At 44.2% G+C, this 72089-nt stretch overlaps 2 protein-coding genes across 2 annotated transcripts in view; both read right to left on the bottom strand.

The window, feature by feature from the left end:
• The window catches only part of adam9 (ADAM metallopeptidase domain 9), a 53597-nt gene extending 21235 nt beyond the window's left edge, over window positions 1-32362 (bottom strand). Inside the window, exons 1-4 of the mRNA XM_034171374.1 lie at window positions 32073-32362; window positions 16282-16388; window positions 13463-13521; window positions 10803-10881 (exon numbers count right to left, since the gene is read on the bottom strand). Coding sequence (XP_034027265.1) covers window positions 10803-10881; window positions 13463-13521; window positions 16282-16388; window positions 32073-32262 — 435 coding nt within the window. The 5' untranslated portion in view covers window positions 32263-32362. The remainder of the gene's footprint in view (window positions 1-10802; window positions 10882-13462; window positions 13522-16281; window positions 16389-32072) is intronic.
• A 1635-nt stretch (window positions 32363-33997) lies between these two features.
• Window positions 33998-60752, bottom strand: LOC117511340 (DNA excision repair protein ERCC-6-like). The gene is given in 5 exon segments (XM_034171370.1): window positions 33998-34259; window positions 34261-36509; window positions 36511-38047; window positions 56638-56682; window positions 60649-60752. Coding segments are annotated over 5 exon segments (4026 nt in total). The 5' UTR covers window positions 60687-60752; the 3' UTR covers window positions 33998-34102.
• Between the last annotated feature and the right edge of the window lie 11337 nt (window positions 60753-72089).

The raw sequence follows: 72089 nt of genomic DNA, 5'->3' as shown, positions 1-72089 counted from the left end.
CGAGGAACCATCACCTTATCATGGTGGAGAGGTTTTTGTGTCCCTATGAAGCTGAGAGCTGTGTTGTCTGGAGTCTTCGTGCTCCTGGTAGGGTCTCCCATGACAAATTGGTCTCAAGTGAGGGGCCAGATTAAGAATGGCTCACTTTCAGTCCTTGATAGGGATTGGACCTTATTCTTCTCTGGAGTTGCCCAGGGTGTGAGGAGCTGGCGGGTGTGGGGATGCTCATGAGTCCCGGGCTGAGCCCCGGTACATTGGAGTTTACATGGTAGATGAGAAGGATGAGAAGGAGAGGAAAACAGGGAACCATTCAAGCTGTCTACAGTAAGGATGGGACTCTGTTGACCTCAGCTGAGGAGGTAATTTATTGCAGGAAGGAACACTTTTAGGAACTCCTGCATCAGACCGAAGCACCCTCTATAGTCGGGGCAGAGCTGGAAGCTGATGGAGGATTATCAATTTCCTTGGTGGAAGTCACTGAAGTAGTCGAACAACTCCGCAGTGGCAAGGTGGATGAGATACGTCCAGAAATGCTGAAGGCTCTGGGTGTGGAGGGATTGTCTTGGATGAGACATCGCTTCAACATTGCATTGAGGTCTGGGACAGTGCCTAAGGAGTGGCAAACTGGGGTGGTGGTCCCCATATTTAAAAAAGGGGGACCAGAGAGTGTGTGCAAACTACAGGGGCATCACACTACTCAGCCTCCCTGGTAAAGTCTACTTCAGGGTGCTGGAAAGGAGAGTTTGGCCGATAGTCGAACCTCAGATTGAAGAGGAACAACGCAGGTTCCGTCCTGGCCATGGAACAACCGACCAGCTCTTTACTCTCAAAAGGATCCTGGGAGGTGCCTGGGAGTATGCCCATCCAGTCTACATGTGTTTTGTGGACTTGGAGAAGGCGTATGATCGGATACCCTGGGAGATACTGTGGGAGGTACTGTGGGAGAATGGGGTGAGGGGGTCCCTTCTCAGGACCATCCAGTCTCTGTACTCACAAACTGAGAGCTGTGTTCAGGTGCTCAGTAGTAAGTCGGACTCGTTTCCGGTGGGGGTTGGCCTCCGCCAGGGCTGCGCCTTGTCACAAATCTTGTTTGTGTTGTTCATGGACAGGATATCGAGACATACAACCCCTGGCAATAATTATGGAATCACAGGGCTTGGAGGATGTTCGTTCAGTTGTTTAATTTTGTAGAAAATAAAGCAGATCACAGACGTGACACAAAACTAAAGTAATTTCAAATGGCAACTTTCTGGCTTTAAGAAACACTATAAGAAATCAGGAAAAAAAATTGTGGCAGTCAGTAACGGTTACTTTTTTAGACCAAGCAGAGGGAAAAAAATATGGACTCACTCAATTCTGAGGAATAAATTATGGAATCACCCTGTAAATTTTCATCCCCAAAACTAACACCTGCATCAAATCAGATCTGCTCGTTAGTCTGCATCTAAAAAGGAGTGATCACATCTTGGAGAGCTATTGCACCAAGGAACGAATGGGAGGAAACCGGAGTCAACGTCTGTGACCGAACTGTAAGAAACCGCTAATTGAAATTACTTTAGTTTTGTGTCGTGTCTGTGATCTGCTTTTTTTCTACAAAATTGCCTACTCCAGGTAGGGAATGAGGTCTTACCCCAAGTGAACAAGTTCAAGTACAGTGAGGAAAATCAGTATTACAACCCCTAGCAAAAATTATGGAATCACCGGCCTCGGAGGATGTTCAATCAGTTGTTTAATTTTGTAGAAAAAAAGCAGATCACAGACATGACACAAAACTAAAGTCATTTCAAATGGCAACTTTCTGGCTTTAAGAAATAGTATAAGAAATCAGGAAAAAAAATTGTGGCAGTCAGTAACGGTTACTTTTTAGACCAAGCAGAGGGAAAAAAAATATGGAATCACTCAATTCTGAGGAAAAAATTATGGAATCATGAAAAACAAAAGAACACTCCAACACATCACACCACCTCTGGCTTTTATAACAGCTTGCAGTCTCTGAGGCATGGACTTAATGAGTGACAAACAGTACTCTTCATCAATCTGGCTCCAACTTTCTCTGATTGCTGTTGCCAGATCAGCTTTGCAGGTTGGAGCCTTGTCATGGACCATTTTCTTCAACTTCCACCAAAGATTTTCAGTTGGATTAAGATCCGGACTATTTGCAGGGCATGACATTGACCCTATGTGTCTTTTTGCAAGGAATGTTTTCACAGTTTTTGCTCTATGGCAAGATGCATTATCATCTTGAAAAATGATTTCATCATCCCCAAACATCCTTTCAATTGATGGGATAAGAAAAGTGTCCAAAATATCAACGTAAACTTGTGCATTTATTGATGATGTAATGACAGCCATCTCCCCAGTGCCTTTACCTGACATGCAGCCCCATATCATCAATGACTGTGGAAATTTACATGTTCTCTTCAGGCAATCATCTTTATAAATCTCATTGGAATGGCACCAAACAAAAGTTCCAGCATCATCACCTTGCCCAATGCAGATTCGAGATTCATCACTGAATATGACTTTCATCCAGTCATCCACAGTCCACGATTGCGTTTCCTTAGCCCATTGTAACCTTGTTTTTTTCTGTTTAGGTGTTAATGTTGGCTTTCGTTTAGCTTTTCTGTATGTAAATCCCATTTCCTTTAGGTGGTTTCTTACAGTTCAGTCACAGACGTTGACTCCAGTTTCCTCCCATTCGTTCCTCATTTGTTTTGTTGTGCATTTTCGATTTTTGAGACATATTGCTTTAAGTTTTCTGTCTTGACGCTTTGTCTTCCTTGGTCTACCAGTATGTTTGCCTTTAACAACCTTCCCATGTTGTTTGTATTTGGTCCAGAGTTTAGACACAGCTGACTGTGAACAATCAACATCTTTTGCAACATTGCGTGATGATTTACCCTCTTTTAAGAGTTTGATAATCCTCTCCTTTGTTTCAATTGACATCTCTTGTGTTGGAGCCATGATTCATGTCAGTCCACTTGGTGCAACAGCTCTCCAAGATGTGATCACTCCTTTTTAGATGCAGACTAACGAGCAGATCTGATTTGATGCAGGTGTTATTTTAGGGATGAAAATTTACAGGGTGATTCCATAATTTATTCCTCAGAATTGAGTGAGTCCATATTTTTTTCCCTCTGCTTGGTCTAAAAAAGTAACCGTTACTGACTGCCACAATTTTTTTCTTGATTTCTTATAGTGTTTCTTAAAGCCAGAAATTTGCCATTTGAAATGACTTTAGTTTTGTGTCATGTCTGTGATCTGCTGTTTTTCTACAAAATTAAACAACTCAATGAACATCCTCCGAGGCCAGTGATTCCATAATTATTGCCAGGGATTGTAGAACACCATGTGATTTTGCAAGTTCTCCCACTTAGAAATCATGGAGGGGTCTGAAATTTTCATCTTAGGTGCATGTCTACTGTGAGAGACATAATAAAAACAAAAAACAAATCCGGAAATCACAATGTATGATTTTTTAATAATTTATTTGTATGTTACTGCTGCAAATAAGTATTTGAACACCTGTGAAAATCAATGTTAATATTTGGTACAGTGGCCTTTGTTTGCAATTACAGAGGTCAAACGTTTCCTGTAGTTTTTCCGCCAAGTTTGCACACACTGCAGCAGGGATTTTGGTCCACTCCTCCATACAGATCTTCTAGGTTTGGAGTTTCAGCTCCCTCCAAAGATTTTCTATTGAGTTCAGGTCTGGAGACTGGCCAGGCCTCTCCAGGACCTTGAGATGCTTCTTATGGAGCCCCTCCTTAGTTGCCCTGGCTGTGTGTTTGGGGTCATTGCCATGCTGGAAGACCCAGCCATGACCCATCTTCAATGCTCTTACTGAGGGAAGGAGGTTGTTTGCCAAAATCTCACAATACATGACCCCATCCATCCTCCCTTCAATACGGTGCAGTCGTCCTGTCCCCTTTGCAGAAGAGCACCCCCATGCTTCACGGTTGGGATGGTTTTCTTGGGGTTGTTCTCATCCTCTAAACATGGTAAGTGGAGTTGATTCCAAAAAGCTCTATTCTGGTCTCATCTGACCACATGACCTTCTCCCATGCCTCCTCTGGATCATCCAGATGGTCACTGGTGAACTTCATACGGGCCTGGACATGTGCTGGCTTGAGCAGGGGGACCTTGATGCCCTGCAGGATTTTAAACCATGACAGCATCATGTGTTACGAATGTAATCTTTGTGACTGTGGTCCCAGCTCTCTTCAGGTCATTGACCAGGTCCTCCTGTGTAGTTCTGAGCTTTCTCAGAATCATCCTTACCCCACAAAGTGTGATCTTGCATGGAATCTCAGACCGAGGGAGATTGACAGTCATCTTGTGTTTCTTCCACTTTCTAATAAATAATCATAACAGTTGCTGTCTTCTACCAAGCTGCTTGCCTGTTGTCCTGTAGTCCATCCCAGCCTTGTGCAGGTCTACAGTTTTGTCCCTGGTGTCCTTAGACAGCTCTTTGGTCTTCGCTATGGTGGACAGGTTGGAGTGTGATTGATTGAGTGTGTGAACAGGTGTCTTTTATACAAGTAACAAGTTCAAACAGGTGCAATTAATACAGGTAAAGAGTGCAGAATAAGAAGGCTTCTTAAAGAAAAATTAACATGTCTGTGAGCGACAGAATTCTTGCTGGTTGGCAGATGATCAAATACTTATTTGCAGCAATAACATACAAATAAATTATTCAAAAATCATACATTGTGATTTCGTTTTTTTTTTTTTTAGATTATGTCTCTCACAGTGGACATGCACCTAAGATGAAAATTTCAGACCCCTCCATGATTTCTAAGTGGGAGAACTTGCAAAAACGCAGGGTGTTCAAATACTTATTTTCCTCACTGTACTTCTGGGCCTTGTTCACAAGTGAGGGAACAATGGAGCACGAGATTGGCTGGAGAATCCGTGCAGCAGGGGCGGTGTTGCATTCCCTCAACTGTACTGTTGTGACGAAAAGGGAGCTGGACCAAAAGGCGATCTCCTGTCAGTCTTTGTTCCTACTCTCACCTATGGTCATGAGGGTTGGGTCATGACCGAAATAACTAGATCGCGGGTACAAGCGGCCAAAATGGGCTTCCATAGGAGGGTGGCTGGTGTCTCCTTTAGAGATAAGCGAGAAGCTCGGTCATCCGTGGGGTGCTTGGAGTAGAGCCGCTGCTCCTTCGCGTTGAAAGGAGTCAACTGAGGTGGTTCGGGAATCTGGTAAGGACGCCTCCTGGGCGCCCCCAAGGGAGGTGTTCCAGGCACGTCCATATGGGAGGAGACCCCAGGGAAGACCCAGGACTAGGTGGAGAGATTATATCTCCACACTGGCCTGGGAACGCTTCAAGATCCCCCAGTCAGAGGTGGTTTATGTTTATGTTTTACTACATTTCATTCATTCATAATAATTCATAATGCAGTCTGGGAAAGGGAAGTTTGGGATCGCTTGCTGGAGCTGTTGCCCCTGCAACCCAATCCCAGATAAGCGGTTGAAGATGTACAAGGGTAGGCTGAAAAGTTCTAAGGCTCCCCATGAAGGAGTAATGCATTAACTGCATTCTAGTGAGCCTTAGAACTTTTCAGCCTACCCTCGTATGTATGAGTTAAATGTAAAAATTAAGTAAAGGCTCAGTTAACATGGGGAGAAAAAAAAATATCAATCAGTGATCAACAGTACTGATCACATTCTGTTTGCAGCACGTGGCCTCCAGCATGTATAATCATTGTCAGTGCGCTACACTCTCTGACCTGTAGGTGTCAGTCACCTCTAATTACCTGTTAACTGAAGCTTCAACATGCTGTTAAAATGTTTTGTAAAAGGATTTAAGTGTTTGGATCTGAACTGGAAAATTCTGGCTTGGATTTTAAAAACAAAAGAAATACAGACACATCACAGACACAATACAGAGACACCCGACAGACACAATACAGAGACACATCACGGACACCCGACAGATACAATACAGAGACACCCGACAGACACAATACAGAGACACATCACAGACACCCGACAGAGACAATACAGAGACATCCGACAGACACAATACAGAGACACATCACAGACACCCGATAGAGACAATACAGAGACACCCAACAGACACAATACAGAGACACACTACAGACACCCGACAGACACATTACAGTGACACACGACAGAGACAATACAGAGACACACCACAGACACACTACAGAGACACCCGACAGAGACAATACAGAGAAACACGACAGACACAATACAGAGACACTACAGAGACACACGACAGAGACAATACAGTGACACCCGACAGAGACAATACAGTGACACCCGACAGAGACAATACAGAGACACCCGACAGACACACTACAGAGACACCCGACAGAGACAATACAGTGACACACGACAGAGACAATACAGAGACACCCGACAGAGACACCCGACAGAGACAATACAGAGACACCCGACAGATAAAATACAGAGACACCCGACAGACACCCGACAGAGACACATCACAGACACCCGACAGAGACAATACAGAGACACCCGACAGACACAATACAGAGACACCCGACAGACACAATACAGAGACAATACAGAGACACCCGACAGACACAATACAGAGACACCCGACAGACACAATACAGAGACATCACAGACACCCGATAGAGACAATACAGAGACACACTACAGACACCCGACAGACACATTACAGTGACACACTACAGAGACAATACAGAGACACGCCACAGACACAAGACAGTGACACACTAAAGACACCCGACAGACACAATACAGAGACAATACAGAGACACAAGACAGACACACTACAGAGACACACGACAGAGACAATACAGTGACACATGACAGAGACAATACAGAGACACGCCACAGACACAAGACAGTGACACACTAAAGACACCCGACAGACACAATACAGAGACAATACAGAGACACAAGACAGACACACTACAGAGACACACGACAGAGACAATACAGTGACACATGACAGAGACAATACAGAGACACCCGACAGAGACAATACAGAGACACATGACAGACACACGACAGAGACAATACAGAGACACATGACAGACACACGACAGAGACAATACAGAGACACACCACAGACACAATACAGAGACAATACAGAGACACACCACAGACACAATACAGAGACACAAGACAGACACAATACAGAGACACAAGACAGACACAATACAGAGACACACCACAGACACACGACAGAGACACACCACAGACACACTACAGACACACGACAGAGACACACTACAGACAATACAGACACACCCGACAGACACAATACAGTGACAATACAGAGACACAAGACAGTGACACAATACAGAGACACCCAACAGCGACAATACAGAGACACCCGACAGACACAATACAGAGACACCCGACAGACACAATACAGAGACACCCGACAGATACAATACAGAGACACATCACAGACACCCGACAGAGACAATACAGAGACACATCACAGACACCCAACAGACACAATACAGAGACACATCACAGACACCCGACAGAGACAATACAGAGACACATCACAGACACCCGACAGAGACAATACAGAGACACCCGACAGACACAATACAGAGACACATCACAGACACCCGACAGAGACAATACAGAGACAATACAGAGACACCCGACAGAGACAATACAGAGACAATACAGAGACACCCGACAGAGACAATACAGAGACAATACAGAGACACCCGACAGAGACAATACAGAGACACCCGACAGACACAATACAGAGACATACTACAGACACCCGACAGACACATTAGAGTGACACACTACAGAGACAATACAGAGACATCCGACAGACACAATACAGAGACAATACAGAGACACACCACAGACACACTACAGAGACACCCGACAGAGACAATACAGAGACACGCCACAGACACAAGACAGTGACACACTAAAGACACCCGACAGACACAATACAGAGACACACGACAGACACAATACAGAGACAATACAGAGACACAAGACAGACACACTACAGAGACACACGACAGAGACAATAGAGAGACACCCGACAGAGACAATACAGAGACACACGACAGAGACAATACAGAGACACACGACAGAGACAATACAGAGACACCCGACAGACACAATACAGAGACACACGACAGAGACAATACAGAGACACAAGACAGACACACTACAGACACCCGACAGACACACTACAGAGACACAAGACAGACACACGACAGTGACACACTAAAGACACCCGACAGACACAATACAGAGACACCCGACAGAGACAATACAGAGACACCCGACAGAGACAATACAGAGACACAAGACAGACACACTACAGACACCCGACAGACACAATACAGAGACAATACAGAGACACCCGACAGACACACTACAGACACCCGACAGACACAATACAGAGACAATACAGAGACACCCGACAGACACACTACAGAGACACAAGACAGACACACGACAGAGACAATACAGAGACACCCGACAGAGACAATACAGAGACACACAACAGACACCCGACAGAGACAATACAGAGACACAAGACAGACACACTACAGACACCCGACAGACACAATACAGAGACACACGACAGACACACGACAGAGACAATACAGAGACACAAGACAGACACACTACAGACACCCGACAGACACAATACAGAGACACAAGACAGACACACGACAGAGACACACTACAGACACACGACAGAGACACGCTACAGACACATGACAGAGACACACTACAGACAATACAGAGACACCCGACAGACACAATACAGAGACACATCACAGATACCCGACAGAGACAATACAGAGACACCCGACAGAGACACCCGACAGACAAGACAGAGACACCCGACAGACACAAGACAGAGACAATACAGAGACACACCACAGACACAAGACAGATACAATACAGAGACACACCACAGATACATGACAGACACACCACAGACACAATACAGAGACACACTATAGACAATACAGAGACACCCGATAGACACAATACAGAGACACACCACAGACACCCGACAGAGACAATACAGAGACACCCGACAGACACAATACAGAGACACACGACAGAGACAATACAGAGACACCCGACAGACACAATACAGAGACACCCGACAGAGACAATACAGAGACACCCGACAGAGACAATACAGAGACAATACAGAGACAACCGACAGACACAATACAGAGACACCCGACAGAGACAATACAGAGACACCCGACAGAGACAATACAGAGACACCCGACAGACACCCGACAGACACAATACAGAGACACCCGACAGAGACGATACAGAGACACCCGACAGACACAATACAGAGACACCCGACAGAGAGGATACACAGACACCCGACAGAGAGGATACAGAGACACATCACAGACACAATAGACACCCGACAGACACAATACAGAGACACCCGACAGACACAATACAGAGACACCCGACAGACACAATACAGAGACACATCACAGACACCCGACAGACACAATACAGAGACACATCACAGACACCCGACAGACACATAACAGTGACACACTACAGAGACAATACAGAGACACAAGACAGACACACTACAGAAACCCGACAGACACAATACAGAGACACACGACAGAGACAATACAGAGACACACCACAGACACAATACAGAGACACCCGACAGACACAATACGGAGACACCCGACAGACACAATACGGAGACACCCGACAGACACATCACAGACACAATAGACACCCGACAGACACAATACAGAGACACCCGACAGACACAATACAGAGACACATCACAGACACCCGACAGACACAATACAGAGACACATCACAGACACCCGACAGACACATAACAGTGACACACTACAGAGACAATACAGAGACACAAGACAGACACACTACAGAAACCCGACAGAGACAATACAGAGACACACGACAGAGACAATACAGAGACACACCACAGACACAATACAGAGACACCCGACAGACACAATACAGAGACACAAGACAGACACAATACGGAGACACCCGACAGACACAATACGGAGACACCCGACAGACACATCACGGACACCCGACAGACACATCACAGACACCCGACAGACACAATACAGAGACACCCGACAGACACAATACAGAGACACCCGACAGACACAATACAGAGACACCCGACAGACACAATACAGAGACACCCGACAGACACATCACAGACACCCGACAGACACATCACAGACACCCGACAGACACAATACAGAGACACCCGACAGACACAATACAGAGACACCCGACAGACACAATACAGAGACACCCGACAGACACATTACAGAGACACATCACAGACACCCGACAGAGACAGTACAGAGACACCCGACAGAGACAATACAGAGACACCCGACAGACACATTACAGTGACACACTACAGACACCTGACAGAGACACCCTACAAACATACAGTACAGCAGACGTGGTGTACTCATCGCAGTACTTGCAGTAACACATTCAAGGTTAAAAATAATGCAATGTGACATAAAACATAAAAAAGAAAAAGAAAAATGATCAGCAGTGACAAAGTGAGTCCACATCAGAAACAAGTTCATTTCAAGACATGATTTGGACAGAAAACGTGGAGCCAACGGGTCAAACCCACCAAAATGTTGGAGTTTTACCTTTAACACCCTCAAAATGTCATTTCTCCCTGAGGTGGTCTGTGGTGATGGTTTTACAGCCCAGCCAGGGTGTGTGTGTGTGTGTGTGTGTGTATGTGTGTTTTGGGGGGTCATGTGGGCGTTACCTGCACAGGTGGTCGGGCTGTGATCAAAGACCCGTACTGACTGTAGCTGAACACAGCGAAGTCTGCAGGAAGCAGCACCCTGCGAACAACAGCGCCACCTGTCAGTGTTTCCTCCACGCAACGTTATTTTAAGTTTTACCACAACAATAAAACATGTTGTTCTCCCAAAGATTTCTTTTAATTGACTAACTCCACCCTCTGAAGACTCAGAACATCTTGTCTTTGAATGTTTAAGAACCAGAACACAGAAAAAAAAATAACGTGGTTTTATTACTGAAGCTCAGAACTGAGAGAAAATTAAAGAATTACAAAATCAGCCAGAAGTTTGATAGAACTTTTTAACCTGCTGGTGAAAAACTACATAATGAGTAGCATGTTCTCCGTGAGGATCCACAGGATCTAGGCTGGGTGGTGTTTATCAAATTGTTTTGAGGCGGGCGCTAAAGGGCTAAAATATGACACATATGACGCAATTTCTGTACTTCTGGGAAAAAAAACAGCATTTTCAATGGGTTTTTGAGCAAATTACACATAAACAAAGTGAAAATGCAAAGAAAAAGTGACGATGCGGTGGAAAGCGGACATGTGTTGTGGTTTGTTTATGAACCGGAGCTGAAACATGTTGAGGTGGTTTTGCAGGCGAGAGAACACAGCTACTCTGGTTAGCTGTGTAGGCTAACACTTACCAACACGACGTCTCCCACTCACCTCATTTTCCCTTCTCCACTGGGAACCGAAAGAAACCTTTTGCGACTGCTTCGGTGACTGCAGCCGAAAACAACAATAGTACACTAATTTCCTGTGTGACGTTATGCTGTGTCTATGGGTTACCGCGGACTTTACCATAGCCGTTTTTGGCCGATGAAAACATCGCCGAATGCAATGCAAATACATGTGATTTGGTCACTTTTCAAAGGGGTCAGACTCGTCAATAAAGTCAATTTAATGTACAGTGGTTCATTTCAGGTCAGCTTGGTGTATAAATCTGACCATTCCAGGCAGTGAGAGCTGTCAGCTGGCTGTTAGACACAAGTTAGAGACAAAACCAAACCAGCTAATTTCAATAAACATTCAATGCAGCCTGAGCTTGTTTTCATCGGGCGGCCAGTCGCGGAGGTATGAATTCTTGCCTTCGGATTCTCCACGTTGCCGGAAGTGACGTGTCTCCGCGGCAACCCACACTGCACAATGGAACAGAGGTCCCCATAAGTGGTCAAATCCTGCGATATCATGCAGGGTTCAAACGAGACTGCGCCGCCCTATAGGTAGCCGACACACACTGCGTGTGCAGGTCATCGCCGCAATATGGGCTTGTGGGAAGGCCGCCGGACGACTTTTGAGGTTTCCCAGATGTAAACAAGAAGATATCCAACATGGTGCAAAGCCACACACATGGATCAGTGAGAGGCTAAGTGCACACTGCGCCACCCTGACTGTGCCGGTGAAGGATGGATGAGTGATAATGGAACGTACACATGAGGCCCAGTAAAATTTCACTTCTTTATGAGTGCTGAAATGATTCATTTTGTGCCTCAGAAAATATTTTCTGGACTTGTTCTTTGCTATTTAGATATATTTATGTATTTTTAAATTGAAATACACTTTCTGTTGTGGGACTACTTTAGGTGTAGTGATCGCTTCTTGGTGATGAGGCCAGAATGCAGAAGCGCACAGAATATTAAAAATCTTAATCGTGGTTCAGCCCAACTGAGAGCCACCGCTGCCTGAGCAGTGGCGAGCGGCACAGGATGGTAGCTGACATTTTACAAGGGTGGTACTAAATTAAGCAAAGTTTCTATCATGAGCTGGAATGGCGTGTGAGTCCAGAATGTTTTTAGAACCTTAGACCTCAACAGTTTTTAGAAGAGGAATCCAACCCTTTTATTTCCTGTTTATGTATTTTGGGTCAAGGATGAACGGCGCCCAAAGGGAACACTGACAGGACTAATAGTTTTGGAGAAGCTACGAATATTAGCCAACGTTGCAAATTGCATTTTGGACTCAGGCTCCTTTCCAGCAGGGGGCAGTAAATCATCTTTATATTAAAAACATGAGTGTAAGTGTAAGTGAAAATAGATGGATGACACAAGAAAGTGAAAACACTTATTTCCATTGTGGTCCATTTAAAAATCAAGTGACAAAATAGAAGTAATAATAAAATGAAAATAGTAATGATGATAATAATAGTGTGTGTATGATAACATAAACAATTTATAAATACATTAAGACAGTAAATTAACATTAAAAGTTACATAATTAAGAGGAATTAAAAGGCTTGAGTTCCTCTTCCTATTTTATAAACACTACCCAATCTATAGCCCATGGATCCCCATGGGCAACAAGCTCTTTTTTATTATTATTAGTTCTATTTTTTCATTTGATTTGTTAAATGGACCACAATGGAAATAAGTGTTTTCACTTTCTTGTGTCATCCATATTTTGACATATTCAGAATTATATTATGTACTGAACGTAATAAATAAATCACACACGTACACTTTTAATATACAGATAATTAATTGGTTTGATTGTTCACTTGTGATCAAAAGTCACAAATAAGAACATCGCATCTGCAGCATCAGCTGCTACAGTAAACAATGTTAATCTGCATTATATCAGCACAGCCGCCTCCTACTGTCAGATTGTAATATCACACTTACTCATTTCTTTCCAGATGAATGATGTGTTCACGTCCATCCACACTGATGACATAAGAGACCTGCACACAGACACAAACAGTTGGTTTTAAGAAAATAACATCTTACGTTCTATATTTATGTTTTCATTCCCATTTGTCCGCTTGTTGGCAAGAATTTGCTTTTTTCCAACTAGTAGATTTACTTTGTTTTTTTTTACGTTATTGAACAATGAATATACAACACAGATGTTGAATCTTTATCAGTCATCACGCCTACAAAGTCATTTAGGCTAGCACCACTTGGTGGCTAAGTGTGATTCCTGTTTACAACCTGAAGAAGAGCGCAACGCAACTCTCGTTCATCGGATTTATACTGAAGAACAAAGAATGGATGTAATAGGCCCGTCACACCTGGAGGATTTAGCCAACATATGCTGACTTGTGAAAAATTTGGCGAGTATGCTGGATACAGCGAATACGTTATGCAGCTGTCACACCCTGACGATTTATCCAGCGTATGCCAACAGCCCGTTTCCACCGTGCGGCCCGGGTCGGTACTGCACAGTATGGTATGGTGTCAGAACGCTTCAGTCTGACTTGGTTTGCATTTCCACCACCAGCAGAACCCTTTTGTTTGATAGGCAGAGCATGTAGATGTTGATATGCACGTCACGGAGCATGCGTACGCTGTCGTGTGACCTCTCCACTGCACACAGAGGCCAAACAGAGTCATTTAACATTTTTTTTAAAATTAAATTTTTGTCTTGGTGGATCGTGGGATTTATTTTCATGGCTAGCAGAATGCTGAAGAGTCGACTGATGTCTGTGGTAAACGCTGATGTGAATGAATGAGGCGCTGTGACTCTTTCAACTTTTAAGATAAGTTCACTTTCTTGCACCGGTGTTCTCTGGTTCAGGCTGAGAGACAAACCACAGAGGGACATTAAAAACGCTACATTTTTTCAGTCCCAACAAGGAACTAAAGTATTTCAGACGTTGTTTTCCAAAATCAGGAGGCTTCATGTGGATACGTTTTTGTCAGGTTGTGATGATGAATCTGACTGAAACCAACGGCTCAGATTAAGACTATATATTTACTCCGCGTGTGGATGGTTTTAATATTTGAAACAGTCTGAACTGTTCACATGATGACTGCAGCTTTCAGTTGTGCAGCCAATCAGTGGACAGCATCAATGGACAACTATGACATATACCAGCGTGCTTCAACGTGCTCTCAACTTATCAGATGTACACCAGCGTATTCACCATATTTTTAATACGTGGACATAGGCAGGATAAACGATCAAGGTGTGATAGGGCCAGAAAGGATTTTTTCATGGAAAAATGGGCAATATTCCTCAGGTGGAGTGTATTGCTTTTTTTTTCCCCTTCAAAAAGAGGGCATGTCAGTAAAGCTCTGGGCGGTGGGTCGGGGCGATGATGAAGATCGTGCTTTTGGGCTGTGGAATGCAGGATGTCAGACAGAATTCTCTCACAAAGAACAAAGATGAGGCATGTTTGTGTGGAATGTGTCCCTGCGTGCCCGGTGAGGAAACCGGCACCAGCAGAGACTGCCGCAGCTAACACCTCGTCACCAGGGAAAAAGTGTTTCTGCTTTTTACATCTCAGTCAGTGTTTTAGAGAGAGTTTAAAAAAGAAAAAAAAAGAAGACATTTTTAAAAATCACAGCCTGTTGGGTGTTTTTGGTTTCACTTCTGATCACTGATCCCATGAGGCATTGACACAGGATTTGTTTTGGATATCTCATTGGCCCACACACTCCGTACAAACCGCTGAAGCAAACTGGCGGCCGTCTGACCAATCACAGGTTCTGTGGACCGAACACAGACGGTTTATTAGAACATCAACAATTTCAAGTCATAACTGAGCTGATTATCTCATTTCCTCCTAATCTGTGTCTGCCATGATTAACTATCTGATTTATTTCCTTTCTTTCTTTTTTTTTACTTTGACACTTTCTTCCCTTCTATTCTCATTTACTCATATCTCACTGGGACAAATACTCAGTTCTAAAAATGATCATTCTTTAATCAAAGTTTATACAAATTTTATGTAATCATCAGCAAGCTTATCAAGATTATATATATATGTGTGTGTGTGTGTGTGTGTGTGTGTGTGTGTGTGTGTGTGGTTGGATAACAAAAGTCATGATGGATAATATAGCAGTAGTAGATTTTTTTTGTTTCACTAAAAGAATCAAACACCACTTAAATGGTTAGAGCAGAGTTAGTTTTCCCTGCAGTGACAACATTTATTCCACACAGCTCTATGAGCTTCAGACTAATATAAGTCATAAAGCTCGTAGCAACAAGAACTAAAGCTCCAAAACTATGTACAAGTAGACCTCATAAATGTCTTAAAATAGTTTGTCCAACACAAAACACAAAATGTGCCTACACACAAGCCACTTATTGTCATTATTATTATTATCTTTGCCTATATGCTGGAATAAGGGATTGAACTCTTTAAATTCTTGTTCATTACTTTCCATTTCAATCAGACTCACAGGTGAAAAGTTCATCCACAGCCTTTGATCTGACGATTTGTTTATAGTTGCACATGAAGGTTTTTTTTTTTTTTTACAAAATCAAAGAATAAAGTTGTGTGTGCCTCATTAAAAAAATCTATAGAAAAGAGCGTTTAGGAGTGGAACATGTGAGTGATAATATGGCGGACGATTTGCTTGATTTGAGTGATCCAGTGTTATATAGAGATCAGTAGGACATACTGCGGGGGGGTAAATCGGGTTCCTGGGCCCTGGACTCCATGATTTGGGGTTTTTTTCTGGGCGTGGACATGCAATGAATTAAACTGTGGTACCTGAGCGGGTGGTAAACCGTCTGCATCCCGCTTCTGGATGCTTCCGATTGGCCGTGGGATCGTCAGCTGATAGGAGGAAAACTGCTCAGTTTGCTGGGAGGCGGAGCCTGGAGGACAAAACAACCAGTCAGTGAATAGAGAAGCAGACAACAATAACAGCCAGCGCCATTATAAACTGCATCAGTGGACATGTCGGCTAGTAAAATATAACTCTAAAATAAACTATAGTTCTACAGGACTTCAGTCATGTCTCCTCAGACACAGAGAGAGTCTCTGAGGAAAATTTAGCTTCAGTCAGTCTGTGACTGCATGAGTTATTGAGTACACAACCAGTGAGCCTGAGACGACCACATGACCTCCGCGCCATGTTGTCCCCCAGCAGTGTGTTTGAACAGACGTCCGAACTCTCAGGTGCCGAATCTAATGACACCACAGAGCTTTAAGTTTGTTTCAACATTTTTATTGCTCCAAATTCATTCATAATGTGAGAAAATGTAAATAAATAAATAAATAAATAAAAAAAGCTCTGTGCCCAAAACATTTTATAAAGTCACAGAAAACAACTAATATTTAGAAATAAACATCAACATGTAAAATGTCTGACTGTATGGTTAGAAATGCAGAGATTTTTTTTTGTTTGGGGGGGGGCTGTCATCTTCCAGGTTTATACTGTAACTTTACAATTTATTTTCTTTATTTGCACATTTAAGAAAAAACTCACATTTGACTTTTGTTAGAAAAGTAACATTTAGAATCCAAATGTGATTCTGTGTTTATAAACAACCACAAAACATGCAGCCAGCGGCGCCTAAAACTTCTGCACAGCAATTCATCAAACGCAAAGTTAACGTGATTAAAAAAGAAATCTGACAAAAACATGTAAATCAGAGTAACAATTAAACAAATCGTGTGTGTGTGTGTGATGTGCCCTAGCGTGTAGTCATCTGTAACCATGGAAACATCTCCAAGGACGACCTCTCCGTCCTCCTGTTTGCCTGCGGTGAGAACTGTACCATCAAAAAGAACACGAGACAAAGACAGCAGGACTTAAAGAGAAACGACGGAAGAAAACGCGCGCAGGATCGTGACGTCTGATTTATGTGGAAGATAAAACTAGAAGAGCACTCGTTAACATGCAGAGCGCCAGGAAAGAAAACACACAACATCCCAACTTACAGCATTAAAACACACGCTCCTGAGAGACGCCAGAGACAGATTTATTAATTGATTAATTTATTTCTATTTGTATAACACATTTTACAGAACAGTATATATTTTTTACACCTAAAGCACATTTATTTACTGTAATATATTGTTATCTGTATCTGTACATCTTCAGCTTTATTTTTTGCTCAATGTAACACTCTGACAATGTAAACGTGTGTTTCCCACGTCAATAAAACTCCACTGAAATGAAATGAGGAGAGAGAGAATGAACCAGTGGGACTGAGAATTTAAAAACTCAGCTTGACCTATTTTCAGAGCTTAAAAAGTCGCACTCTGTTTCAAACTGTTCAGTGTTGTTTGTGACAACCAATCAGAGTCAAGCTGCACCGTGACATCAGTGGCTTTTTTCTACAAAACTGCTTCATTTTGTGTGTTTATATACATGTCATACAGCACTGCTGTGACTCTTAGTCGGAGGTCAACAGCTTCTGACTCTGACAAACTGTTATGTTTAATGGCTGACTCTACTGCAGTGACTAAGTGACTCTCTACCTCCGACTAAGAGTCACAGCAGTGCTGAACAGTGCTAAGCCTCCTCCGTCCAACATCACAGGAGAAGAACAGAAAGCTTTGGCAGCACTGCAGAAGGACCAAAGCATCCTTATCCTGCCAGCAGATAAAGGCAGATGCACGGTGGTCCTGAACACATCGGATTACGAGGCCAAGGTCAACAACTTGATCAGTGACTCCAGTACATACGAACGTCTGAAGAGAGACCCCACGAGTGGCTATAAGAAGAAAATCATTAGCTACCTCCAAAACCTGGAGAAAGAGGGACTCATCGATAGGCAGACATACTACAGACTGTACCCTCGGGACGCCACTCCATGCATCTATGGACTGCCCAAAATCCACAAACAGGACGTGCCACTCAGGCCTATTGTATGTAGCACAGATTCCATCACATACAATTTGGCCAAGCACCTCAAGTGGATTTTGGCTCCTCTAGTGGGTAACTCAGACCACCATGTGGAGAACACACAAGATTTTGTGAACAAAATCAAGGACCTGCAGCTGGAGGCAGATGAAACAATGGTGTCATTTGATGTGACTTCGTTGTTCACCTGCATCCCCACCGCTGAGGCCGTCTCAGCTGTGAGGCAGAGACTGCTGGAAGATGTGTCTCTACCTGAAAGGACCAAACTCACACCAGACCACATCTGCCAACTCTTGGACATCTGTCTTAACACCACATATTTCCTGTTTAGGGGGAATTACTACAGGCAGATCCATGGTTGTGCGATGGGGTCTCCGGTATCCCCCATTGTGGCCAATCTGTACATGGAGCGAGTGGAGAAGACAGCCTTGACGTCGTTCATGGGCATCTCTCCCAGGCACTGGTTCAGATATGTCGATGACACATGGGTTAAAATCAAGCAACAGGAGGTCGAGGACTTTACAGAACACATCAATTCGGTGGATTCCAATATCAAGTTCACACGTGAGGATGCCAGAAACAACCATTTAGCCTTCTTGGACTGTGATGTTACGATTGGAAAGAACAGGCAGCTCCAGACAGGGGTTTACAGAAAACCCACTCACACTGACCAATATCTCCTCTTTGGCTCAAACCACCCCCTTGAACACAAGCTCGGGGTGATCAGGACTCTTCAACACAGAGCCCTACAGGTGCCCACAATTGCAGAGGGAAGGGCTAAAGAACAACAACTTGTACGGAAAGCCCTCACAGTATGTGGGTACCCACGATGGTCCCTGGACAAAGTGCAGAAGTCCCAGAAAACAGAGAGACCAGATAGACAGGAGACGGAGACAAGAAGAAGAGGAGTGTCTCTCCCTTATTTAGCAGGAGTAGAGGAAAACCTACAGAGGATCTTCAGACAGCACAAAATCCCCGTTTACTTTAAACCGGTTAACACCTTGAGACAGCAATTAGTTCACCCTAAGGACAGGATCCCTAGTTACAAACAGAGCAATGTAGTGTATTCTATCAGATGTCAGGAAAACTGTAACGAACACTACATAGGTGAGACTAAGCAACCTTTAAACAAAAGGCTATACCAGCACTGCAGAGAGGGCCCCAGTGGACCTCAGTCTGCAGTGGACACGTTTGAGGACAAGGAAGTTAAAATCTTAGCCAGAGAGAAGAAATGGTTTGAGAGAGGTGTCAAGGAAGCATTCTTTGTAAAACAGTTGAAACCAAGCCTTAACCGGGGGGCGGGTCTCAGACACGCTTTGTCCCCTGTTTACAATGGGGTACTCAGGTCAAAGCAGTTTCAGTCCTTTGTTCATGGTAATGAGTCATTCACGTCATCAGGAGAGTCGTCAAGGGAGCCATCAGGGGAGGCTTCCATCTCATCATTAGGAGAGTGCTAACTAGAGCACAATAGGTGCTAATTAGAGCTATTGTTTAGTCACTAGCCTACAGCAGTCGGCCTCTCTGTAGGTGGGGTCTGGTTAGGTTAAAAACTCCAGCTTTTGTTGGCTTCTGGTTTATTCTTCTCTACAAGAGTCAAGACAGAAGTCAGACTACCTGAGCAAGAATTTTAGCTGAGGAAGCTTCTGTGATTTGAAGCGAAACGTCCTCACGTCAAGCAACCCAGTCCAGTCGAAGATTCAAGCTTCTCTACTATGGAAACCACCTGGACAACTGAGAGCCTACACAGAAACATTGTGTTATATATATATATATATATATATATATACACATACAGTGAGGAAAATAAGTATTCGAACACCCTGCGGTTTTGCAAGTTCTCCCACTTAGTCAAATCATGGAGGGGTCTGAAATTTTCATCTTAGCTGCATGTCCACTGTGAGAGACATAATGTATAAAAAAACAAAAAAAACAAAAAACAAACAGAAATCACAATGTATGATTTTTTAAATAATTTATTTGTATGTTACTGTTGCAAATAAGTATTTGAACCCCTGCGAAAATCAATGTTTCAGGTTTTCACACACTGCAGCAGGGATTTTGGTCCACTCCTCCATACAGATCTTCTCTAGATCTTTCAGGTTTGGAGTTTGAAAGATTTTCTAATGAGTTCAGGTCTGGAGACTGCCCAGGCCACTCCAGGACCTTGAAATGCTTCTTATGGAGCCCCTCCTTAGTTGCCCTGGCTGTGTGTTTGGGGTCATTGTCATGCTGGAAGACCCAGTCATGACCCATCTTCAATGCTCTTACTGAGGGAAAGAGGGTGTTTGCCAAAATCTCGCAATACATGACCCCATCCATCCTCCCTTCAGTACGGTGCAGTCGTCCTGTCCCCTTTGCAGAAGAGCACCCCCAGAGTATGATGTTTCCACCCCCATGCTTCACGGTTGGGATGGTTTTCTTTGGTTGTTCTCATCCTCTAAACACGGTAAGTGGAGTTGATTCCAAAAAGCTCTATTTTGGTCTCATCTGACCACATGACCTTCTCCCATGCCTCCTCTGGATAATCCAGATGGTCACTGGTGAACTTCAAACGGGCCTGGACATGTGCTGGCTTGAGCAGGGGGACCTTGATGCCCTGCAGGATTTTAAACCATGACAGCATCATGTGTTACTAATGTAATCTTTGTGACTGTGGTCCCAGCTCTCTTCAGGTCATTGACCAGGTCCTCCTGTGTAGTTCTGAGCTTTCTCAGAATCATCCTTACCCCACAAAGTGAGATCTTGCATGGAATCTCAGACCGAGGGAGACTGACAGTCATCTTGTGTTTCTTCCACTTACTAATAAATAATCATAACAGTTGTTGTCTTCTACCAAGCTGCTTGCCTGTTGTCCTTTAGTCCATCCCAGCCTCGTGCAGGTCTACAGTTTTGTCCCTGGTGTCCTTAGACAGCTCTTTGGTCTTGGCTATGGTGGACAGGTTGGAGTGTAATTGATTGAGTGTGTGAACAGGTGTCTTTTATACAGGTAACAAGTTCAAACAGGTGCAATTAATACAGGTAAAGAGTACAGAATAAGAGGGCTTCTTAAAGAAAAATTAACAGGTCTGTGAGAGACAGAATTCTTACTGGTTGGTAGGGGATAAAATACTCACGAGGTCTGTTAGAAAAGTATCGGACCTTTTTATTTTTTGCATATCCTGATGGATTTGAATCACGTGTGCTTGCATGAGCAAACTTTGAACCTTTCGTGCTCATGCGTGAACTTTTTCACGCCTGTCGATTGCATCATTTTCTGGTAAGCAGCCTTTGTATGAGGATTGTGTAGTGCGCTCGCCATATTTTCATTCCAAGGAAAAAGACGGAACGACTGGAGCAGAGCCGCATCAAATTTAGCCAGAAACTGGGCGACAGCCAGATAGAAACCATTCGGATTATTCAGATGGCTTTCGGTGACTTTCCAGTCGTGTGACTACCCGAGAAATTGTGGAAGAGGTGGGCATGTCACAGCATGTCCTCTGAGACTTCCAACACGGAGGCACTTTTGCGCCGCCATCAGCAGCAGCATGAATTTTGCCGCCACTCTTTACATGGCCAAATCTTCACAATGTAATGTGCCGAAAAAGTGCTGATGTCCACCTCTTCCGCAACTTCTCGGATAGTCACATGACGGTCCCGCATCACTACAGCATTCACTTTGGAAATGATCTGGTCATTTCAGCATGTTGATGGCCGACCGGAGCGTGGCTCGCTCTCCACCGTTGTGCGGACATCTTTAAACCGTTGTACCGTTCCTTAATCTGTGTGATGCCCATAGGATCGTCACCGAAAGCCTTCTGAATGGTTTCCACCTGGCTGTCACCCAGTTTCTGGCAAAATTTGATGCGGCGCTGCTTCAGTCGTTCCGCCATTTTCCTTGAAATGAAAATCCGTCGAGAGCACTACACGTCCTCACACAAAGGCTGCTTACCAGGAAATGATGCAATCGACAGGCGTGAAAAAGTTCACGCATGAGCATGAAGGTTCAAGGTTTGCTCATGCAAGCACACGTGATTCAAATCCATCAGGTTTTTGCAAAAAAATAAAAAGGTCAGATACTTTTCTAACAGACCTTGTATTTGCAGCAGTAACATACACATAAATTATTAAAAAAATCATACATTGTGATTTCCAGATTTTTTTTTTTTTTAGATTATGTCTCTCACAGTGGACATGCAGCTAAGATGAAAATTCGCAGGGTGTTTAAATACTTATTTTCCTCACTGTAATATTATATATATATATATATATATATATATATATATATATATTGCTGTTGGTGGTGGTTTTTTGTTTCCTTTAACATGGACGTCGCTGACAGGCATCAGAAACGAAGCAACAAGCTCCCATTTTGTACAGACAGAACATTGTACAAAAAAGGTGTGAGATCTTGGAACTGGAAGTCGACCGTGATACGGGCGGCTACAAGACCCTTCAGCATAGACTCAGGGTGAGCTGACCCCTAACCCCAAACACAGGTCTTCTGAGTCTTCCAGATGGTCAGCTTGGCAAGTCCACAGAGCAGGTTGATTAAAACATGTCATGTCCTTTGTTGTGTGCAATATTTGGGACAAAAAAATATAATTCTAATCCAATTCCATTTGTTCCGCAAATCTGATTGGTTAATCGTGTGAGATTTACGACCACAAAATGTTAATGTTGATGGTGGCAAAATATACAACTGTTTCACATTTGATGTATTACTCCGCACCCTGACTGCGTTGCTACACAGATGTCAATAATGGCGCTGTCAGCAGAGAGCGAGAGAAACTAGTGCAGCGGTAACGGTGTCGGTAAGCTTCACCGGCTGAATTACTTACAGAAAAAGAAACTGTGCAAACAATGGTATTGGATTAGAATGAGAAAACACCTTTGTGTCTGATGATTGCCTCTACTGGTGGTTGGCTCTCACTGCGGTATTGTATCACTTCCTGTTCCGGAGCACAGCGGTGTTTTTCTGTATCTGTTAGATGTTTAATCTGCGCAATTAGATTGATCTAGTTAACTACATAACCATTTGTTTCACAGTGTAATCTTCACGTGCCTTAACTAAAGCACTCCCTCTGCTGAATCACCTCTAAATTATTTACACATTATTCACTTTGTGTGTTTTTAGGAATCCGCTAGCTTAGCGCAGCTACTAGCTCTTAGCCGGTTTAGCATGGCGGCTTCTCCTGTCTCTCCTGCACTTTTCTGCTCTGGGTGTGAAATGTTTAGTTATTCCTCGGCCTCCTTTAGCAGTAATGGTACTTACTTGGTAGCTTTGGAGGCCAGGCTGGGCGAATTGGAGACTCGGCTCCGCACCGTGGAAAATTCTACAACTAGCCAGGCCCCTGTAGTCGGTGCGGACCAAGGTAGCTTAGCCGCCGTTAGTTCCCTTCCAGCAGATCCCGAGCAGCCGGGTAAGCAGGCCGACTGGGTGACTGTGAGGAGGAAGCGTAGCCCTAAACAGAAGCCCCGTGTACACCGCCAACCCGTTCACATTTCTAACAGTTTTTCTCCACTCGGCGACACACCCGCCGAGGATCAAACTCTGGTTATTGGCGACTCTGTTTTGAGAAATGTGAAGTTAGCGACACCAGCAACCATAGTCAATTGTCTTCCAGGGGCCAGAGCAGGCGACATTGAAGGAAATTTGAAACTGCTGGCTAAAGCTAAGCGTAAATTTGGTAAGATTCTAATTCATGTCAATCGGAGGTCACTAAAATTAACATTGAATCGGTGTGTAACTTTGCAAAAACAATGTCGGACTCTGTAGTTTTCTCTGGGCCCCTCCCCAATCGGACTGGGAGTGACATGTTTAGCCGCATGTTCTCCTTGAATTGCTGGCTGTCTGAGTGGTGTCCAAAAAATGAGGTGGGCTTCATAGATAATTGGCAAAGCTTCTGGGGAAAACCTGGTCTTGGAGAAACCTGGTCTAGGAGAGACGGCATCCATCCCACTTTGGATGGAGCAGCTCTCATTTCTAGAAATCTGGCCAATTTTCTTAAATCCTCCAAACCGTGACTATCCAGGGTTGGGACCAGGAAGCAGAGTTGTAGTCTTACACACCTCTCTGCAGCTTCTCTCCCCCTGCCATCCCCTCATTACCCCATCCCCGTAGAGACGATGCCTGCTCCCAGACCACCAACAACCAGTAAAAATCTATTTAAGCATAAAAAAAAGAAAAAATAATATAGCACCTTCAACTGCACCACAGACTAAAACATTTAAATGTGGTCTATTAAACATTAGGTCTCTCTCTTCTAAGTCCCTGTTAGTAAATGATATAATAATTGATCAACATATTGATTTATTGTGCCTTACAGAAACCTGGTTACAGCAGAATGAATATGTTACTTTAAATGAGTCAACACCCCCGAGTCACACAACTGCCAGAACGCTCGTAGCACGGGCCGAGGCGGAGGATTAGCAGCAATCTTCCATTCCAGCTTATTAATTAATCAAAAACCCAGACAGAGCTTTAATTCATTTGAAAGCTTGACTCTTAGTCTTGTCCATTCAAATTGGAAGTCCCAAAAACCAGTTTTATTTGTTATTATCTATCGTCCACCTGGTCGTTACTGTGAGTTTCTCTGTGAATTTTCAGACCTTTTGTCTGACTTAGTGCTTAGCTCAGATAAGATAATTATAGTGGGCGATTTTAACATCCACACAGATGCTGAGAATGACAGCCTCAACACTGCATTTAATCTATTATTAGACTCAATTGGCTTTGCTCAAAATGTAAATGAGTCCACCCACCACTTTAATCATATCTTAGATCTTGTTCTGACTTATGGTATGGAAATTGAAGACTTAACAGTATTCCCTGAAAACTCCCTTCTGTCTGATCATTTCTTAATAACATTTACATTTACTCTGATGGACTACCCAGCAGTGGGGAATAAGTTTCATTTTCACTAGAAGTCTTTCAGAAAGCGCTGTAACTAGGTTTAAGGATATGATTCCTTTTTTATGTTCTCTAATGCCATATACCAACACAGTGCAGAGTAGCTACCTAAACTCTGTGAGTGAGATAGAGTATCTCGTTAATAGTTTTACATCCTCATTGAAGACAACTTTAGATGCTGTAGCTCCTCTGAAGATCTTCACTTAGCCTGGAAAAAGAGTCTGTTGCTCTATAAAAAAAGTCCTCCGTAAAGCTAGGACATCTTACCACTCATCACTAATTGAAGAAAATAAGAACAACCTCAGGTTTCTTTTCAGCACTGTAGCCAGGCTGACAAAGAGTCAGAGCTCTATTGAGCCGAGTATTCCTTTAACTTTAACTAGTAATGACCTCATGACTTTCTTTGCTAATAAAATTTTAACTATTAGAGAAAAAAATTACTCATAAATATCCCAAAGACATATCGTTATCTTTGGCTGCTTTCAGTGATGCCGGTATTTGGTTAGACTCTTTCTCTCCGATTGTTCTGTCTGAGTTATTTTCATTAGTTACTTCCTCCAAACCATCAACATGTCTATTAGACCCCATTCCTACCAGGCTGCTCAAGGAAGCCCTACCATTAATTAATGCTTCGATCTTAAATATGATCAATCTGTCTTTATTAGTTGGCTATGTACCACAGGCTTTTAAGGTGGCAGTAATTAAACCATTACTTAAAAAAACCATCACTTGACCCAGCTATCTTAGCTAATTATAGGCCAATCTCCAACCTTCCTTTTCTCTCAAAAATTCTTGAAAGGGTAGTTGTAAAACAGCTAACTGATCATCTGCAGAGGAATGGTCTATTTGAAGAGTTTCAGTCAGGTTTTAGAATTCATCATAGTACAGAAACAGCATTAGTGAAGGTTACAAATGATCTTATGGCCTCAGACAGTGGACTCATCTCTGTGCTTGTTCTGTTAGACCTCAGTGCTGCTTTTGATACTGTTGACCATAAAATTTTATTACAGAGATTAGAGCATGCCATAGGTATTAAAGGCACTGCGCTGCGGTGGTTTGAATCATATTTATCTAATAGATTACAATTTGTTCATGTAAATGGGGAATCTTCTTCACAGACTAAGGTTAATTATGGAGTTCCACAAGGTTCTGTGCTAGGACCAATTTTATTCACTTTATACATGTTTCCCTTAGGCAGTATTATTAGACAGCATTGCTTAAATTTTCATTGTTACGCAGATGATACCCAGCTTTATTTATCCATGAAGCCAGAGGACACACACCAATTAGCTAAACTGCAGGATTGTCTTACAGACATAAAGACATGGATGACCTCTAATTTCCTGCTTTTAAACTCAGATAAAACTGAAGTTATTGTACGTGGCCCCACAAATCTTAGAAACATGGTGTCTAACCAGATCCTTACTCTGGATGGCATTACCCTGACCTCTAGTAATACTGTGAGAAATCTTGGAGTCATTTTTGATCAGGATATGTCATTCAAAGCGCATATTAAACAAATATGTAGGACTGCTTTTTTGCATTTGCGCAATATCTCTAAAATTAGAAAGGTCTTGTCTCAGAGTGATGCTGAAAAACTAATTCATGCATTTATTTCCTCTAGGCTGGACTATTGTAATTCATTATTATCAGGTTGTCCTAAAATTTCCCTGAAAAGCCTTCAGTTAATTCAAAATGCTGCAGCTAGAGTACTAACAGGGACTAGAAGGAGAGAGCATATCTCACCCATATTGGCCTCTTTTCATTGGCTTCCTGTTAATTCTAGAATAGAATTTAAAATTCTTCTTCTTACTTATAAGGTTTTGAATAATCAGGTCCCATCTTATCTTAGGGACCTCGTAGTACCATATCACCCCAATAGAGCGCTTCGCTCTCAGACTGCAGGCTTACTTGTAGTTCCTAGGGTTTGTAAGAGTAGAATGGGAGGCAGAGCCTTCAGCTTTCAGGCTCCTCTCCTGTGGAACCAGCTCCCAATTCAGATCAGGGAGACAGACACCCTCTCTACTTTAAGATTAGGCTTAAAACTTTCCTTTTTGCTAAAGCTTATAGTTAGGGCTGGATCAGGTGACCCTGAACCATCCCTTAGTTATGCTGCTATAGACGTAGACTGCTGGGGGGTTCCCATGATGCACTGAGTGTTTCTTTCTCTTTTTGCTCTGTATGCACCACTCTGCATTTAATCATTAGTGATCGATCTCTGCTCCCCTCCACAGCATGTCTTTTTCCTGGTTCTCTCCCTCAGCCCCAACCAGTCCCAGCAGAAGACTGCCCCTCCCTGAGCCTGGTTCTGCTGGAGGTTTCTTTCTGTTAAAAGGGAGTTTTTCCTTCCCACTGTCGCCAAGTGCTTGCTCACAGGGGGTCGTTTTGACTGTTGGGGTTTTTACGTAATTATTATATGGCCTTGCCTTACAATATAAAGCGCCTTGGGGCAACTGTTTGTTGTGATTTGGCGCTATATAAATAAAATTGATTTGATTTGCAGATGTTAATGCTGGATTACGGTCACAAATATCCCTTTTACTCAATTTGTGAGAATAAAATGCAGCATTAACGTCCACAAATCATCAGACACAACAGGGTTATTCCCTAAATTCATAGTAAACATTCAATTAAATTTTCAATTTCAAACATCAAACCAAACCCATGAGATCACCTCCCCAACAACCCAAACAGCCTGACAACTGGTGACACTGCAAAAACACAATGAACAGTTTCCCTAAGTGGACAAAAAAGACATATCTCATCAACACCTGGATCCAGGTGCCCAGATACCCGTTTGTAGCCACAAGCGCATGTACCCTCCTCCACTGGAGGTCCCCCGCTCATTTGTCTACCGGGGTTTGCACAAGGTTGACCAACATGCCACAAGAGACAAGTCCGCATCAAAAAACTCGGACCACTTCGACACATTTAACTCTGCCAAAGAGTGTAAGTGCAACACTTTGACACGGTGTAGTAGAGAGACGTTTCACCAACACGCTCCAACTCTCCTGAGCAGCATCCTGGAGGACCGAACTCCCAATGATTCCGCCAAACCTCAAAACAGATGTCCACGGTTGAAGGACCAGTTTGATGCAACCTGCCTCCCTCAGGCGGGACCACAGAGTAGCAGAGGACTACCAGGGTGACCTAAAAAGGTCACAGAGGCTGAGCTGCAACACTACGACCACGTGGTGCATTTTCTGGACCAGAGACCAAACCAGACCACGACGCAGCACCACCTGACTTCCTCAGCCAGACTGGAGACCACATGCCTGACAGACAGCGGTGACCCTGATCTGTGTGAGGTCACCCCCGTTTCAGTTTCCCATAATCCCACAGTGTGATCGTAGAAAGAAGAGAGAAAGGGGAGAGATGGAGAGAGATGTTCGTGTGTGGGGGTCTTAGCTGGTCTGGGAACGTGCACGTCCCTGCCTTCAGCACATTAAGGAACCCGTTGGTCCTCAGTGGTAACCACCCAGCGGTCCACTACCAGGTGAAATGTGGGGGTGTCCTCAACCTCCAGCCGCTGGCGTCCTCAACAGTGAGGTACCCTCATGCTGCATCAGGACCACAGGAACCACAACTTGAACCACTTTGACTACCGCGCTGTTTGAACGTGCACTGAGTGAGCCAATCCAGCGCCTCTTTTACAAACCAACATGGCGGCATAATCCGGTGTGTGAACGCCATCTGCACCTCCGGGTTCAGAGTACCAAGCCTGGACCGGACCAGAGGTCACAGGGGAGCATCACCTCTCAGACAGCTTTCAATCATCAAGAGAACCAACAAAAACCTCCCGCAGCGTCCACCAAAAAGAGAGAGAGACGCCTCACGGGAACAAACATACTTTAAAGTAGGTGTAACCCGTGAGGCAGGGTACCCACGGGAACAGGAAGAAAACAGAACGGTCAGTCACAATGCATTTACAAACGTACAGTGACACCGTTTCAGGCACTTTTGCCGGACTGACGGTCTGCGGTGTCACAGACCTGCTGAAGACAGACGGCCTCTTTGATGATGTCACTTTGGCTGCCATCGGGTATGAAGGAGGTTTGGAACGCTGAGTCATCGTTCCTGTAACCATTAATCCAGAACTGCTGAAGGCCGCTAAGCTGCTTAGCGCACAGTCTGGAACACGGCCACCAAGTACACAGTACTTGTAGTACCATAGTATCATTCTGAGGTCACACGTTGATTGGCAGGTCTGAACGATCTGAACCCAAACAAATTACACAAACCAGCACTGCGATTGACAGGTGGTTGCCATGGAGATGAAAGCCCAGACATTATCGTGTAGTTGTACACTGCAGCGTAGTACAATACAGTACAGCACAAAATAGTGTATTACAGCACAGTACACTGCAGTGTAGCACTACTGCGTGATGTAGCATAGGACGCCGCAGTGTAGTACTCTGTGTATCGCTGTGTAGGACGCTGCAGTGTAGACGTACTCTGTGTGATGTAGTATAGTACGCTGCAGTGTAGCCGTACTCTGTGTATCGCTGTGTAGGACGCTGCAGTGTAGCCGTACTCTGTGTGATGTAGTATAGTACGCTGCAGTGTAGACGTACTCTGTGTATCGCTGTGTAGGACGCTGCAGTGTAGACGTACTCTGTGTGATGTAGTATAGTACGCTGCAGTGTAGACGTACTCTGTGTATCGCTGTGTAGGACGCTGCAGTGTAGACGTACTCTGTGTGATGTAGTATAGTACGCTGCAGTGTAGACGTACTCTGTGTATCGCTGTGTAGGACGCTGCAGTGTAGTACTCTGTGTGATGTAGTATAGTACGCTGCAGTGTAGACGTACTCTGTGTATCGCTGTGTAGGACGCTGCAGTGTAGACGTACTCTGTGTGATGTAGTATAGTACGCTGCAGTGTAGACGTACTCTGTGTATCGCTGTGTAGGACGCTGCAGTGTAGTACTCTGTGTGATGTAGTATAGTACGCTGCAGTGTAGCACTCTGTGTATCGCTGTGTAGGACGCTGCAGTGTAGCCGTACTCCGTGTGGTGTAGTATAGTACGCTGCAGTGTAGTACTGTGTATCGCTGTGTAGGATGCTGCAGTGTAGCAGTACTCTGTGTGATGTAGGATAGGACGCTGCAGTGTAGCACTCTGTGTGATGTAGTATAGGACGCTGCAGTGTAGCACTCTGTGTGATGTAGGATAGGACGCTGCAGTGTAGCACTCTGTGTGATGTAGGATAGGACGCTGCAGTGTAGCACTCTGTGTGATGTAGGATAGGACGCTGCAGTGTAGCACTCTGTGTGATGTAGGATAGGACGCTGCAGTGTAGCACTCTGTGTGATGTAGGATAGGACGCTGCAGTGTAGCACTCTGTGTGATGTAGGATAGGACGCTGCAGTGTAGCACTCTGTGTGATGTAGGATAGGACGCTGCAGTGTAGCACTCTGTGTGATGTAGGATAGGACGCTGCAGTGTAGTACTCTGTGTGATGTAGTACAGGACGCCGCAGTGTAGTAGTACTCTGTGTGATGTAGTACAGGACGCCGCAGTGTAGTAGTACTCTGTGATGTAGTATAGGACGCTGCAGTCACAACTGTGTAGCTATAAATGACTGTTGTTTCCCAAGAGCCTGGCTGTTGTGTTTAGCAGAAACGTGTGTGTGGGTCTTTCAGAAAAAAAGAATGTAACTTTATTTCCATCCACCTGTTGCTCACTCGTCCTGTCACCAACACCAGCTGCTCTACCAGAAGCGGATCCAGACTTTTTTTTTTTTTTTTTTTTAAGAGGCTGAGGCCCCCTCCTGGTTTCTCCAGACAACCACACTGGTTTTCTTTTTGTGTCAGTTTCACTCTCCACTCATTTTGGATTTTACTTTTACTTAAGGTACATTTTATGTGAGAAATTTACTTTTGATACTTTAAGATTTTTACTCAAGTAATATTTTTAAAGGAGACTTTAACTTTGACCAAAGTAATTTTATGGTAAGATACTTTCACTCAAGTATCACTTTGAGGAACTTTATACAAGACTGGTACTTGGTGTGCTGTAGTATAAGACACTGTGGTGTAGTAGGTGTTGGTGTGTGGCAGTATAGGCCAATGTTGTGTATTAACGCAGTACATTAATGTGCTCGGTACTACAGTGAGACACAAAACTGCTCTGGAGTAGTAGTAGAATGGTGAGTATTTGCACATGCAGTACTTTTAGGCAGTGGATATTGTTCTGTGACCGGTAGTGGACTTACTTTGGCTTATGGTCCGGAACACGCTGTGATTGGTTGAGCGTGCTAATGTAGTGACTGCACTCTGCGTGGTGTTATGACTCCGCACATTCGCTCCCCTTCAGGACGCAAACTCAGGATCTCCGGCATGTGAGTCGAACTCTCTAACCAGAAGGCTAAAACCCAGGACTCTGGCCTTGTGACCAGAGAATCCTTTTGAGCTGTTGGGAGTGAGTTTACCAACTACATCAGCACAGCGACACCTGCTGGCCTCCGTTACACTGACGTCATCACTTGACCCACTTTATTTTTTTAAAGCATTTTCTGATGCAGTTTTTAAAATTTGACTTTCTACCACCCCCCCCAAAAAATAAAAAAATAAATCACACTCGTGCTCCCGTCACACCGTGTTCCGGACAAATTGCCAAAGTAAATCCTACGGTCACGGAAGAATATCCACTTCGGTACTTTTGGGGAGGGGTCACTGCATTGACTTCTGGTAATGGTGACGACAAACTGACCCCGTGAACTTTGACCCTGAGACGTAACAGACACGGAGCAGAGCGCGGTTGTGACTGACAGCTGTCCATCACGCTGCTCCTCCTCACCTCCGCTGAGCAACAGCAGGAAGCAGCTCCAGATCCCCGCCGCCTTCATCTTCATCACACCGGAAACCGTCCGCGGCCGTCTTCCAGAAGTTTCCCCGAGCAGAGTCTCATACTGTGACCCCGTATGATCCAGTCCGGCTCCGCCCGTCTGGGCCACACAGAGACGGGTTTCAAACCAAACCGCTCCCATCGGAATCTAAAGCCATCCGGATCTCCGCCCCAGCGATTTCAACAGTTTTTAAGATCAAACTGCGCGTCCATCTTCAATTCCAACTCCACTGGAACAGCTAGCGACAATATCCGACAGCACTTCCTGTAGCGTTCTTCAAAATAAGTTATCCCGAGGCTTCGGGTTAAAAAGTTTCAAAAATGAAAATGATTGTCACGCTTAATAATAAATGGTATTTAGATTAGCGCTGCAATTAGCCAAATAATTGTTTTCATTTCGTAGATCCTTTTACTTTAACCTCAAAAGAAATATTGAAAGAAGTCTGCTGGAAACTGGTTTATTGTAAAAAATAAACCATTATCCATTTCTTTCTGAACTGTTTGCAAAATACTGTTATTTTAATATGTTAAGTACTTCTTCAAAAAACTGGTTGTAAATAATTGAAAACCACTTTTTAGTAAAACCTTTTGAGCTGATACTTTTAATATAAAATTCGCTGTTTTGATGGTAAAAAAAAAAAAGCTTTTATTTTGAAGACAAACTAGTTTAACCAGAAGTCCTGTTTTAGCGATGAACAGCCAACAGTCGCCTCCCGTCCTACTAAAATGTTTATCTCTGATGCGGATCTCAACACTCGGGACTTTAAGAATTACTTTAATGCTATTAAAAGATAAGCTAAAAGTATATTGTAAGAGCGCCACCTACAGGCATGTATAGCCCTGGAACAGCCGGAATGTTCGTAAAAAGCTTTAGCCAATAAATAACGGCGCTCACTGATTGGCTGCAATTTAATCCCACCCGCCTGGAAGACGATGATGCATTCAGGGGCCTCCGTCTTCAGATGTAATTCGTAATCACTCATTTAACCACTGTTAATATTTTAATGAGTTTATAAAATTTTCACTGACATTTTCTGTAATTGTCCACAAATATAATGCTGAATGTTTTGTCACATGACAAAACGCCAGCAAATAATTTTCAGCATAATTGTTTAATTCTGACAAAACATCACAAATTATGAATGTAATAAATAAACCAGTCTGTCAACAAAGAAACTAGTTTAAATTTCTATGGGAACATTTTTATTTGTAATGACAAAAATGTGAATGAACTCCCAAATGTCTAATTGTATGCAGCTGCTGTTTGGCCAGTAATCCATAACCAGTTAGCCTCTGTTCATTAGTTCAAACTCAAAAACAAAGAATATCAACAAATGTGACATAATCCTGAAGAAAAGTGGGGAACAAATAGAGTCTTGCAAATATGAATTCAAGTCCCTTTAAAAAAAACAAAAAACAAAACAAAAAAACATCTGGAGGCTGAGCTGTGTGTTTTCCGGAACAGAGACCGAACTAGACCATGACCCAGCACCACCTGACTTCCTCAGCCAGACTCTGGAGTGCTGACACACGGCGGTGACCCTGACCTGTGTGAGGTCACACCCGTTTCCACTTCCCACAATCCCGCAGTGTGACTGTAGCTGGTTTTAAACATCTCTAAAAACAGGCAGTGTGTGTATAAAATTAAAAGGGTGACATCTGAGATATTTTTGTCAGGAATGAAATTTCGGATTTATGTTTTAGGATGGTAGTAACTGTCAAACAGATTCAAAAACATCACAGTGAATTAAGAAATTATGACAGGCCATTTTATAGACATAATCATTTAATTACAAATAGAAAAACATGTGCCAATAAGGACAATAAAGAAAAACAAGATAAATTTTGAACTACAGCTCATGTTCCTGACAAACTCAATGACTATAATTATATTAAACTTAACATTTAAAAAAAACAAAAAAACAAAACAGGATGAGATTGTGAAAGACCCCTTTCTGTCACGGTATCGCTCAGCTTGTTTCCTAGGTCCTCTGACTCAGTTGGCAGTACAGCTGAGTGGTCAGACTCTGAATTTCAGGGTCTCCAGATTTAATGTCAATAGCTCTCAGGAAGAAGCTCAGGGCCTCTTCCAGATTCCCACTGCTGTAACATTCCTTTCCTCTTCCAACCAGAGACTCAGTTTTTGTCCTCTGCTTTGATGGTGTCTAGCACTGCATCAGATCCAATATCTCCATCAACAGCGCACTGCTCCATTCTCTCTGTGGAAGCTAGCTCTAGCTCGTTGGTTGATTCCTCAAAGATGCTACTAGCTTCCTGGCTGGGCGATGACTTGTCCAAAAGATCTGCTGACGCAGAGTAGTCCTCATCATCACTCATCTCTTCCTCTGTGTTTAACGTCTTTCCTGTACTGTCCTCCAGTTCATCATCAGAAGAACCATTTATGTCCACTTCTGTAGCTTCCTCAGACAATCTTTCTGATGCATCATCTTCCTCTTCATCTCTGTTGCTGTGGTCTAGGTCTCCACTGTTAGAGGGTACGAGTGAATGAGGTGATGCTACAGAGGTGTTGCCTTCAACTTTCTCTGATGCATCATCTTCCTCTTCATCATAGCTGCTGTGGTCCAGGTCTCCACTGTTAGAGGGTACGGGTGAATGAGGTGATGCTACAGACATGTTGCCTCTAACGTTGTTTGATGCATCATCTTCCTCCTCATCACAGCTGCTGTGGTCCAGGTCTACAATGATGGAGCGTATGAGTGAATGACGTGATGCTACAGCGATGCTGCCTCCAAAGCTCTTTCTTAACCGGAGAGGACTGGAACCAGGCAGAACTGATTTCGGTGTGGAGGCTCCAAGTGCCTGGAAAGAGTCTCCCAGTTGTCCATTCTCCTGTTGGTCATCATCATCCTCACTATCATAAATCACTGCTGCTTTTCTCTTTTTAGTTGTTACAATCGAGTCCTCAGTGGATTCATCTGCTTCGAGAGCACAAAGGTTGTTGTGGCTTTGCTGGAGTGTTTCTTTAGCTCTGCTCTCAGAAAGTGATTTATTTACGTCAAAGCTGCCGTCCATCTGCAGTTGGGACAGCAGCCTTTCCTCCTGAGTGTCTGTCTTGTGGTGGTCCACCAGGTTTTGGTCTGAGAACATGTCACTGTCCTCTAGTTGTAAGTTGAAGCTTCCTTGGAAGGATTCCAGCCCTGCACCAGCTCTGGATGATGAGTCTGCACTGAGGCTGGTGTTGGACTGCTGTAAAGCAGGAACTCGTTTATTCTGCAAGACCCCAACAGAAGGCTGGACAACCTCCATTGTGAAGTCATCATGTTTAGAGTGTGAAGTTTCACTTTGCTGCTGGTCATTTCCATCCACTGCTGTTAGATATTCACAGCTTCTGTTGGTTGCTGAAGTGATGCTGTCCTCAGACGTCACCCATAACTCCTCACTCGTCTTCTGAACAGAGACGTCTGTCACGGCTGCTGCAGAGGTCGTAGTCCTCACCAGAAACCTCTCAGCGATTGCTCCAGAAGAGATGTCTGCTGGCACCAGCTGACTCTCTTCTGGATTGCTACACTGACCTTCCAGGCTCAGATTTGACAGTATTTCTTTGCTAATGTCAAACATTGTTTCTTCTGTTGTACTTTCAGGCTTCGTTAAGTCAATCAGTTGATTACTCTCTGGTTGAGTCTCTTGACCAGATCCAGACTGATCCAAATCCACCAGAACTGGAGAGTCATTCATGTGGTGATAATTCTGTGCAAAGTCTGGACTAGGTTGTGGATTTCTATGTTTCTTCTCGTTTGACCTCGCTTTGCCGCTGTCTGTTGGCTGTCTGAGCCAAGCTCGTTCTGTGCTCAATAACATGCTTTCTGCTAACTGCATCTGCAACTCTGACTCTGCCTTCATTAGCTCCTGAGCCTTCTGGACCCTACCTTCAATGTAGTGGTGTTCCTCCTGATCCTCTGGGCCCTCGTCATGGTTGACATCAACAGAAAACATGAGGTCATGGTCAGAAATACCAAACATCTCCATGGCATGGAGGTGGGCGATGTGCTCGTCAAGTTCAGGATCGGTTCTGCGCTGTCTTGAGTGCAAGTGCTGAAGCTGAAGTTGTGTGGATGAGGATCGCGTGTCCTCCAGTGTGAAGAGCTCCTTTAGTTCCTGCTTGCTGAAGTAGCGAAATGGGTTTTTCTTGTCTCCAGTGTTCTGTCTGATTAGTGAGTCTTTGAAAACCTGCCGTCTGTAGATCTTCTCCTCCACTGTGCCACAAGTGATCAGTCTGTAGATGACAACATTTTCTTTCTGGCCAACACGGTATGCTCTGTCAACAGCCTGAGCATCTGTGGCAGGGTTCCAGCTTGGATCGTAGATAACAACTCTGTTTGCTGCCGTTAAAGTGATGCCGACTCCACCAACCTGTGTGGTGAGGAGAAAAAACAGAGTAGCGGGCATCTGTCTGGAACAGAGAGATGAGCCTCTCCCGTTCTGAGATCTGGGTTATTGTGCCGTCCAGTCTCATGACTTTGAAACCCCTGTTGGTCAGAATCCGCTGGATGATGTCGAGCACTTTCCTGTAGTGAGCAAAGACCAGCGTGCGGTGACCTTCTTGTCTGAGCCGTTCCAGGAGCGCAAACAGAAACACAAGTTTTCCAGACTCGTTTATCAGCGTGTCATCGGGAATGTTGGCGATGCTGTGAGCCGCCAGGTCAGGGTCACCGTTGTCCTCAGGGTGGTTTTCCTCCAAGCCTAACTTGGACATGGCTCCAGCAGACAGCAGCCTTGGATGGTCGCACAGCTTCTTCAGAATATTAAGTTCAGCTAAGGGGGATCTGGAGGTCATGAGCAGCTCCTTAATGTGGTCCAGGGAAATGAACTGCCTGTAGATGGATTCTTGAACAGCACTCAAGTACGTCCAAACAATCAAGTCATTCTTCCTTGTCAGCATGGGCATGGAGGCTGTTTGGCCTGTTTGCAGATTTGGAACTTGTTTATTCTTGTCATTTAAATCTTTGCATTGTTGCGAACTTTTCATTGTGCTTTTTTGCACTTCTGCTTTCGTCCTACGAAGGAAGTGGGGTTTTATTATGCCCATAAGAGTCTCAGACATCCTGGCCCCAAGAGCCTTTTCTCCGGGCGTGGCGTCCTTCTCTCTGGCACGGGTGATGGGGTTCTCGTACTCTGTTTTGAATGTTTTGGCACTGCCGAGGAGTGTGCCTTGACAAGCAAAATCAAAAAGAGCCCACATTTCCTTCAGGTTGTTCTGGACTGGTGTACCTGTGAGAAGAATTCGGTTTTTGGCAGGTATGGCATAGGCACTTTTGGCTGTTTTAGTGGTCGTGGTTTTGATTTTGTGCGCTTCGTCCAGGATCATGCAGTCCCATGTGAACTCACTGCCATGATATGAGGACAGTTCCTGCCAGTTGTTGATGAGCATACTGTATGTCGTTATGGCAACGCCACCTCTTCTTTGAATTTTCTGCAAGTTCCTGGATCTCTCCACTTTACTGGAACCATGAAACTCTTTAACCCTCATTCCAGGAGTCCATTTTGCAAACTCTTTTATCCAGTTAGTAATAAGCGAGGTTGGCATGACCAGTAGAACATGTTGGAGCAGGTCAGCATCGTACATGCCAGAGAGGAATGAAATAACCTGGATGGTTTTACCGAGGCCCATGTCATCTGCCAGCACGCCACCTTTTAGCCTGTCTCTGTAGAGTTTGTATAAGAAGACTACTCCATCTCGCTGGTAATCATAAAGATTGTCATGTAACTCTTTAAAGAGCATTAAGCCACTGTTGTTGACGTTGACAAACTCTTCTTCATTTTCCAAGTCATCCTGCAGAAGGTCTTCAATTTTCTTGATTCGACCTTTCAGCTTTTCACTCGGAAGAATGTTGTAAGCCAGCCTGAAGTACTCAAGTGCTTTCTGTAGATCCCCTTGTCTGGCAACATCCTTCCCATCGTCAATGAATCTGTAAGAGGAAACAGACATCAACAGTTAAATGAATCACAGCTCCAGACTGGAGACGACTTCACACCAAAGCATTCAGACAATTAGAACCTTTTACGGTGGAGCGCTGCCAACTTCATGAAGTTCTGGGGCCTCAGGTACAAAGTGTGCCCATGTACAAAAACCTGGCATATGTCCATCTCCACGCTAACATTCAGATGTATCAAAAGTGAAATGACCATGGAAATGTGCTGGCTGGCGTATGCACGTTTCTACAGCTATTGTTCCACGGCTGATATGTAGAGGTGATGCTGGGAACCGTTAATATTGTGGAAACAAGAAGTCATCAGAGACAGTGATGAGCAATTAACACACCCACATGTCAAGATTCAAAAGAATTTTATTGTTGTATGCACATAGGAACATGTTCCCTGCACAATGAAATGTGTCTACTGCATTTAACCCATCCTAATTGCCAGTTAGGAGCAGAAGTCGCCTTTAGGCGCCCGGGGACCAGCTCCAGATGTACATCCCTGCCTTGGTCAACAGCAGGGCTGAGCAAACCATGACCGGCCTCATGACAACAGACGACACACACGTAACAACACACATAAGCCGGCCCGGTACATGAACACATATAAAAGCACACACAAGGTAAACTTTGCAATTATATAGATGATATAAAAGCATGGGCAAAGTGATGAGGGAAATGGCACTAACAGTGGATGCATTAGCGTTGTTAGAGGACCTTGCAAATGGTGTAATCCAACGTGAGCACGTATTCAGGGAACGCAAGGATTTACTTGCAAATGACAATAATTGGCTCATAAACAGATTTCGATAACCAAGGCCACTGTTACTGGAGTGGCGCACAGAACTGTGGCCGGCCCAGAGGGTAATACAGCGAGGAGCCAGGGGTTGTCTGTGCCCACACAGGTGCTGACCATGCTGGGCATCCTGGCAACAGGGGCATTCCAGCGGGAGCTGGCTGAGCAGTCAGTAGTGTGCCAGTCAACCTTGAGCTGAGCCGTGCCAACTGTGTGGAATGCAATCATTTGAATGTCATCCAGGTACATCACATTCCCACACTAAAACACCATTTGCAGCAAGAGCCAGTGTCGCACACTGAACGGTCCCCCCTAAAAATCTGTCCACCCTGCCTTCACTGTGCATGTGTCATTAGCCGTGGTTTACAGATTATCACCTCGTTTCTGCTTCAAACTGCTTCCAGTCATCATCTATCTCAGTGACAGACATCTGAAGATTTTCTGCAACAATCATTTCCACATAAATTCAGCATTATTTCATCATAAAAGAGAGGAAGTAATCAGAGCGCCACGGCTACACATTTCAAAGCATCACCAAGTATGACAAGGCCTAACCCTATGGTTAGGCCTTGTTTTTGCTCAAAACTGACTTCAGAATGATGTAAGAGGTTTTACTTTGTCATCTGATGGTTAATAATCACAATCCATTTGATCACTTTGGGTGAAGTAGGGCTGCAGCTATCGAATATTTTTGGAATTTAATATTCTATCGATTAATCGAGTAATCGGATAAAAAGTACCTTTGTGTTTTTAAACTATCAGTAATGACAGGGCTGTCCCTAAGCAGTGGCACAATGTTTCTGTGCCATCATGCAGATTTTTAAGTTTAGGGTGTTCCCACTCTGTTTTGCCAGGTTAATTTTTTCATATTAAGAGTTTTAAAACTTTGCCAAACCATAAGCCCAGGCAGTCTGTGAAATCTTCAGTGTGCATTCATTTTTTCCTTCTTATTGCATATTTCATTTGCACTTTTTATTACTGTGATTTATTCAGTGTTTAGTGTATATTTCTAGATGCCGTACAGAGCAGCTCAAACCAAAGTCAAATTCTTTCTTTTCTGTGGATACTTGGTGAATAACACAGCCTTTGAAAAACGGCTGTGGATTGCAGCGTTTCCACAAAAGCTGCCTGTTGATAAAAACTCTTATCAAATCTGAATTAAAGCTTTTTTTTTATCATTAACATGACTCATTTAAAGTGCGCCTGCTTTCGCTTCATCAGTGGAGCAAAACGTGTTTTTTTTTAAATATATATACAAACACACTGCTTCACTTAAAATGCGCAATAAGTCCATTTCAGACGATCCATGCGGACCCTTTCTCTTAAAAGGCTTTATTTTACTCAACGTGTAGCTTTGCAAACTTGTAGCATCGCCTGCTACACTGATTAACGATATGGTCTTCTTTTGTGTTTTGTGGGAGCATTAAAGCGCCACATACAGGCCTGGCGCATGTAGTATCGCTTTAAACGAAGCCTCGAGGCAAAGAATTTGCCTCGAACATTTTTTGTAACCGAATTACTCGATGACTCGTTTCAGCCCTAGGGTGAAGAGACTCTGTCTTAGACGAGCGGTTGAGCTCCGAAATGACGCATGCGCAGTGGAGGCAGGGCAGACCAGTTTTTAGGTGGGGACTGTTTTGTCTGCGACACCGGTTTCCTGAATGTAATCAGAGATATTGACTGCACACATTGCTATATAGGTGCCATCACATGATGAATTTGTTTTTGTTACTAGGAAACATTTTCATTCCATCAATATTCAAATCATATGTGATGCACAAATGCGCATCAGGCTGGCCGCTGGCACAGTGCACGGTGGATGGCTGCTTAGTGGTAAATAGTTTATCTGTGTCATTGTTCCATACGAAAACCAGCACAGGCACATTTGGTCATGTGTGCATTCAAATATTTATTTTTTTCTATTATTATTTTTTCTTTTTCTTCATGGTGGAACTGGAGCTGCAGAGCTTCTCAACAAGACCCTGACTGCATTCAGTATTTGTCAAAAGCGTGTGTAATGTTAATGTCACACACGGTCAGCCGCTGTGCACCTAATATCTTTTTACTTCAGTGTGTGTGCACGTGTGCTCAGTTCCACATTGGTTGGGATGTACAAACGGAATGTGCGTGGATCCATGCCTAAGCACACTCTGATACATCTGAATTTTTTGGTGCTTATGCCAGTTTCTGGATTTTGGTGTATGCCATGCTTCATTAGGAAATCTAGGCATAGATGCCCCTGAGCCCTACTGAATCCCTTTGTTTAAAGGGCAACAATGCAACATTTTTACCTTAATTTTACACTTTGGAAGTAATTATAATTGATAAATGACTTATTTCTGACTTATTTTCTGTGTCTCATAGCAGAAAACTAGCCAGGCAACTTCTGGAACACTGACTCAGTCTCCTTTCAATGAGAAAGTCTCAGGTGTCACAAGAAACATGAACTTTACAGCACTACAAGACATGCACACCCCCCTGTCAAGGCATCAGCAAGCTAGCAGCTATAAGAACAAACTAAAGGTGCACTTACACGAGCATGCCGTTACTCCACGACACATCATGGCCTGTGTCGTGCTGCAGAGTAAACTTGTCTTTAACGGGTGCAGACAGGACGCCAGAGGGGCTCCGGTGCGTGCTATTGCGCACAGAGAATTTTGAAATGTTCAAAAAAAATCTTTCAGTTGTGCTATGTGGCACGACTGAATCTCCAACATGACGTGCAGCTCGTCAAGTGGAGTAAACAAGCAGTGAACAGGGCGAGTGGTGACGTCAGCGGATCACATCAGAGCGCAGCTCGTCTGAAGGATTATAACAAGAAGTTAAATCTGTTATTAACATACTGTAACAGCTGCAGACAAGAAGCAAAGAACACGCAACTGTTTTATCAAGCCATGACAATGTAAACATGACAAAGGTTAGACAGCTCAAAATGCTTTCTGCAGCTTGTTAGGCGCGCGGGTGTGAACTGCTCGGGCTGTAGCCTCCTCTGTAATTCAGGAAGTGATTAGAGCCGTTTTCAACGGCCAATTTGCAGAAAAAAAAAAAAAGAAAAAAGGATTAATCCACCACAAAATAATGATTTTATATACACAGCGTCTAGTGCAGAGCACGTGGCAGCCGGTACAACAAAGAACGGCATCCAGCTGTGAACACAGCGGGTGGGGCCGTCACGACACAGGTCATGCTGCTGCATGAAGCAAAGGCATGCTTGTGTAAATGGGCTTCAACGAGTTTGGCAGCTCCACTGAAAACAAATGCACATGGAGAACAGGGGAAAAGGGGAGGGGGGAGGACTGACTGAGTTTTTAGGACAGTTTTGTGACATACGAGGTCTATTAGAAAAGTATCCGACCTTATTATTTTTTTCAAAAACCATATGGATTTGAATCACGTGTGATTACATCAGACATGCTTGAACCCTCGTGGGCATGCGAGAGTTTTTTCACGCCTGTCGGTTACGTCATTCGCCTGTGGGCAGTCTTTGAGTGAGGAGTCGTCCACCCGCTCGTCGATTTTTTTCATTGTTTAGGAATGGCTCAGAGACTGTTGCTTTGTTTGATAAAAATTTTTTCAAAACTGTAAGGCACAACTGAGTGGACACCATTCAATAAATTCAGCTGGTTTTCGGTAAAAATTTTAACGGCTGATGAGAGATTTTGGTCTGGTAGTGTCGCTTTAAGGACGGTCCACGGCGCCTGACGGCGATCTGCGCTTCGAGGCGGCAGCGTCTCGCCGTTTCAAGTTGAAAACTTCCACATTTCAGGCTCTGTTGACGCAGTAAGTCGTCAGAGACAGAGAACTTTCAGAAGAAGTCGGCATGAGGAGTTTATTCGGACATTCCATTGTTAACGGTCATTTTGTAATGAAAGAACGTGCGGGCAGAGTCACATGTCGGGCTGGACCCGACCGCGGGGGGGTCGCGGCAGGAAAAACACCTCCGTTGGAAATCTTAACGGGCAAGTTGGAACATGCCCAAGCTGTTAAACAATTTCTCAGTTACTCACTTGTTGAAAGCCATTAAAAGCCGCCTGAATTCTACAAATGGTTTTCAACACGGAGGTGTTTTTCCTGTCGCGGCGCACACAGATTTGCCGAGTCGTCACGGAAACGACTCAGCGAATTTGCGCGTACGTCTTTCATTAAAAAAATGTCCTTAAACAGTGGAATGTCCGCATAAATTCCTCATGCCGGCCTCTTCTAAATCTTCTCTGTTCTCTCACGATGTCCTGGGTGAATTAAGCCTTAAATTAGGATGTTTTAAGCTCGAAACAGGCCGACGACAGCGCCTGGAAGCGTTGCAGGACGTCCCGCTCCGTGGGAAGTCCTTACACCAACAGAAACACCCCATAATCTCTCATCAGCCGTTAAACTTTTCACAGAAAACCAGCTTAATTTCTCGAATAGTGTCCACTCGGATAGTCCTCACAGGTCCAGAAAAAATTTTGATAAAGCAACGCGCGCCGTCTCGAGCAGCGTGTGAAACAAAGGAATTCAGCCAAGAGGGCGGGACCACATCTCACTCAAGGCCTGCCCACAGGGAAATGACGTCACCGACGCGTGAAAAAACTCACGCATGCGCACGAGGGTTCAAGCATGATTGGTGTAATCGCATGTCATTCAAATCCATATAGTTAAAAAAAAAAATAAAAGGGTCGGTTTATTATCTAAGAGACCTCGTATATATACTCCTGAGCTGTAGGGGGAGCATCATAAAGAATAATGCAGCGACAAAAAAAACAACCACAGGAGGAAACGGTGAAAAACTGACCAGAGCTGCATGGTGCCTCTTTAACTAGGCAGCAACACCGTGTTCCTGCTCATACAGCTCTACAGGCTGCTCAGTTAATCACCAACATTCCACTGGATACGTCACAATAACTTGTGTTGTTGGATCACTGATTACGGTCAGTGGGCTCAGCCCACAAAAATGTAATTACTCACCTTTAAGGTTCCAAATTGCAGGATGCACAAGTACTGTTAGGGTATACAGAGACAATAAAAATGGGGGGCATTGTGCTTGAAGTCTTATCATGTGCAGGTTTGTTTCCATTAAGTTGTACACATGACTAATTTTGGCTCTGCACGTGGCCATTGGAAAAGTCAAGATGAGTCATGTGATGCACCTTTCTGTCTGCACAGCCAACACTTACTAAGTGCTCAATAAATGTATTTGCTTTTATTATTACCCACATAAACATCCAATAAGCAGGGCTTTGAAATGAAACTTGTGAAAGCAGAGGAAAATTTGCAGGGAGTCTGGGGGGGTGGGGAGCAGCATGGGCCCTGTGGGATCCCAGAAACCAAATTAATTTTCTGTCTAATGATACATTTTCCGCATCTCCTGGAACAAAAACAAACAAAAAAAACCCCTCAAAATTAGTGCATATTTAAATGACCCTGTATTCAACCTTTCATTTGAACCGTCAATGATCAGGTTGAAATAACAGAATATGACGTGGAAGTAGGACCTGGAATGATTTTCCATTTAATTGTAAACCAAATGATGCATTGACTCAGAACAATTAAACTACATGAAATTCATGAAGACTGAAAAGACTGTTACAGCATTTCAAGAACCACAGCTAAAGATTGTAGAATATTTTGAAAATCAGGATAAAATACAGTGATGAAAATAAGTATTTGAACACCCTGCGATTTTGCAAGTTCTCCCACTTAGAAATCATGGAGGGGTCTGAAATTTTCATCTTAGGTGCATGTCCACTGTGAGAGACATAATCTAAAAAACAGGAAATCACAATGTATGATTTTGTAATAATTTATTTGTATGTTACTACTGCAAATAAGTATTTGAACACCTGTGAAAATCAATGTTAATATTGGGTACAGTAGCCTTTGTTTGCAATTACAGAGGTCAAACGTTTCCTGTAGTTTTTCACCAGGTTTTCACACACTGCAGCAGGGATTTTGGTCCACTCCTCCATACAGATCTTCTCCAAATCTTTCAGGTTTGGAGTTTCAGCTTTCTCCAAAGATTTTCTATTGAGTTCAGGTCTGCAGATTGGCCAGGCCACTCCAGGACCTTGAAACGCTTCTTATGGAGCCCCTCCTTAGTTGCCCTGGCTGTGTGCTTGGGGTCATTGTCATGCTGGAAGACCCAGCCATGACCCATCTTTAATGCTCTTACTGAGGGAAGGAGGTTGTTTGCCAAAATCTCGCAATACATGACCCCATCCATCCTCCCTTCAATACGGTGCAGTCGTCCTGTTCCCTTTGCAGAAGAGCACCCCCAGAGTATGATGTTTCCACCCCCATGCTTCACGGCTGGGATGGTTTTCATGGGGTTGTTCTCATCCTCTAAACATGGTAAGTGGAGTTGACTCCAAAAAGCTCTATTCTGGTCTCATCTGACCACATGACCTTCTCCCATGCCTCCTCTGGATCATCCAGATGGTCACTGGTGAACTTCGAACGGGCCTGGACATGTGCTGGCTTGAGCAGGGGGACCTTGCTGCCCTGCAGGATTTTAAACCATGACAGCATCATGTGTTACTAATGTAATCTTTGTGACTGTGGTGCCAGCTCTCTTCAGGTCATTGACCAGGTCCTCCTGTGCAGTTCTGAGCTTTCTCAGAATCATTCTTACCCCACAAAGTGAGATCTTGCATGGAATCCCAGACCGAGGGAGATTAACAGTCATCTTGTGTTTCTTCCACTTTCTAATAAATAATCATAACAGCTGCTTGCCTGTTGTCCTGTAGTCCATCCCAGCCTTGTGCAGGTCTACAGTTTTGTCCCTGGTGTCCTTAAACAGCTCTTTGGTCTTGGCTATGGTGGACAGGTTGGAGTGTGATTGATTGAGTGTGTGAACAGGGGTCTTTTATACAGGTAACGAGTTCAAACAGGTGCAATTAATACAGGTAAGAATAAGAGGGCTTCTTAAAGAAAAATTAACAGGTCTGTGTGAGACAGAATTCTTGCTGGTTGGTAGGTGATCAAATACTTATTTGCAGCAGTAACATACAAATAAATTATAAAAAAAAAAAAAAAAAAAAATCATACATTGTGATTTCCGGATTTTTTTTTTTAGATTATGTCTCTCACAGTGGACATGCACCTAAGAAGAAAATTTCAGACCCCTCCATGATTTCTAAGTGGGAGAACTTAGAATCGCAGGGTGTTCAAATACTTATTTTCCTCACCGTATCAATAACATGCCTTATAGTTAAAAAAGTCACATTCTTGTAAATTCCTGTAAAGCCAGTGTCTTTTTTCCCATGAAAAAAAGTCTACATGAATAAAACTCATTTATATTTGTGTGTAAATTCATGTAAATCCATTCAAAGCCACAATCTTTTTTCCAATAAAGGAAAGTCCAGATTACAGAAAAGTCACAATCTTTTCTAAAATCCTATTTGAACAGCACTGTTTATTTTCCAGAGAGAGAAAAATTGTTACTTTCAGGCGTGTTCATGAAGTCAGCGACAATTCCACGGTTTCTTGTGTTTCTCGCCATCATCTTTCTGTCTGACTCGGTCCGTGACACAGACATGCTGCACAATTCTTCTTTTAAAAACTTTAGAGCTCTAAAGGTTTGCGATGTCCACATGCTACATTTAGCTTAAGCTTCGCACAGGAGCCACACATCGTCCCCGCAGCAACAAACCTGTCCCGCTTTACGACAACTGTCGCAACAGCCAGGCTTTGAGAGGGATTTTTCTCCTTGAAACTCCGCGGATCAGAGGAAACTGATACGAGCATGTATCTGTAACACACAGATCAGTGTCCGCAGACTTATAAAACTTGCACGATGTCGTAAAAAAAAAAAAAAAAAAAAAAAAAAAAAAACTTCGCAATAGACATTTTAAAAACTCAGTGACAATCACAATTACAAAGTTAAACACTAACAACCTCCCCCCTCCCCATGATGAAATCCGTGGAATTTCGTGGATCCGCGTAGTTTTCACAACCCTGATAATGTGAACAGGGTGTCGCTTTATATGCACACAGACGGGTCACTCTGTGAACTTTCCCAGGTCACCACTGAGGCCCTTTCACACAGCACTTAATGAAGGGCAACAAAGCCCAAACGAAACAAGAAATCTGGCCTTTCGTTGACATTGTTTAACCTCGCGTAGCTTCGTTCCTGCAGCTGGCACTTCATCAGGATTTTTAAACTTCTGAAAAATGCCACTAAAAAGCTCAATTCATCCATATTTTGTTTTGCTGTAGTTCTTGACGGTTTATCATTTACTTAGTTTTTGTAACATTAGCATTTACGTCGACTTTGTTAGACAAGCTGTATGTTTTCACACAGTGCAGAAGCCAGTTTGTGAGCGCTGCTGTGGAGGAGAGATGCAGCTCCACCATGGTGGTGCTGGTGTGTGCTGTGTGGGGCTTCTGCCGCTGCATGTGATGTGGCGAGTGCTGCCGCGGTCATGCAGTAGTCCTGGCCAGCCAGGAAGAGTTTGTCAGCCTCTCCACCAGCGCACGGCAGCCTGTGATCGTGGTGTTGTTCCAGCGCTGCGCGCACCTGAGGAGGGAGGTGCTGCACAAAAAGTCCAGTGGAGCTGCAGCATTCTGTCCATGAACTCAGAAGGGCTTGTTGTCCTCCAGCCTGTGCAGAGACAAGAGCCTGCAGCCCCTTTCTGACAGTCCGAAGATTTTGAGGAAGTGATCGTAAATGGCTGTGTATTAGTTCGCAACGGGGGGAGGCTTTGCAGGAGCGAAATCAACCTTGTCTGTTTCCATGGAGCTATTTCATGTCGTCTGCTGTGATCAGAGTGAACTGTGCCTCCATTTGTGCAAACCAGATGGCAGTTCACAGAAGCAAGACTTTGAGCCATCAAGTTTGGAAAAAGTTCCACCAGGAGCGGACATTCGCGGGTGAACAGCGTTCATCCACAGAGGTGTGACATATGAAAACAGAAAACCCAGTGTTTGAGTCTCTAAATCATGTACGAGGCAGTCCTTTTGTGCACGTGTGTACTTGCGCTACAACACATCCATACACTGAATGCATTCGTCCAAAGTGAATCGTTTGGAGAGAAGGTGAAGCACGCGTCTGTGTGGATCTACATCCACAGCGCCCGTGCGTGTGTGATCAGAACTGGTAATCGAACCTGCGTGTGTGACTGACTGCTTGATCACACAGCCACAGCACCAGTGTAACAGGACTGGATTTATGCTGAGCACAGACAGATGAACACAAAGCCTTCACAATACCCGATGTCCAAATTTGATGGCCATCGGGCATTACGTTTTTTTTTTTTTTTTTCTTTTTTTTTTAGGCGATATAGTTATTATTAATAAAGCTGAGTTTTTAAATTCAATAAATTCCCTCTCCGTCCCTCTGATTGGTTGGTTGTCTCCCTCTCTCTCAGGAGTGCGGCAAGGGCCCCATAGACACACACATTCTTGTACATGTGCCATAGTGGGGACCGGATAAATAGACCAGCAGCGTGAGGACCACCCTTTCTGAACATCCGAGAAAGGAAAAAACTATATCACTGGACACTAGATGGTGCCATGCACCATTACACCCCTTTTAACTGCAGAAAAACACAAAAACTAAAAAATATGTTTTTAAACAACAGACTGAGGACCGGGCACTGACTTTTGAGTATTATGATTTATGAGTATTTTTATGGCAAAACTATAATAAAAAAAATATCTGGGTACATTAAGATGTGTTATAGACCTCATTTCTCTAAATATTTTTGTGATATATAAATATTACAAGAAATACAGCAGTAAATACAACTTTAAAACAATTATTAGCAAAAAAAAAAACAAGCCAAATTTAAGCATCTTACCTTTAATTTATCATAATTAAATCATTTTATGATGACAAAGCTCTCACAAATGAGCAAATACAAAAAAATGTAATGAAAACTATATATTAACCCCCTGGTAACTAGGGGAACATTTATTTATTAAACAAAAATTTTTTGCAGGTGTTGAAGCTGATGACCTGAAATTGTCTCAGGGATCGTGAATTGGGTCATATTTTTATTGTGGTGCATTCGGGGACTGCAGGGTAGAAAAAACTTGTTTACCAAAGAGACCATTTATGGTCTCCAAGTAAAATGGTCATAAAATCAACATGGAATAATATATATTTTTTTTCTACTTTCAGAACTCAGATCTCTTCATACACCTCTGCTCTGCTCATATGCGTCATTGTTTTATCATTTTTACAAATGTTTTACAAATTCTATCCCTTATTGTACAATTTTATTCAAAATAAAACTGTAATCCAATATTCAATGATGGAAGTGTAAAATCGGAGGAGATATTAGAGCCACGTCATCAATTTATGACAAAAAGTTTCAGTGCATTACTGTATTTTGAATGGGAGTAGTAAATGTCACTTTTAAATAAAGCTCTCCCATTTAAAACATAAAAATGCTATTTTTTTCCATAAATTGCTGTCCTTTGGGAGGCTCTAATAAAATCAACTCAAATGTTCCACTTCCAAACTTGTAAATTTGGAAGAAAAAAAAAAAAAAAAAGAAAGAAAAAAAAATCATTTTTTGAGGTTCACTTAGCGGTGACTTTTTGGGGGTAAATTAGATTTAAAATGTAAAATCTTAGGGCCCCACGGGCCTTAAACCCTGGCTCAACCCCCTGCAAAATTTCCTAGGATTTCAGGTGTTGAACTTGATTCCTGAATTTTCATTTCACAGCCCTGACAGCACCTTATTCCAAAATGAAGCTGGCTTGTTCTGTCTGAGTTATTTTCATTAGTTACTTCCTCCAAACCATCAACATGTCTATTAGACCCCATTCCTACCAGGCTGCTCAAGGAAGCCCTACCATTAATTAATGCTTCGATCTTAAATATGATCAATCTATCTTTATTAGTTGGCTATGTACCACAGGTTTTAAGGTGGCAGTAATTAAACCATTACTTAAAAAGCCATCACTTGACCCAGCTATCTTAGCCAATTATAGGCCAATCTCCAACCCTCCTTTTCTCTCAAAAATTCTTGAAAGGGTAGTTGTAAAACAGCTAACTGATCATCTGCAGAGGAATGGTCTATTTGAAGAGTTTCAGTCAGGGTTTAGAATTTATCATAGTACAGAAACAGCAGTAGTGAAGGTTACAAATGATCTTTTTATGGCCTTAGACAGTGGACTCATCTCTGTGCTTGTTCTGTTAGACCTCAGTGCTGCTTTTGATACTGTTGACCATAAAATTTTATTACAGAGATTAGAGCATGCCATAGGTATTAAAGGCACTGCGGTGGTTTGAATCATATTTATCTACTAGATTACAATTTGTTCATGTAAATGGGGAATCTTCTTCACAGACTAAGGTTAATTATGGAGTTCCACAAGGTTCTGTGCTAGGACCAATTTTATTCACTTTATACATGTTTCCCTTAGACAGTATTATTAGACGGCACTGCTTAAATTTTCATTGTTACGCAGATGATACCCAGCTTTATCTATCCATGAAGCCAGAGGACACACACCAATTAGCTAAACTGCAGGATTGTCTTACAGACATAAAGACATGGATGACCTCTAATTTCCTGCTTTTAAACTCATAAAACTGAAGTTATTATACTTGGCCCCACAAATCTTAGAAACATGGTGTCTAACCAGATCCTTACTCTGGATGGCATTACCCTGACCTCTAGTAATACTGTAAGAAATCTTGGAGTCATTTTTGATCAGGATATGTCATTCAATGCGCATATTAAACAAATATGTAGGACTGCTTTTTTGCATTTGCGCAGTATCTCTAAAATTAGAAAGGTCTTGTCTCAGAGTGATGCTGAAAAACTAATTCATGCATTATTTCCTCTAGGCTGGACTATTGTAATTCATTATTATCAGGTTGTCCTAAAAGTTCCCTGAAAAGCCTTCAGTTAATTCAAAATGCTGCAGCTAGAGTGCTGGCAGGGACTAGAAGGAGAGAGCATATCTCACCCATATTGGCCTCTCTTCATTGGCTTCCTGTTAATTCTAGAATAGAATTTAAATTCTTCTTCTTACTTATAAGGTTTTGAATAATCAGGTCCCATCTTATCTTAGGGACCTCATAGTACCATATCACCCCAATAGAGCGCTTCGCTCTCAGACTGCAGGCTTACTTGTAGTTCCTAGGGTTTGTAAGAGTAGAATGGGAGGCAGAGCCTTCAGCTTTCAGGCTCCTCTCCTGTGGAACCAGCTCCCAATTCAGATCAGGGAGACAGACACCCTTTCTACTTTTAAGATTAGGCTTAAAACTTTCCTTTTTGCTAAAGCTTATGATTAGGGCTGGATCAGGTGACCCTGAACCATCCCTTAGTTATGCTGCTTTAGACTTAGACTGCTGGGGGGTTCCCATGATGCACTGAGTGTTTCTTTCTCTTTTTGCTCTGTATGCACCACTCTGCATTTAATCATTAGTGATTGATCTCTGCTCCCCTCCACAGCATGTCTTTTTCCTGGTTCTCTCCCTCAGCCCCAACCAGTCCAGCAGAAGACTGCCCCTCCCTGAGCCTGGTTCTGCTGGAGGTTTCTTCTTGTTAAAAGGGAGTTTTTCCTTCCCACTGTTGCCAAGTGCTTGCTCACAGGGGGTCGTTTTGACCGTTGGGGTTTTTCCGTAATTATTGTATGGCCTTGCCTTACAATATAAGGCGCCTTGGGGCAACTGTTTGTTGTGATTTGGCGCTATATAAATAAAATTGATTTGATTTGTCCAAATGTGCTTTAGCATACCTCAAGCGACTACATCCAGGGTTGATCCAAATGTGAGCGTAGGACCTTTGTGGCCAGGATGGCGGTGGGATCAAACCCCAGACAGCTCGCACTATAAAGACCATTCCTCTACCAGGTCAGCCAAAGGGGAATTCCCCGTTAGCCAAGCTAGCGGGAAAGTCTTTTCAATCAGGACCCAGGACCTTCATCCTGCTACATATCTCCCCACCATTTTTTTGACTTTGTCCCGAAGTCACAGGTGCATTTAAGCATGTTCTGTGACTACCCATATCCTGCCGACAACGCCAAGTGTGACCGTAGGACCTTTGTGGCTGGGACGGCGATGGGATCGAACCCCAGACGGCTCGCACTAAATACCATTCCTCTACCAGGTCAGCCAAAGGGGAATTCCCCGTTAGCCAAGCTAGTGGGAATGTCTTTTCAATCAGGACCCAGGACCTTCATCCTGCTACACAAAGATGTCTATGAGGGTTTGTTTAATGTGTGAATGTTGTTGCACGCCGACAAACACGGTCTTTGGGAGGTCCTAAGCCTGGTCCGATCGCTGCTGCAGCCTTCATCCACCTTCAGGCACGTGAGAGGCAAAGAAACAAGACCTTGCTTGTGTGAGGAGCCTTGAGACAGCTTTGTTGTGATTTGGTGCTACATAAATTAAGTAAATTGAAAAAAAAAAAAAAATGCTTAAAATAACCAGGTATCAAGGAGGTCCTGGTGTTGGGGGGGTCTGGGGGGCAAAGCTGAAGGGTTTTATATCTCTATATAAATAAAATTGATTGATTTTAGCCATGCTAATGCTCCCCAGAATGATTTTCTGCAGTGAATAAGCAAAATATCTGTCAGTTAAATATGACTTCAACAAATAAAAATGTCCAAAAGACAGTGAGATTTTTTAAAAACTGTGGATCATAGATAGGACACCACCATACTGCAACTCTAACCAAATGGGTTCTTGCAATTCTCATATGATTTTAGTAAGACATTGGTTGCCTTGTTGTATATGGTATAAAATGCATGTACTCATGCACAGGATTCTATGCTAAAGTTTGTATAAGGGCTGGAAAGGGAGGGAAAAAAAAAAACACTTTTTTTTATAAAGAAGTCATGATTTTTGTTGGGAAAGTGTCAGTACACGGACCCACAACAGGGGGCGCAAATGAACGGACAATGGAGAAAGTCAAATAACAAGGCTTTACTGTTGTGAACGTGCACAACGAATACAACCAATCATGGAAATGGACAACAGTCAATTCACAAAAGTGTCGTGTGGGCAGGCTCGAAGATAGGAGACGCCTCTCCAAGGTAAGACCGGAACCACACGGCTTCCTCCGCCACAGGACCCCGGGAATACTGGAGCCGCCAAGTCCCGAACTCCCAGGTGACCACTGCCTCCGCGTGTCGGACCTGGTACTGCTGGCGAGGAACAAAGAACAGTTAGATGGGGGCGCGTTTGCACCCAACACTCCGAACAGCAGGGAAGTTACCTCCACCTCTCGTTGGAACAGTAATCCACAATCTAAGCACTAATCCAAAAGGATACACTCCGTCAGCTTTGATACGTTACCTTTCAGGTAGAAACGATATCTCGGCAATGAGGTGGAGATGCTGTCCTGCTGATATACCCCACTGATGATTGCTGTCAGCTGTCTCAGGTGATGGGTGACAGCTGTCACCTTGGCTGCTCCTGTGAGGCGGCGGCGCCCTCTGGTGCCTGGAGCCCGCACTCCAGGCAGGGCGCCCACTGGTGGTGGTGGGCCAGCAGTACCTCCTCTTCAGCGGCCCACACAATTTTTTTTTTGTTCAATTTAAATTTTATTAAATTATTTTAATTGATTTAAGATTGACTGACTTCATTTTTATTTATTTCACTCTTCTAAATCAGACTATACAAATAATATCAGCTATATTCTTTATTGACACTTTTGTGATCTTTTTTTAAAGAAATATGATGGAAAAACGTATGACAGCATGTAATGCCAGGAAAGAGGTTTATTGCATATTTCTGAAGACACTTAACAGATGTTTAACAGAAAATGTGTTTTGTGCAAAATGTATGTTTTCTTTCAAAGGAAACTATAAGACCAGAATTTGGATTTAAAAGCACAATTTTAGTGAAACACTTAATCTGTAAAGGAAACGAATATTGGATTAAAAACATGGGATTCACCAGAGGAATAAATTTTCATGGCTCAGGGCCTGTTGACCCAGAGATGACTGGCCTGGGGATTTCACAGGTGTTTTTTTTTGTTTTTTTTTTAGGGTTTAACGCCCCCATCCTGACCGAGAGTAAACCCACAAGACGGGGGATTTCCAGGAATTTAAATAATTTGCATTGGTAGAAAGATGTCATTAATAACTGATTTCTTTGGTGTAAAAAAGTGCTAAGTTTAGAAAGGCCACCAATTTTGGGTGGAGTCAATGACGCCTTGAGTGTAAATTCTTTGAGGCGGTCCTGGTGAAGCCTGTAACGTAATCTCTGTGTGCTGCTTCCTTTTGCTGGCAAAATAAAAACTGTTGCTTTGAAACTTTGACCCTCTGATTTTTGTGGACACCTTTAAGGAAATGATTTTATGATTGAGCAGCAGAAAAACTTGACTTTGTCCTAAATTCTCCACGTCAACATGTTAATACATAAGGTGGACATACAACATGTAAAAGTACCACTAATTAAATGGTATTGATTTTGGTGATGATTTAAGTCTTTTTGTTTTACAGCGATTTAAATCAGCTGATTTAATTACAATTGTGAATACTTTGCTGTTGTGTTGCTCACCGGGACGTTAAGTAACGTGTGACATGTCTTTTAAACACCAACTTATTGAAGAAAGAAGTAAAGAGTAACTCATCTGGATCTCACACCAACACCTCCAATCCCACTGGTAACTGATCTGATGCCGGCTTCTCTGTCAATGTTCTTGGCATCCAAATAACCAGTTTTGTCCCTTTCTATTGTCTTTCCACAGAGTTTGACTCATGTTCGGCTGCAGTTTGGCGCCATTACAAAGCAAATGTTTTTTGTTTTTTAGTTTGACTGCTTTACGGCAATTCACACCCATTTACAGTGGTACTATGTAAGCATACAATTGTCGTAAAATGTTTATTACGACATCTAATGCTGCATTTACACATAACGACAACAAGTCACGAATGCCACAAAGTATACATTCTTGGCCACTGATCACGAATGTGATGATTTGAGGCAGAGGCATCAGGTGTTGTGCTCTGTGGCGTGGAGTGGCGCAGAAAGGCGGAGGAGATGGAGAGAGCCAGATGCGTGGCTCCACGCGGCTCTTGTCTTGCTCATTTGCCCAAACATCAGGCACATCAGCAGCAGGTGGAACACCTGCAGGAGCGCACCGATGAGCATTGCAACAAAACTTTTACCCGTCTTGTGTCACTATCCTTCAGCATACTGCAGCAATGAAACTGAATGCAGTGCCGCAGAGTTTTTGTGTGCACGTCGGAGAAGAACGCTGTCACGCTCTATTAAGGATCACCACTAATCAAGATGGATCAACACGCTCAGCTGTGACCTCCACAACATGAGGCAAAATGAGGGTGGTGTGTGACATTCGTGGAAGATTTTTTTGACAGCCAAAAACATGCTCCATGAAAATCACAAATATCACGCACCAACACACATTGTATTAACAAACCTATTCAGATACGTTAAGTCACATTAAGAATGTCAGGAATGTGCCACGAATGACGCAAATATTTTCGTAAAACATTCGTAACGCGCCTTGTCTATGTGTAAACACAGCATAACGTGTGCCTTCAAAACAGACTGATTTATGTCTCACACAGAACACTTTGGCAGAAATTGAAAAAAAATGCATAAATATGCAAAAATGCACGATTCTCACATGCCTGGCCTTCACAGCTGTTGGATTACAAACCATTACCTCCTCCACCACTGAGGACTTCTCATTTCTCCAGAGCCCCATGAACAGTCTTGTGCTCAAGGTACCTGTTGGACCTTCAATGGTTACCGTAGCAGCCACGAGGGCACACAAGGTCCCCACTATATTTCACCCCATCAGGCAATCCCCTACTTGAGCCTTTACTCAGGTGTCACAACATGGACGAGGAGTTGGATCTTGTCTCTGTAAGCACTTACTAATTTGGCACCACACAGACACTAATTAAAAACCTCAGAGCACATACAGCATTTTCACAAGTGTCCATGAGTGAACCAAGCGAAGAGGACAGCGTCTACTTGGACTGACATTGCTTGTTTTTTTTGTTAAATGTGTCATTAAATGTATCTGGGCAGCGCATCCAAGTAAAGTCAACAAATAATTCACATGATGGACATCTGTATGGAGCCTGAGATCTTGCAGTAATACAAGATCTCAAGTTCATCCACACCCGCCATTTTTCATCATCCATTGAGTAACAGACTACCTTGTCTTCTGGCTCACTTGCTGTGTCCACATGTGGTGCTGTCTGAGCTTGGTCGTGATCAGTCACTGGCACCAGTTACTTCCACAGTCACTATCTCACTGTCACATTCACAGACTGAACACCGCCAGCTGCTCAGCATACAGAAAATAATCTTGTGTCCATCCAGACTCATTTAAATCCAGCTGGGTGTAAAAGTGATGACAAAGGCGTGCACTGACAATCGATCATTTTTGTTTCATTGTTTGATTTAGATGGAGATGCAGAGGTTTGCTTTCAGTTTTACTTTGGAGCATCTTAATTTTTGTTAGCTGCCGCGGTGCAGACGTCTTAAAATGGGCTACGTCTACGTGTGTGTCTGTGACCTTCACTACACAATTACACAACAGCAAATAGTCACGCTCACAACCTATTTAGGACTTGAGGTCATCTCATTACCCTCTCATTTGAGGTCAGAGTGCACTGTTGCTGACCTCAGCCTATTTTTTCCTGGATCAAATCACGGAGGAATCAAATGAGAACGAGTGGCTGAATACTGGAACCCTTACTGCACTAATCCAGCAGCAGTCAATCAAATATGCTTTACACTCTCAGCAGGAAAATTTTTCTTGGGCACTTCAAGACAGGTATTTTGGGAGTTTTGTGTCATAGCACAATAAAGGCATGCAAAGTTGCAAAAGCGTGGGGCTGCTTTTAACAGACACTGTACCTGTGGTAGGCTTCCATGCTGTCCTCAGTGTCCACAGTCAAAGACCTGAAAAATGAAAGTCAGAATTAGCAGCACATCACTTGTACAGCCAGCAGACTCACAAAAACACAATGAGCTCCAGACTCACATCTGGTGGAGCCTCATCATCACTATACTCATAATAACCTCCTGTTGACTGTCTGTCCAGTTAGAAGACAGTTTGTCAGTTATGTCTCCCAGAGATTAGGGTTTTAGTAAATCCCACAAATACTACTTGTCGAGGTAATTCTTTAGACTTGTAGATATACTTAATTATTAATGTCTTTGATTCTGCCTTTCATATATATGAACATTATATGGTCATTCTGTGATAATGTGAGTTGTCTTTTCCACCAGGTTCAACTCTGACAACCACTAAACTGCTCACACGGTAAAATGACCTTTTGCTGACTCGAGGAGTGTGAAAGCAATCTTATTTAACTGAGCACAGATGTACATTCTAAATTGACAAATTGACCTTGAGTAAGAACGTCGCGGCCTGCGCACCAGCCCAGGAGACCGTGAGACGCCTGAGGTGGAGAATCATAATAATTTCATATCAATGTGAGAACAGACTGTCTTCAAGATGTTGTGTGTTGTCTTTTTTACATATGCCTGTATGCAACTTGTTTCAATAAATTCAGGAGGTGAGTGGGCGGGCCCATCAGAGCTGACTGGGGAATAGTGACGAGGGTCATGCCCACCGGCTCTCTCTCCTGATGAGGAAAGAAATTCAGTGTTTCCCATGTGGTCATTCTCTGTAATAATCTGAGCTGTCTCCTTTTCCGGGTTTAACCCTGACACAAGTCTCTGTCAACACAGTCAGCCATGATGCCTCGAGACTGCAGTTTACACCTCTTGCTCTTTGACCTCGCACATCAGACCCGGAAGCAAGGGAGAATGTGAGAAGGCTTATAATCAGTCCCCATTTCGCTTTAAAATTATTAAAAGTACTTAATTGAACCATATTTAATTATATTTGGAGTCAGTCTGGGGAGTCTGCTCCATTTCGTTACATTTTGGTAGTGGATATTTTGCTGGACCTGGCAAACTTACAGCTAGCGATGTTTTGCTGGTTATCCTATCCAACGGCTAATTCAAATGACGTCAGCGGTACCAGAACCTGTGATGAAATCAGCTCTGGCAAAGTTGAACTGGACGCTATTTCACCGTACGCAGCTTGCGCTGTTTTGCCAGCCATCTAAATTTATTTACAACGGAATGGCCGCGGTCAGGCGGGAACTTAAAAGGCAATCGGAATTTAAGATCTCCTTATTTCACATTCATGGTAGTAGCTCGATACTGGTGATTTTCATTATTTAAAACTGGTATATTTTACTATTCACTATTTTCAGGGGTGGACTGATCGAAGGTTTTGCAGACTTGACACTGACAGAGAAAAAATAGGATAAACACACGTGCCGATGTGGACTTCTGTATTTTCGTTTTTATTCTGTTTTGAATTTGCAGGTTTTGTTTATCATCCCCGCCCTACACAGAAAATGATCACGACTGCAAAATGATTTCCACCGTGCCTGAAATTTTTTCCACCGCGAGGCAAAACGCGCCGGTGGAAATAATTTCGGGCGCAGCGATGGAAATAATTTTTGCCACACTGTGTGAAATAATTTCGGGCACAGCTATTCCACGTTTTTGAGCTGCTTTTAGAGTCCGAGAATCCCTCCGGCAGTAGGTGATTTTCTGTTCCGATTCAAACGACTTTATGACACCCAAAACGGCATTTAAAGTAGGGCTGTAGCTACTGATTATTTTAGTAATCGAGTATTCTGGAGATTAATCGAGTAATCGGATAAAAAGAACTTTTGCGTTTTAAAACAGTAACAGTCCAGGGCTCTCCCTAAGTAATGGCACAATGTCACTGCGTCATCACGGGGATTGTCAAATATAGTGTATCCCTTTCTGTTTTCCTGGGTAATTATTTATTTTTTTCACATCTTTACAAGTTTTGGATCTTTCCTGGTGTCAGGAGCTCAGACAAAGTCGGGCCAAGTCTTGACATTTTGCTGAAATGGTGATGGGTTGTGGCTTTCTGTTTTTTTGTTTTCCCCAACTTGTAAAATTTAACCTTTTTTTTTATTATTTATTTATTGAGGTGGTGGACTGGGTCCCTGCATGAATTTCTTTTTAACACTCTCTCTGGGATTCAGCCAATGCATTTCATTTTCAGCTGGAGGCTGAACATGCAGCCTCGCAGTCACAGGTTTTTTTATTATTATTTTTTTTTTTTCGAGTTCTCGTGTTTGTGAAGCATTGTGTGTTGCCCAAAAAAGCAAAAATTAAAAAGCGAAACACTCATTGCGAGTCTAAGCAAAACACAGAAGAAAGAGTGGACTTCTTCCAGAGAATGTGGCCGGGACGGAGCTGTGTGAGGGCAGTGCTGAGCCGCTCACACCGGGCAGAGAGGCAGCAGCTGGCTGCCACGCAAAGAATGGCCAGCGGACGAATCTGTGTTTAAGAAAACAACAAAAAAAAACAAAAACAAAAAAACAAAACAAAAATAAAAACACTGCTTTGCTTTAAATGCACAGTAATCTATTTCAGATGATCAGCGTGGATCGTCTTTTTCCTAAAAGGCTTTATTTCACTCTGTTTGTCGTGTTGGAAAGCTGTAGCTTTTGTGCTAATTTGATTAGCGCCAAGTTGGTTTAACTCCTCCAGCCAATGCAAAGGAGTTGATATTGGGTTATTTGGTCCCGTGATTTTAGTGAGGATTCTGACATTTTGCTGACTGGCTGAGACACGCTGCTCTCCGATTGGCTGCAGCCTTCATTTACAATGTAGCACTGGTACCAGTCTCTGGAGGCATGGAACCAACTTACATTTTTGGCGGTTACACCACACCCAATCACAGAGCGTGGCGTGATAGCCAATAGCGGCCGACGTATCAGATGGACCAATCACAGCCATGTTTTCTCTTTGTATAAGAGACTGTGGTACCAGTGCTAGATTAGCACTTGCTGTAGTCTTCTGTTTGTTTTTCTGGGGACATTACAGCGCCACACACAGGCCTGGCATATGTAGTACAATGTTAAACGAGGCTTCGAGGCACAGAATTTTCCTCGAACATTTTTTGTAATTGAATTATTTTAATTACTCGACTAATCGTTTCAGCCCTAATTTAAAGATGAAAAATTACCACCAACACTCAATGCTGAGGGTGCCGCCATGTTGAAATACCCTCTATGATGATGTCATTTGAACTAGCCAATCAGCGAGGAGATCCGGTCAAATATAGCTAGGTGTGTGTTTGTCGTATCCGGCAAAATATCCACCATTACCCCATTTCGTGATTATCAGGCTCCATTTTTGTCAACAGACGACCTGTGATTTAGCAGGGAAAGTCATGAGCGTAGACCAGGACCAGACTCGGCCACAGGCCACGGAGCCCTGGCAGTAGCCGACTACGCTACGCTAAGACAAGCATTTTAAAGACAAACGTTTCGCTAGCCGATAATACATAACATACTGTACTTATATATTGTGCCTGCTTCCTGGTTCAGCTGTTTTTTTTTTTTTTTTTGCCTTTTTTCCTTATATAATTTCTGTGCTTGTAACTGTGAAGGTGGATAACAGCCTAGCATAACAGACAGCATCGATAATTGTATGTTATTGTATGTGTATTACCCTTGTGGTATTTAATTTACCATTGCTGGTATAAAATATCTACTGTCATATATATCTTGGCTGTGGTGATGGTAGTAACCACAGGTAAATATGTATATGCCACCCCGTGATTAATGTTAAGTGTTGTATTTTCCTAATTTCAATGTATTTACCCCTTTCTGTTTCTAGTTCATTATATTTATTTTTATTATTTTCTTTCTTCCTCCTTTATCGCTTGTTTGGATGTTTGCTATTATTGTTGCCCTCCTTTTCCTGTTGTACTGTACATCTTATTTTGGAGAGGAAAAAAAAAAACTTTTAGCTAGCCCGGCTAATGCTAACCGTAACTCTGCCGGTGCATAAACTTACTTTTCCAGCTTCTCTGAAATTTCCAAGACCTCATCCATGGTTCCTCTCAATAATAACTCCGCGGGCAGGAGTCACACGAAAATTAATCCGTTTTCTGAGCAGCAAGCAGTTCGTTGTGACCTTAAAAACGGAGTCGCTTCCCGCCGGCAACACAGTCCAGCGAATCAGAGGACGTTGTCTTCTTCTTCTTCAACTTCGTGTTTAAAACAGAGGACGCGGAGTGTAGAGTTCAGTGCGCTGTGCTCGCGTTGTTGAAGTAGTTCTTCTTCTTCTTCTAATAGATTCCGGCAGGCTAATACGCTGGCGTAGCATAATGCTGCCCCCCACAGGTAATAGTTAAATACTTTATCATGTTAAGACTCTCAAATAGAGGTTGGTGGAATGGAGGAACGTAATCACAGCTTTGTCCACTAAATGCGAGTAACTGCCCTCAGAAAAAATTGACCTAAACGAAAACTCAGTCAATCCACAGTCTGACAAATCTTTAAACAATTTCCGCCTATCACTAGAATACATAGGACAGCACATTAAAACATGATGAACACTTTCCAACTGACCACACTGACACAACCCATCTGGATGTTTTCCAATCACTTTTAAATATGCTGCCAACCCACAATGCCCCAGTCTCAATCTAATCAATGTGACTTGATCCTTGAAGTAGTTCTTCTTCTTATTCGAATTCAATAACGGACGGCATCAGCTTAGGATGCATCTACCGCCACCTACCGGGCTGGTGAGTGATCGCTTCTTGAGTGTTAGAAGGAAAGGTGATGTAACACAGTGGTAAACATACCCAGCTTTTTTGAAACGTGTTGCAGGCATCCATTTTAAAATGAGTAAATATTTGCACAAAACAATGAAGTTTATCACTTTGAACATTAAATATCTTGTCTTTGTGGTGTATTCAACTGAATATAGGTTGAAGAAGATTTGCAAATCATTGTATTCTGTTTTTATTTACATTTTACACAACGTCCCAACTTCATTGGAATTGGGGTTGTAGATTTAAATGCTCCACTACATGTTCTTAAAGCTTGTGCTTGTTGGCTATCAGGTTTCACTAGATGGGATTCTGCAGCAGATATAAATGCAGGAGATCCAAAATCCAGTGTGCTTCTCATCAAGGACTGGTAAATATTTAACAATGTTCCTCTAACAGCCCCCCAGTCCTGCCCCGCCAAGCACCGAAGCAAGTTATTGATCTTTTTGATGTTTCCTGGTCAGTTTCCCATCAAAGATGGTGCCAAGGAATTTAAATCTATCTACTCGTTCAAGTACCTGCCCATACATCTTTAACATAACGTTTTTACACCGCTTCAAAAAACATATAGCCTGTGTTTTTGAGACTGACAGTCTAAAGGCCCATTTATTACACCACTCCTCCACTTTATTAATGGCTCTCTGCATTTTTGTTTGTAAAAACTTCAAATTAGGACCTCTTGTTGTGAAAGTGTAGTGACACGGACCCACAACAGGGGGCGCAAATGAACGGTCAATAGATGAGCCAAAAAGTAACAATTTAATGTTGTGAAGGTGCACAAAGAATACACAGACAATCTCAGAATCTGATAACAGTCAATCCACAAAGGTGACGTGTGGGCAGGCTCGAGGATAGAAGACGCCTGTCCTGAGAAGAGCCGGAACCACACGATTTCCGCCGCCACCGAACCTGGTGAATACTGGAGCCGCCAAGTCCCGAATTCCCAGGTGATCACCGTCCCCAACTGTCGGATCTGGTACTGCTGGCGAAGAGCAAAGACAGTCAAGTGTGGGTGTGTGTACACCCCGTAACAACAACGGTGGGAATGCCACCTCCACCTCTAACACACAATCGTGCAGCGTCTGTGTAACCTCTTATCTGAATCTGCAGGCTGAGAAGGTTACCTCCATAGACGTACGATATCTCGGCGATGAGGTGGAGATGACGTCTGGGTTTTATGGAGTGGGATGATGAAGCATGAATGAGTGACAGCTGTCAGGAAATAATGAGTGACAGCTGTCACTCCCGGCTGTGTCCGTGGCGGCAGCGCCCTCTCGTGCCTGAAGCCCGCACTTCAGGCAGGGCGCCCTCTGGTGGTGGGCCAGCAGTACCTCCTCTTCTGGCGGCCCACACAACAGGACCCCCCCCTCAACGGGCGCCTCCTGGCGCCCGACCAGGCTTATTGGGGTGTCGACGGTAGAAATCGGCCAGGAGGGCCGGATCCAGGATGAAGCTCCTCTTCACCCAGGAGCGTTCTTCGGGTCCATACCCCTCCCAGTCCACCAGATATTGGAACCCCCGGCCCATTCGACGGACGTCCAGGAGCCGGCGCACTGTCCAAGCCGGCTCCCCGTCAATGATCCGGGCAGGAGGCGGCGCCGGACCGGGAGCACAGAGGGGTGAGGTGTGGTGCGGTTTGATTTTGGAGATGTGGAACACCGGGTGGATCCGGCTAAGGACCTTGAGGATGCGAAAGGGTCCGATGAACCTGTCCATCAGTTTCGGTGACTGTACCTGAAGCGGGATGTCCTTCGTCGACAACCACACCTCCTGCCTGGGCTGGTATGCAGGGGCCGGGGACCGCCGGTGGTCTGCATGGGTCTTGGCCCTCGTCCGGGCCTTCAACAAGGCAGAACGGGCGGTGCGCCACACCCGACGGCACCTCCGAAGGTGGGCCCGGACCGAGGGCACACCGACCTCTCCCTCCACCACGGGAAATAATGGGGGTGGTAATAATGGTACCCCAAACACACCTCAAATGGGGAGAGGCCGGTAGCAGAAGACACCTGGCTGTTATGCGCATACTCGATCCAGGCCAGGTGGTTGCTCCAGGCCGTCAGGTGCGCGGATGTCACACAGCGGAGGGTCTGTTCCAACTCCTGGTTGGCCCGCTCTGCCTGTCCGTTCGTCTGTGGATGGTACCCGGACGAGAGGCTCACGGTGGCCCCCAGTTCCCTGCAGAAACTCCTCCAGACGTGAGAGGAAAACTGGGGACCACGATCCGAGACTACATCAGTAGGGATCCCATGCAGACGGACGACGTGGTGGACCAGGAGGTCCGCTGTCTCCTGGGCCGTAGGGAGCTTCGGGAGGGCCACAAAGTGGGCCGCCTTGGAGAATCGGTCCACTATCGTGAGGATGGTGGTGTTGCCCTGGGACGGTGGGAGACCCGTGACAAAATCCAGGCCGATGTGGGACCAGGGGCGATGAGGCACAGGAAGCGGTTGGAGCAGACCTTGGGACTTCCTGTGGTCAGCCTTGCCCCTGGCACAGGTGGTGCAGGCCTGGATGTACTCCCGGACGTCGGCCTCCATAGACGCCCACCAGAAGCGCTGCCGGACAACTGCCACGGTCCTTCGCACCCCCGGATGACAGGCGAGCTTGGAACCGTGACAGAAGTCTAGGACCGCAGCCCTGGCCTCTGGTGGGACGTATAGTTTGTCTTTTGGTCCAGGTCCCGGGTCTGGGCTTCGTGCCAGGGCCTCCCGGATGATCTTCTCCACGTCCCAGGTGAGGGTGGCCACGATAGTGGACTCAGGCAGGATGGGCTCCGGTGGATCCGACAGTGCAGTTTTGACCTCCTCTTTGTGTACCCGGGACAAGGCATCCGACCTCTGGTTCTTGGTCCCGGGGCGATAGGTGATCCGGAAGTCAAAACGCCCGAAGAACAGTGACCAGCGGGCTTGCCTGGGGTTCAGCCGCTTGGCGGTCCTGATATACTCCAGGTTCCGATGGTCAGTGAAAACCGCGAATGGCACAGACGCTCCCTCCAACAGGTGTCTCCACTCCTCAAGAGCCTCTTTCACCGCAAGGAGTTCTCGATTGCCGACGTCATAGTTCCGTTCAGCCGGGGTCAACCTGCGAGAAAAGTAGGCACACGGGTGAAGAACCTTATTGGTCTCTCCACTCTGGGATAGCACGGCTCCTATCCCTGAGTCAGAGGCGTCCAATTCAACCACAAACTGGCGGCTAGGGTCGGGCTGCACCAAAATGGGCGCAGTAGAGAACCGTCGTTTCAACTCCTTGAACGCGGCTTCGCACCGATCCGACCAGGTGAAGGGGACTTTTGGAGAGGTCAGGGCTGTCAGGGGGCTAACTACCTGACTGTAGCCCTTAATGAACCTCCTGTAGAAATTTGCAAAGCCGAGGAACTGTTGCAGCTTCCTACGGCTTGTTGGTTGGGGCCAATCTCTCACCGCCGCAACCTTGGCCGGATCAGGGGCGACGGAGTTAGAGGAGATGATAAACCACAGGAAGGACAAAGACGTGCGGTGAAACTTGCACTTCTCGCCCTTCACAAACAGTCGGTTCTCTAACAACCGCTGCAGGACCTGACGTACATGCTGGACATGGGTCTCAGGATCCGGAGAAAGATGAGAATATCGTCCAGATATACGAAGACGAATCGGTGCAGGAAGTCCCGCAAGACGTCGTTAACCAAGGCTTGGAACGTCGCGGGGCGTTGGTGAGAGCCGAACGGCATGACCAGGTACTCAAAGTGACCCTAACGGGGTGTTAAATGCCGTCTTCCATTCGTCTCCCTTCCGGATCCGAACCAGGTGATACGCATTTCTAAGATCCAGCTTAGTAAAGATTTTGGCTCCATGCAGGGGGGGTGAACACAGAATCTAACAACGGCAACGGGTATTGGTTGCGAACCGTAATCTCATTCAGTCCCCTGTAATCAATGCATGGACGGAGTCCGCCATCTTTCTTGCCCACAAAAAAGAAACCTGCACCCATCGGGGAGGTGGAGTTCCGGATCAGCCCGGCAGCTAATGAGTCCCGGATGTAGGTCTCCATTGATTCGCGCTCAGGTTGTGAGAGGTTGTACAGCCTGCTGGACGGGAACTCAACGCCTGGAACCAAATCAATGGCACAATCGTACGGACGGTGTGGGGGAAGGGTGAGTGCCAGATCCTTGCTGAAGATGTCAGCAAGATCGTGGTACTCAACCGGCACTGCCGTCAGATTGGGAGGGACTTTGACCTCCTCCTTAGCATGTAAACCGGGAGGAACCGAGGATCCTAAACACACCCGATGGCAGGTTTCGCTCCACTGAACCACTACCCCAGATGGCCAATCAATCCGGGGATTGTGTTTCAACATCCATGGGAAGCCCAAAATCACGCGGGAGGTAGAAGGAGTTACAAAAAACTCAATCTCCTCCCGATGGTTTCCAGACACCACAGAGTTACTGGTTGTGTCTTGTGTGTGATTAAAGGGAGGAGGGTGCCATCTAGTGCCCGCACCTGCAATGGCGAAGGAAGCGCCACCAGAGGGAGCCCTACCTCCCTTGCCCATCTGCTGTCTAGCAAATTCCCTTCTGAACCCGTGTCCACCAGTGCTGGGGCTTGAAGGGTTAAATCCCCGCTCAGGATTGTAACTGGGAGTCGTGTGGCAATATGTGTGTGTCCCACGTGAATGTTATGACCCCCCCTTAGCCCAGTCTCTAAGGGCGGTTGTTGTCGTTGTGGCCGTTTGGGGCAGTTTTTCTGTATGTGCTCTTTTCTGAGCTGCAGAGAAAACACTCCCCGCGGACCAGCCTCCTCATTCTGTCATCTGTTCTCATTTTGGCCCTGTGCGTTTCCCTAGCAACGTCAGCAGGGGGAGCTGTTGCCCCACGGAGCGCTGCGGCTGTGGAGCGTGGGGAGGGCGGACCCTTTTCGAACCCGGAAGGGAGAGGGACGGCGCGTACCCGGCCACGTCCTTCGCCTCGCTCCCGACGGCGTTCCTCCAACCGATTGTCTAACCGTATAACGAGATCGATAAGCCCATCTAAATCCCGCGGTTCTTCCTTAGCTACCAGATGCTCCTTCAGGACCGATGACAGTCGTTTATGAAGGCGGCGCGGAGCGCAACGTATTCCAGCCGGACCTCGCAGCCGCGATGCGGAAGTCGACTGCATATTCGGCTGCGCACCGGCGCCCCTGTCGCATTGACAGCAGCACTGTTGAAGCGGTCTCTCCTCTGTTAGGGTGATCAAACACTGTTCTGAACTCCCCCACAAACCCAGTGTATGCTGATAACAACCGTGAGTTCTGTTCCCAGAGCGCCGTAGCCCAGGCGCGTGCCTTACCCCGAAGCAAGTTAATAACATAAGCCACCTTGCTGGCGTCAGACGCGTACATCACGGGTCGTTGTGCAAAGACGAGCGAACACTGCATCAGAAAGTCCGCACACGTCTCCACACAACCCCCGTACGGCTCTGGGGGACTTATGTATGCTTCAGGGGATGGTGGGGGGGTTCGTTGAACGACCAGTGGAATGTTAATATCCGGCACCGGGTCGGCAGGAGGAGGAGCCGCAGCAGCGCTCTGATCGCGCGCTTCCACCTGTGCGGTGAGAGCCTCCATCCTGCGATTAAGGATGACGTTTTGCTTGGACATCAAATCCAGCCGAGCGGTAAAGGCGGTGAGGATTTGCTGCAACTCACCGAGCACGCCTCCTGCAGATGCCTGTGCACCCTGCTCTTCCATGGCTGCCAACAGATGGGTGACGCCCCTCGGGATCCATGACGCTGGCCGAGATATCCTGTTGTGAAAGTGTAGTGACACGGACCCACAATAGGGGGCGCAAATGAACGGTCAATAGATGAGCCAAAAAGTAACAATTTTAATGTTGTGAAGGTGCACAACGAATATACAGACAATCTCAATCAATCAATTTTTTTATATAGCGCCAAATCACAACAAACAGTTGCCCCAAGGCGCTTTATATTGTAAGGCAAGGCCATACAATAATTATGTAAAACCCCAACGGTCAAAACGACCCCCTGTGAGCAAGCACTTGGCTACAGTGGGAAGGAAAACTCCCTTTTAACAGGAAGAAACCTCCAGCAGAACCAGGCTCAGGGAGGGGCAGTCTTCTGCTGGGACTGGGTTGGGGCTGAGGGATGAGAACCAGGAAAAGACATGCTGTGGAGGGGAGCAGAGATCAATCACTAATGATTAAATGCAGAGTGGTGCATACAGAGCAAAAAGAGAAAGAAACACTCAGTGCATCATGGGAACCCCCCAGCAGTCTAAGTCTATAGCAGCATAACTAAGGGATGGTTCAGGGTCACCTGATCCAGCCCTAACTGTAAGCTTTAGCAAAAAGGAAAGTTTAGCCTAATCTTAAAAGTAGAGAGGGTGTCTGTCTCCCTGATCTGAATTGGGAGCTGGTTCCACAGGAGAGGAGCCTGAAAGCTGAAGGCTCTGCCTCCCATTCTACTCTTACAAACCCTAGGAACTACAAGTAAGCCTGCAGTCTGAGAGCGAAGCGCTCTATTGGGGTGATATGGTACTATGAGGTCCCTAAGATAAGATGGGACCTGATTATTCAAAACCTTATAAGTAAGAAGAAGAATTTTAAATTCTATTCTAGAATTAACAGGAAGCCAATGAAGAGAGGCCAATATGGGTGAGATATGCTCTCTCCTTCTAGTCCCTGTCAGTACTCTAGCTGCAGCATTTTGAATTAACTGAAGGCTTTTTAGGGAACTTTTAGGACAACCTGATAATAATGAATTACAATAGTCCAGCCTAGAGGAAATAAATGCATGAATTAGTTTTTCAGCATCACTCTGAGACAAGACCTTTCTGATTTTAGAGATATTGCGTAAATGCAAAAAAGCAGTCCTACATATTTGTTTAATATGCGCTTTGAATGACATATCCTGATCAAAATGACTCCAAGATTTCTCACAGTATTACTAGAGGTCAGGGTAATGCCATCCAGAGTAAGGATCTGATTAGACACCATGTTTCTAAGATTTGTGGGGCCAAGTACAATAACTTCAGTTTTATCTGAGTTTAAAAGCAGGAAATTAGAGGTCATCCATGTCTTTATGTCTGTAAGACAATCCTGCAGTTTAGGTAATTGGTGTGTGTCCTCTGGCTTAATGGATAGATAAAGCTGGGTATCATCTGAGTAACAATGAAAATTTAAGCAATACCGTCTAATAATACTGCCTAAGGGAAGCATGTATAAAGTGAATAAAATTGGTCCTAGCACAGAACCTTGTGGAACTCCATAATTAACTTTAGTCTGTGAAGAAGATTCCCCATTTACATGAACAAATTGTAATCTATTAGACAAATATGATTCAAACCACCGCAGCACAGTGCCTTTAATACCTATGGCATGCTCTAATCTCTGTAATAAAATTTTATGGTCAACAGTATCAAAAGCAGCACTGAGGTCTAACAGAACAAGCACAGAGATGAGTCCACTGTCCGAGGCCATAAGAAGATCATTTGTAACCTTCACTAATGCTGTTTCTGTACTATGATGAATTCTAAAACCTGACTGAAACTCTTCAAATAGACCATTCCTCTGCAGATGATCAGTTAGCTGTTTTACAACTCAGAATCTGATAACAGTCAGTCCACAAAGGTGACGTGTGGGCAGGCTCGAGGATAGAAGACGTCTGTCCTGAGAAGAGCCGGAACCACACGATTTCCGCCGCCACCGAACCTGGTGAATACTGGAGCCGCCAAGTCCCGAATTCCCAGGTGATCACCGTCCCCGACTGTCGGATCTGGTACTGCTGGCGAAGAGCAAAGACAGTCAAGTGTGGGTGTGTGTACACCCCGTAACAACAACGGTGGGAATGCCACCTCCACCTCTAACACACAATCGTGCAGCGTCTGTGTAACCTCTTATCTGAATCTGCAGGCTGAGAAGGTTACCTCCATAGACGTACGATATCTCGGCGATGAGGTGGAGATGACGTCTGGGTTTTATGGAGTGGGATGATGAAGCATGAATGAGTGACAGCTGTCAGGAAATAATGAGTGACAGCTGTCACTCCCGGCTGTGTCCGTGGCAGCAGCGCCCTCTCGTGCCTGAAGCCCGCACTTCAGACAGGGCGCCCTCTGGTGGTGGGCCAGCAGTACCTCCTCTTCTGGCGGCCCACACAACACCTCTAACCCATAGAGCTCCATCGTCGGCATAGAGGGACCTCCCTACATTCTCCTCCACCTCATCAAATATATCATTAATCATAATGTTAAACAACACAGGGCTACACACACTTCCCTGTGGCGTTGCATTTTCTACATTGTAAGGATTTGATAGTTCAGATCCAACTCAGACCTCTATGGTTCTCCCGGCTAAAAAAAAAAAAAAAAATAGAACCCAGTTATATAATTTGCCTTTTATTCCAAGTTTATCCAGTTTAATGAGCAGCCCTTGCTTCCACAACATATCATACGCCTTTTCTACATCAAAGAAGTCGGCCTCTACATGCTCCCTGTTAACATGAGCCTTTTTAATCTCTGATTCCAAACACAGGACAGCATCCAGTGTGCTCCTTCCTCTACAAAAACCACTTTGAAAGGGACTGAACAGATTATTTCTCTCCAAATGATAATATGTCTGTTTGTTATCATACGCTCCATTGTTTTTCCCAGCTGAGAGGTTAGAGCAATAGACCGATAATTAGAAGGATCTGACGCTTCCTTTCCTGGCTTGAGAATCTGCACTATAACAGCTTCTTTCCGTGGAGTGGGAATTCTACCTGTTTCCCCAAACAATGTTAAAAAGTTTCAAGATTATCGCTAATGACGCGTCACTCATATGGGCAACCATGGCATAACACATCCCATCTTTACCCGGGCTTGATTGTCTCGTACTGTGAAGGGCTTGCTTAAGTTCAAACATAGAAAAAGGTAAGTTGGGATATTAATTTGATATACTTTTCCTAAAACTTCCTTCAGAATGCAGTGCTAATGTGTAGTCTCTATATTTTCTTGCTGAATCTGACGTTAGCTGAACTATGCACTTTATCAAGTGTGGCATCAAGAACCTCGGCCTTTTCTCTGTTACTTGCAGCCACAATACCATTATTTTCTAGAAGAGGAATTGCTGCACTTCTTTGGACACCATTCATTTTCTTTTCCACTCCCCACACCTCTGACAAGTTTATGTTCCTTCCAATATTATTACAGTACTGCCTCCAACAAACGTTTTTAGCCACTTTAATAGTTTTCCTAACCAGAGCTTGAGCCTTTTTATACTGAATGAGCGTCTCCAAGCAGTGACATATTTTTAATCTTTTAAAGGCTTTGTCCCTCATTCTAACAGCCTCTCTACACTCTTCTGGACTATTTGTCCTCCTGCTTTTGGAATAGCCACTTGTGCAGCTCAGGTAACAGAGGAAATCACTTCAATATTCAGCCACTCACTTTCTATGTGATCTAAGTCATGACATTTTAGGAACTCTTCCTCTATCAAAACTTGAAACAGCTCCCATTTTTTACCCAAAACCCACCTGGGCACTCTCACTTCCTCCTCTTTCAGCACTCGTATTCCTAAGCTTGTAATAATTGGGAAATGGTCATTACCTACAGTGGACGTCTTAAAAACTTCCCAGGTAGTGATACCTGCCACTTCATGAGATGCTTGGATAAGATCAGTACAACTCTCTGTATTGTTGATTGTGTTGTATCTGGTGCTTCTGCCCTCACTGAGGCAAACCTGTATCCTGACTCCCCAAAAAACACTATGAGCATTAAAATCTCCACACCACAAAACCTCACCCTGTTCAAGCTCACACACACTATCCACATCAGTTAAAGTTCATCTATGACAGGGGTTATAGAAATTAATCAGTACCAATTCCATATTCTCAATCCAAATTTTAATGACTATCGCCTCATGATCCTGAGCCCACAACCTTATATCTCATGCCATTTTAATGGAGGTTACTGCTCCACCCCCTCGTCCTTCCTGTCGATCTTATATGATACCTGTACATCCCTGAATCACAAAATCCAATCGAGGCTTCAGCCACAACTCCTGGACACAACATGCAGCTTAACGTCTAAATCTGCAACAAACGTCTTAAATTCTTGTCCATTACTGATCAGACTTCTTGCGTTCCACTGCAGGAGTGTTAACATAAAGATGAGGCACTGAACATGAATGTGAGGATTCATGACTCTTTTCTAGCTGAGCTGTGATTGTTTTCAAAGTTTGGCCCTGAATTTGATGATGTTTTTCTGCTGCTTTCAAAATGATCATTGTATTTTTTGCTTTAACTCTGTTTGGGCACAACAATTTATCACAGCAACCAAAAAACACCAAAAAATCTCTTTCTCTGATGACCAAAGAGTCATCCTTCACTTCACATCTCCCCTGACAATTGCTCCTAACATGGGTTTTCAGTTTCATTTTGTTTGACTGCAGTGACCCCCCCACCCCCCCACCAATTGCATCTTGAATCTTTTGCACTTCCGCTGCTCTTTTGCTGCTTCACAGCCCTGACACACTGAGCTATGCTCCCCTCCACAGTTACAGCACTTCAGCTGAGCTCCAGACTCACATTGTCCATGTTCATGGTCACCTGCACGTCTCCCACACCGTCGCTTTCCTTTCCACACTGCAGCTACATGTCCATATCTCTGACATTTGAAACACCTCAGCGGTGGGGGTGGGGGTGGGGTGGTGGGGTGGTGGTGGTAAACAGTTT

This window comes from Thalassophryne amazonica, chromosome 5 (assembly GCF_902500255.1).
Source record: "Thalassophryne amazonica chromosome 5, fThaAma1.1, whole genome shotgun sequence".
Classification (NCBI taxonomy): domain Eukaryota; kingdom Metazoa; phylum Chordata; class Actinopteri; order Batrachoidiformes; family Batrachoididae; genus Thalassophryne; species Thalassophryne amazonica.
This window is presented reverse-complemented; position numbering and strand designations above follow the sequence as displayed.